This window comes from Zingiber officinale, chromosome 1B (assembly GCF_018446385.1).
Source record: "Zingiber officinale cultivar Zhangliang chromosome 1B, Zo_v1.1, whole genome shotgun sequence".
NCBI lineage: Eukaryota > Viridiplantae > Streptophyta > Magnoliopsida > Zingiberales > Zingiberaceae > Zingiber > Zingiber officinale.
In genome coordinates, this window is record NC_055986.1 from 136,023,126 (window position 1) to 136,094,648 (window position 71,523).

General features: G+C 38.9%; 5 protein-coding genes across 11 annotated transcripts; 2 read left to right on the forward strand and 3 right to left on the reverse strand.

The window, feature by feature from the left end:
* The first annotated feature begins 3,753 nt into the window (after window positions 1-3,753).
* Window positions 3,754-5,318, forward strand: LOC121980979 (molybdate transporter 1-like). The gene has a single exon (XM_042533273.1). It carries the CDS (start codon window positions 3,809-3,811, stop codon window positions 5,183-5,185), a length of 1,377 nt encoding a protein of 458 aa, XP_042389207.1. The 5' UTR covers window positions 3,754-3,808; the 3' UTR covers window positions 5,186-5,318.
* Window positions 5,002-12,218, reverse strand: LOC121980989 (SKP1-like protein 20). Of its 5 annotated transcripts, XM_042533302.1 has the most exons (10): window positions 12,052-12,218; window positions 11,829-11,878; window positions 11,350-11,574; window positions 9,660-9,851; window positions 9,482-9,592; window positions 9,253-9,331; window positions 7,584-7,672; window positions 7,366-7,445; window positions 6,916-7,001; window positions 6,122-6,426 (listed from the first exon to the last, which is right to left on the reverse strand). In XM_042533302.1, the coding sequence occupies exons 2-9, from the start codon at window positions 11,862-11,864 to the stop codon at window positions 6,953-6,955; spliced, it is 861 nt and encodes a 286-aa protein (XP_042389236.1). In that variant the 5' UTR covers window positions 11,865-11,878; window positions 12,052-12,218; the 3' UTR covers window positions 6,122-6,426; window positions 6,916-6,952. The 5 variants fall into 5 exon arrangements, with proteins under 5 accessions (XP_042389228.1, XP_042389245.1, XP_042389236.1 ...); XM_042533294.1 differs by lacking the exon at window positions 6,122-6,426 and adding an exon at window positions 5,002-5,137 and having other exon boundaries at window positions 11,829-12,218; XM_042533311.1 differs by lacking the exon at window positions 6,122-6,426 and adding an exon at window positions 5,931-6,097 and having other exon boundaries at window positions 11,829-12,218.
* An 835-nt stretch (window positions 12,219-13,053) lies between these two features.
* LOC121981011 (OVARIAN TUMOR DOMAIN-containing deubiquitinating enzyme 9-like) lies at window positions 13,054-22,761 on the reverse strand. 3 transcript variants are annotated; one of them, XM_042533325.1, is made up of 12 exons: window positions 22,603-22,758; window positions 20,631-20,797; window positions 20,444-20,515; window positions 20,185-20,351; window positions 19,902-19,975; window positions 16,720-16,774; window positions 16,239-16,313; window positions 16,089-16,162; window positions 15,951-15,999; window positions 15,148-15,232; window positions 14,839-14,895; window positions 13,054-13,365 (listed from the first exon to the last, which is right to left on the reverse strand). In XM_042533325.1, the coding sequence occupies exons 2-12, from the start codon at window positions 20,770-20,772 to the stop codon at window positions 13,304-13,306; spliced, it is 912 nt and encodes a 303-aa protein (XP_042389259.1). In that variant the 5' UTR covers window positions 20,773-20,797; window positions 22,603-22,758; the 3' UTR covers window positions 13,054-13,303. The 3 variants fall into 3 exon arrangements, 2 of the variants coding, with proteins under 2 accessions (XP_042389259.1, XP_042389268.1); XM_042533334.1 differs by having other exon boundaries at window positions 22,615-22,750; XR_006111723.1 differs by having other exon boundaries at window positions 13,283-13,365; window positions 15,036-15,232; window positions 22,603-22,761.
* Window positions 22,762-30,158: 7,397 nt separating this feature from the next.
* Window positions 30,159-46,214, reverse strand: LOC121981023. The gene is made up of 4 exons (XM_042533350.1): window positions 45,823-46,214; window positions 45,593-45,731; window positions 30,650-30,735; window positions 30,159-30,571 (listed from the first exon to the last, which is right to left on the reverse strand). Exons 1-4 carry the CDS (start codon window positions 46,093-46,095, stop codon window positions 30,443-30,445), a joined length of 627 nt encoding a protein of 208 aa, XP_042389284.1. The 5' UTR covers window positions 46,096-46,214; the 3' UTR covers window positions 30,159-30,442.
* Window positions 46,215-46,818: 604 nt separating this feature from the next.
* On the forward strand, window positions 46,819-50,341 carry LOC122042493. The gene is made up of 6 exons (XM_042602647.1): window positions 46,819-46,916; window positions 47,031-47,113; window positions 47,315-47,440; window positions 48,314-49,057; window positions 49,589-49,689; window positions 49,781-50,341. Exons 1-6 carry the CDS (start codon window positions 46,819-46,821, stop codon window positions 50,339-50,341), a joined length of 1,713 nt encoding a protein of 570 aa, XP_042458581.1.
* The last annotated feature ends 21,182 nt before the right edge of the window (window positions 50,342-71,523 follow it).

Genomic DNA, 71,523 nt, shown 5'->3' on the forward strand with positions numbered 1-71,523 from the left:
AGAGAAATGTACTCAGGATGGGAACCCCAGGTTTAGGGTTGTACCAGTCGACTGGTATTAGGACCAGTCGACTGATGGTGAGCACAGAGAGCTTCTGTGCCCAAAACGGCTGGGACCAGTCGACTGATTGATAGTCATTGGAATGCCGTTGGGCTGGCACCAGTCGACTGGTGCAAGGACCAGTCGACTAGTAACGGGCAAATCAGGTTACTGATTTCTTCCAAGCTCTATAAGAAGGAGCTTGGGATGGCCGGCCAAGTTGACGAAATTAGACTTGGTTAAAGCCTAATTAGTAGTCACCAAAGTGCTCAAGGTCTCTTGTGTCCAAGTGTTCTTGGTTGGTGTTGTGGTGAGGTTTCTCCACCCACAAGGAGTTGCTTGAGTAGCCGGAGTTTGATGGGGGCTAATCCACCGAAGGATCGGGATCGTCCACCTTACGGACAGCCGTGGAGTAGGAGCATCATCTCCGAACCACGTTACATCGAGCGTGTTAGCGTTTGTATTCTTGTTTGTTTTTCATTGCTTTAGTTTTAGCATATTCCGCTGTGCACTAACCCTCTTGTAGAGAAGAAATAAATTTGGGGGTGACCTAGCTATCCAACCCCCCTTCAAGCAGGCCACCGATAACCTAACACTTTCTTCCTAATTTTTTTTTATATATGTCAACGGTAGAGAGAAAGGTTAAAAGTTAAGTTAATATTTTTTCAAAGTATGCAACCTTTCAAAATCTATAGGGGAAGAATGATAAATTAAGCGGAAGCTAAGTTGAAAAATCTTTAAATCTTTACTTTAAAATTTAATTTTTTTTTAACACTTGAACTTACTTTTTTTAAGTTTTCTTTAAATTTCTTTTAAATGTTATGTTTTTACTTAACTTTAAACTAGATTGTCATAAATCAAAAATGGAGAGATTGTTGGTGCTGAAGGTATCAGCTAATCGAACCTGATTTTGATAATGACAAAGAGTTCAAAGTTAAGTTGTGTTGTGATCTAACAAGCTTACAAGCTTGAGTGTACAAGCAAGATCTAGTTGAGGCAAAGCAACGAAGTCCTGGTCAAGGGAATTGACCACGAAGTCTTGGTCAAGAGGATTGGGCACGAAGTCCTGGTCTAGTGGACTAGGAAAAAGACTTGACAAATCGATGATAATGAGCAGGAATCCCGGGGGTCGCGTACACCAGGCAGAAGTCTAGGCGGGTCGAGGATTGGACGTCTAGTGGAAGTTTTGGAGGTCAAAATCAGATGTTGAGTAAAAGTCTAAACGGGTGTTTAACAAAAGGTAACTCTCCTTGAAGGAGTAAGTGAAGATGTGTTCCTCGTTAAGGGATCATTAGCCATCAATTCGACCTAGGATTTCAACGAAATTCAAAGTCATAACCAGACAGTCTCGAGACTGTCCTGATCATTATAATTATTATATTATATTATGCTTGTCTTACTGACTCTGTGATGCAGGAAATTGAAAGTTGAAAGTTGGTCAGAAAAAGTGCTTCCAGGCCCCTGGAATGGTCCAAGCGCCCAGAGTGGGTCCAGGCGCCTGGATAGACTCGAACCCAACCACTCGTGTAGATGAGGTGGCATGCTCCGATTGGCCGAGACACGTTTGCATCTGGGCGCCTGGAAGTGGTCCAGGCGCTTGGATTAGAATAAACTTTGACGAATAGAGTTTCATTGAGGTCATGCCACATCAACTTGAGGGGCGTCTGATACTGGTCCAGACATCCGGATAAGGCTATAAAAACAGGATTCGACCAACACCTTAAATACAACTTTCCATACGACTTTCATGCTTGCGTGTTGTTCCAAAAAGCTCTCCACGATGCCAAAACGATCCACCGACAACAACGCTCAAGTCTACATCCTTGCAAGTTGTCAATATAAGTGTTTATTATTTTCATTTCATTTGTTATAGTTGGTGTTTTTGTAATTAACGAATCATTAGTAAATTGTCTAACGAATGCACTCAACGAGTACGGATCTTAGAGTAGGAGTTGTCAAAGATTTCTAACCATGTAAAATAAATTATGTTAGCATCGATTTTTATTTTTTTTATTTCCACTATGAACTATCAACTATTTTTATGAAAATAAAAAAAAATCATGAGAATTATTCACCCTCTAGTACCTTCTATCTTGCATAGAGTTCTTTATTAATTTCTAAACAAGTGAATTTAATTTTTAAATAAATCTGTCTAATTTTATTAGAAAAAAATAAGTAGTGTCCTTAATGTATAAATGGAGTTAGAATATGATATATTAGTTGGCTGTATCGATTAAAATGTTAATTTTTTAAAAGTTTCAATAAATTAAAAAAAATAAAACAATGAGAATGATATTCTCCCAAGAGTTTTTTTTTTTTTATAGTATTTAGATTATCTTGTATTGGAAATTAGACAAACTTGTTGAACTAATATTAGTATATTTAGTTAAAACTCTGGATCAATAAATATCAGAACGGACCAGCCTATCCATGATAACTATACATAGAGAAATTTTTCTCGAGTGCCTAACCACATAATTAAGATGGCTGGTCCATCCACTTTATATGCAAGTCAATGGCCCATATGCACCTGAATTCTGGCATCTCAACTCTCAAGCGACTACGGATGATAATTTTGAAATTTAGTTACTAAGCAGATGAGTCGTTATGAAATTTTTTTAATGGAACTAGAAGGTTCAAAAAATTGGATATGTAAATTATCAAAAAAAAATATTGGACTAGTATCATTGGAATGCGGGCTTATCGAATATAATTTAGCTAAATAATTTTTTAAAAAAAATAGCAATAAATTTGGATTTAATTAGTTTAATTCCATAGGATTAGCTACAAAATTCAAAGGACATATGAAGATAAAGAATAACTTTATTTCTTTTTATATTTGTCGAAAAACTGGCGACGCTAGGTAATATAAAAGACAGATGCTTGTCTGATTAGAAAGTCTAATAATATATTGAGATTGTCTCTTTTTTACAAAGTCAACTACTAATTAATTAAATAATCAAAGTACGATGAAGTAACACATGATCAAATAATAAATTAGATAAACAAAAATATTAAGATGAACTTCCTAGTCGTTAGAAAAGAATGAAAAAATGATATTTAATAGCAATTAGGCGTAGCAAAGCTATTAAATTAAAGGTTTATGGATAGCAAAGAAAGAAAAATAAAACGAAGGGCTAAAGGATGGTCGAGGGCGAATGCCTTTTGGAAAGCGCAAAGGCTGCCTGGATATGCTCATGGTTTTTGGATAATAAATAATTATTCTTTCGTTTTTTGTCTGCTTGTTTTTGGTCCACGGACTTAATAACTAAAAAAATAAAAACTTTTTTTATTATTGTTTTGCATCAGATCATTATGGTCAAAAGTTTAGCGTTCCATTTGGCTTGCTTACAGGATTGGCATGAAAGTTCGGCGCTTCAAATCGGAAGTCGCTGAATTTGATAAAATATATATATATAAAATAAAAAAGAAAAAAGAAGTGCATTTTTTTCTAAATAATTTGTATATTTGCATATTTTGCTAAACAATCGATCGTGCAGGACACTTTGACATTAACATGGGAGGTTGAAAATTAATGTCATCAGCATTTACAGTGAATAAAATAAAATAGTTTAATAAGAAAACAATTTCTTGTTTATTTTAAATGAAATGAAGGGGAAAATAACAATAATATTTACTTTTTTATTATATTTGATTAAATGTTTAGATATTTTAATAAATCTACAACTTGTATGATAAATAGCCCATGCACATACGAGAAACAATAACAGAGGCAGTGAAGGAAAGATCACACCTTCGTATAGTGAGCATGTCCTCCGCCGCCGTCTGGGAGGAAGCCCCCAGCAGTCGATGCCTCACCGGCCTTCTGGCGAAGGCCCGCGCGAACCTCCATTTCCAGTCGATCTGGGCCGAGCTCAACGGCGCCATGGGCGACCTCGGTACTTACATCCCTATCGTCCTCGCCCTGGCCCTCGCCAGGGACCTCGACCTCGGCACGACCCTCATCTTCACCGGCGCCTACAACATCATCACTGGCGCCATCTACGGCGTGCCCATGCCCGTCCAGCCCATGAAATCCATCGCCGCCGTCGCCATCTCCAACCCTTCCTTCGGAATCCCTGAGATCATGGCCGCGGGGATCTGCACCTCCTCCGTCGTGTTCTTCCTCGGCGCCACCCGTCTCATGGACGTCGTGTACCGCCTCATTCCGCTCCCAATCGTGCGCGGCATTCAGTTAAGCCAAGGCCTTGCCTTCGCCATCACGGCCGTCAGGTACGTCCGCAACAGCCAGGACCTCGGCAAGGGCAAGTCGCTCGGACAGAGGCCGTGGTTCGGTCTCGATGGTCTAGTGCTCGCCATCGTCGCCGCAGTCTTCATCGTCATCGTCAACGGGGCAGGGGAAGGGGAGGAGCAGGAGGAGAATCTCTCTGCGGAAATTGGTCGAACAGGTGACGGTAACGGGCGGAAAAGCACTAGAAAAATTTGGGCGAGGAGGGTCTTGTTTTCGATCCCGTCCGCAGTGCTCGTGTTCGTGCTCGGCGTGGTGTTGGCGGTGATAAGGAAGCCGAGCGCGGCGGGTGGGCTCAAGATCGGCCCGTCGCGGATGCACGTGGTGAAGATCTCGCGGCGTGCGTGGAGGGACGGGTTCGTGAAGGGCGCGGTGCCGCAGCTGCCGCTGTCGCTGCTGAACTCGGTGGTGGCGGTGTGCAAGCTGACAGGGGACTTGTTCGGGGCGGAGCGGGCGGCGTCGGCGACGTCTGTAGCGGTGACGGTAGGGGCGATGAACCTGGTAGGGTGCTGGTTCGGGGCGATGCCGTGTTGCCACGGGGCGGGAGGATTGGCGGGGCAGTACAAGTTCGGAGGACGGACGGGGGGTTGCGTGGCAGCTCTGGGGGCGGTGAAGACGACGGTAGGGCTGCTGCTTGGAGGATCGCTGCTGCGGCTACTGGTGGAGTTCCCAGTGGGGCTGCTGGGGGTACTGCTGCTATTCGCAGGGGTGGAACTGGCCATGGCGGCGAGGGACATGACCTCGAAGGCAGAGTCGTTCGTGGTGCTCGTTTGCACCGCCGTGTCGTTGGTGGGGTCGAGCGCGGCGCTGGGCTTCGTCTGCGGCATGGCGGTGCATATCTTGCTCGTGCTGAGGAAGAAGGTGACGATGAACATGAATTGCAGCAACAATGTTTGAATTTTTTTTTAAAAAATAATAAATATGCAAATTCAAAACCTTTTATTTCGATAAAATTGTGTGGTGGTGTGGCGGTTCAACCCTTCGTTGAATAGTGGCAACAACATGTATTTGTCGCATCTTTCTATGTAAAATAAATTGTAAATTTTTTATTTTAGACATATCCTAGTAGAGGATCCTTGTTTCACTGAGTGCTAGTTTGAAGTGCGATACTCCTTAGATGGAGGATGGAGTGCCATTCATGGATTGTGACAATATTAAATGCTACTCGAACACTTGTTCGAAGACCCGTAAAAATTATTTTTATATTAGATAATATTAGATGATTAAAATCTGGTCAATTAAAATAATTTTTTTTAAAAAAATAGAATCATTATTAAGAATATCCAAATAATATTATATTTTATAAATTTATCCTTTATCATCTATTTTTATATTTAATTTTAAAAATAATATCTAATTAATTTTTATTAATAATATTTAATTAATTTTTTAACCAGCTTAATTAACATTTTAATTAGATAAAATCATTTTCTGACTAATCCGACTAAAATTTACCGTTTTATATTCTTATAGACTCTAGCACCGGTAAGGCATTAACCCATATAAATAATAAATAAATTTGAGGTACTTAAAAATTATCCTTTTTTTTTAATAAATAGTATCCCGATCATACTGAGAATATATAATCATTTTATCTTATTCATTGACCCCTTGACAGTGAAGGCCCAGATTTAATGATTCAACTATGAATCTACTTATTACAAGTTCAGTAAAAACCTAGATCAACTTTAGGTATTGGAGCAAAAAGATGAAATCATCAGCTCCTTCAAGACACCCCACGTTCTCTAAAAAAAGAAATAAATCAGGAGACATTTGTCCTAGCACAGGGCTTGATCAACTTTACTTGATCTATAAGTTAAATGGATTTTAATTAAGGAATGGAATATTAATGCATTGCTTAGGGTAAAGCACAGATATCATAGCGTGTCCAGAAAAAATTTACAAACTATAACTTAATCTACTCAATAAATTATATCAGTACTGATGTAACTAATCTGATTCTCATGTGAGATACATTGTTGGTAGTGATTGTGCAATAACCTGCACTCACCTCTCAAGATTAAATACAATGCAAATAATGTAGGAAAAGACGAGTGGGCTAAACTCTTTGATTTTTTTATTTCCAAAATTTGTTGCCTGAAATCTGAATCTCTTTGTAGCATGTTTGGACACAATTCCTAAAAGAAAATTTAAGCAAATTCCCAAGGATAAATATCTCAAATCTTGTGTTTGGATAGATTCAAAATAGATTTTAATTGATCAGGAGGTTTTTGCTAAATTATCATTGAACTACTAGTCATTAGTATTCGATTTATGGGATAACATAATGTAGCAAACACAAATAATTGAGATTCGTGTCATGCTGTCATTGTCTACTTCTCATGACAATAATATGTGAATGGTACTCTAGCAAATAGAGTTGATGGATCATAGAAATTCTAAACACTATTGAGAATTCTAATTCTAGTGTGTTTTGGGGGCAAGAGCTCCTAAGGATGTAGTGTGTTTTAATAATTCTAAATAAAGGATTTCAAACAAAACAAAGAGAAATGTAAACAATGCTCTGTATAGTATTTGAACATGCTTTCAGTGCACACTAGATGTTATTGCAGCAGATGTTAGAAGATGATAATCTAATAAAGATATAGTGAAAGTGCAAGACAAACCTCTGTATATCCACATGGCAGAAACTACACTGAGTTTCTAGTAGTAGTCGACTACATTTAGCTTCCTAGCAAAATCTGCAACTATCCTGCAAACATAAATAGATGAAACGTTCCAAATTATGGATAGCACTATCGGGGTGCCTACAAATGGCCTGCAGGTCTACGAGCTACAAATTCATTTGCAACTAAGACAAAGTTGGGAATCCTACTCCCGACCCAAAATCATTAAGTATCAGATTTGTGGCTTTTGCAAATAGCAATATAAAATAACATACAAACACAAGAACATATAGAAAATGTAAGCAAAAATTTTAAGCTATTGTCAAATTTAAACTATTACAAAAATAAATAATACAGAGTAATTTATGATTCAAGGCCGTCTCAACAAAATGCAAGATCAAGATAAGTTATGGATAGTATTACTGTGCAAAATGTAAGCAAATGTCTCACCTATCATTTTCTCTCATCTTTTCTTGATCCGAATAACCTTCTGAGTATGAGTCATCATTACTTGGGATCGTAGTTGAATCCTGAGGAAGAATATCTCAACTTTCAGATATAAGCTAAAAGGGTTAGCATCTTCCTTTATATACATAGCACATCAACTATACACAACTAGTAGTTGCATCATCACAAATTCATAAGAGACTACTGATAATTATACTGACCTGTCTGTCTGTCATATCTAAATCATTTACCGAAGAGTTCTGTGCTTGACTCTTTCTTCTCCTATTCTCCTTTTTAGATTTACATGTTCCTGGACACATCAGAACTGTTGAAGTCCATGGCACAACACAAAAATAACTATAACAATCTTTAGCCGTTATTTGCTTGAGATAGAAGTGATCGTCATATATACATTCAAAGTTCCAAATGTTGTTAAAGATATATAAGCATATAAAGCTAACAACAATTGTTTCCATTATTTAAGAAATTTGCCCTGAAAGATATGAGCCAACAATTAGCATTATTACTTTGCAAAAACATCAATAAAACCAACCTCAACATCAAAAAATCATAACCATGGTAGTCAGGACAGTGATCTAGGATCTTACCATCTATGAGAATCTAACTTGCAAATCCAATTCACAGGCAAGATCTAAATCAAACAGGGATCTTAGGAATCTACATTGCGATCCTTTGCTCCCTTATCATTCCTATATAAGATCTTGACCCAACAATCTTGATTAGATGGAACATATTTACATTGATCTAGAAAATTTAAAGATTGATATTTAGTAGAAGTTTGACCCTCATCTTAGTATCATATTCATTTAGGAATTTTTTTATATAAAATATGAGAATCCTTTTCACTTTGAAGCATGGATTAGAATCATGAATCATGAATCATGTCATCTGGCATAGTGGAGATTTATCGTTCCTGGTATAGTGTCAAAATGCAGAACAACACCGGCATAGTGAAGAATTGAAAGTGAGAATAGAAAACCTTCTTCCTCATGATTGCTCTTTGAGATTCGACAACAGCCAACATATCAATGACAGCAAGTGCAGTTGCTGAGCAATCCTCACGATTCGCCAACAATTAGTGAGGTTGTCAAGTGATTTCTCTGTGGAGACAGCAAGCTATTCCTCCTCATGGTTCTCCTGCATTGGTGATGTGAGCAATCCCTTCTTCGAGGGGTTCACAATCCTTTCTACACAGTGCAAGCAGCATCACAAATCAGCACCGGTTGATTATTTCAATCAGATCGAGGAGGAAAACTCCGACTCAGAATGGCTCGGAATGAATTTTAAATCTTGATCATAAGAACGATTTTTTTTCATTGTTAGTCATTTTATAATTATAATTCATCTTATAGGAGTCGCTATTAGGTATATAAAGATTAAACACTTTAAGAATAACATTATGTTGTTCATATCTTTACCATATGGAAAAAATAATGTGCTAAATTATAAATACTGAATATTCAAGGTTAATGCATGTGATAAATTATAAATATGAAATATACTTCTACATAATAATTCCATGAAATTGTAGAAACTTCCAATCCTATAATCTAACCAATGAATCCTTCCCTGTTCCCAAGTAGGATGTCAATCCTGATAACCTTGATCAACCATAACTTGACCAAAAGAAAACAAGAGAAAAGGAAAAGGAAGGGCATAAAAATATAAAGGGAAAAAGGGATATGAAGGAAGGAAGAAAAGAGAAGAGAATAGGAAATAGAAATAGAAAGAAGTGAAGAAAAATTAGTTCCCTTATCATTCAAGGATTTGTAGAAAGCAAAAGGAGAAAAGTTTGCAGAGAAATTATAAGGACTTTAAAACAGAATCATTAAAAACTCTTAGAAATACAACAAAAATATACTCACAAACCTTTGTCTTTCCCATTAATAAATTCCAAAAGATCCTCAATTGGACGTGTATCCTCTTGTTTATTTAAGAGATCAATATTCTGCAATCACAAATAACATGTAGATAATTTATAAAGCAATATAAAAAGTTTTTCAAAAAAGAAAGGGAAGAGGTTCATCCCTTAAACTGAAATTTACAGATACATTAAATCAGCCGGGAGAAATGAAGGCATCAAGAACAATGCATCTACCTTTAATTCATTTTGCTCTTTCCATTTTTTCCTTTTTCTAGCAAGACTTTGATTCAACAACCGGATGAAAGGATCATTGGTTGGATTTTTCAAATGCTTTAGTTTCTCCTCCTATAATAATCCACACTTAGGTGATATTTATATCAAACATACTTCACAAGAGGAAAACCATAATTACCTCAGTCAGATCATCAGGAACATGGAAAATCTTACGAATCTCATCATTACTACATCCTCCAATCCTACGAGCTAATGCTCCGCTAGTAAGATCCACCAAAGGCCTCAGCTGAAGGGCATGGGCTGCTAAGGCCAACTCCAACAAGTCATCAGTATTAGTCTTTACAAATTTCTCATCAAAGGATCTCCGCTCCTAAAATAATAAAATTGCCAAAATTCAATAAATTTCTAGATCTAATCACAGGAGAAAGCGAGAGAAAAAAATAATTAACAAATATGTTTAAATGATTGTGATGAAACACCATTTATGTTGCATGCTCCAACGAAACAGAGAATAAAAGGCATGCAATGCTAGATATCCAACCATAAAAATGTTAAGCTTTCTCAAAATTTTGAGTTTAAAATTGTATCTCAAAACTATATTGTGAGATGTCTAGAAAATCATTGGATGCCAAAAATGCAATGTTGCAGAAAGTAGTTATGCACATACATGTCTCTCATGTAAACATATTTGTTAATTATGTTGTACTAATCGCTTATGTTATTAGATATTGAATTTTGTTAAATTTTGGCAATTTTAGTTTTTTTAGGAATGGAGATCCTTTGATGAGAAATATGCAAAGACCAATACTGATGGCTTGTTGGAGTTGGTCTTAGCAGACGGACCCTCAGTTTACTGGATATTACTTCCTGAGCATAGCTAACAGAAGGATAGAGTAATATTAAGAGATTCCTGAGATTTCCCATGTTACTGATGATTTCACTGAGGTAATTATGGTTTTGGTCTAATGGAGTGTGTTTGATATAAATATCTCACTTAAGTGTGACTTTATTATAAGAAGAAAAAGTGGAATCTCTGAAAGATCAAACCAATAATCCTTATATCCAATAATAGAATCACAATTTTGCTAGAAAAAGAAGTTTGAAAGAGTGAATAGAATTTAAGCCAGTTGTGTTACTCTTAATGATCTAACTACTCCCAGCTGATTCACTTTGTTAAATCAATATGTCTTAAATTTTTATCCAAGCAACAAAAATATTCACTGTCTTTTTTGGCAAGACTTTTGTTGATTTATAATTTATCTAGATGTTATTTATGATTGCAGAATATGGATCTTCAAAATAAACAAGAGCATAAATATCCAATTGAGGAACTTCTAGGACTTATTAATGGGAAAGGTAAGGGTGCCGTGAGTAAAAAAAAAAACCTTGTGTTTCTAAGAGATTGTTGGGCTTTCTTAAACTTGTGGATGAAAATGGCATCTCAAAATTATGTAATCTAGAGAATTATTGTATGCCAAAAATGGGATGTTGCAGTAGCTAGTTATGCATTTCACTTGCAACTAAAATAAATCCAAGAATAAAATGTTCAAATTAATTTAGACAAGTGAAAAGGAATGTTTAGATTAGGACCTAATGTAAATCAAACCAATAACATGCTATTCCATCAAGGTTGAAATCAGTTAATTTCTCATAACATGCTATTCCATCAAGAGTTTGGGATAAGTAGTTTCTGAAGGATTCATAAAGCACAAAGAAATAAAGAGATTGTTCTTATATCAACTAGAACCAGCTTCTTCATGTCAGCAATTGAGCTTTTAAAATTAGATTTTACTGCTCTCAACAAATAGCACCTATCAAATTATATTCAATGCTAAAGTAATATATAAGAATTACAAGAAAGTACTAACCTTATCTGAATGTCCTGGAATTAGGTGAAATTTCCAATATTGGAGTATCAAACTCAGCATAGCTGGACTGACTTCTTCTGGCAAATGGATGGGATTATTCTTAGAGGAACCCTTGCCTGTCCCAGACATCTCTCGATGAATAATTGGGCACACTGCCGATAATTCTTCTTCAACTTGTTGAATCAGCCCATTCTTTATTTGGATCCATATATAAGAAGTTTTGGCCTGATGGAGTATAGTGAAACCAATGTACTTCCGTGGTATTTACAACTAACAGACATACCTTGATGCTTCTATTTTTGCATATACATATGAATTAAAGAATACATAATATGCACAAACACCGAAAGGTTCAGGGCAAGAAAAAACTAGGAAAATTAAAATAAAAACACGTAAAGTAAACAAAGAATTGCACAGATGAATGATAATCTTCAGATATTCCTCAATAAATTTGAAAAAAAAAATTGTCAAACAAATACCTCTTTTGCGAGCAGTGAGCTTCTGTTGGATGACATGTTATTTCTGAACCCTACAAAAGAGAGGAAAAAGAGAAATCAAACTATGGAAGATCTTGGTCAAGTCTCAAAGACCAAAATATTCCCCTCCCGCCCCAACGCAAACAATTACTCAACTTAGGTTGCCTCGTCCAAATCACCTCCCACTGCTCAACAGAGAGAGAGAGAGAGAGAAAGAGAGAGAGACCGAAGTATCTGGCAGCGGAATTGGGGTTAGAAGCGCTGGAGTAGGGTTCTCGGCGTCGATCGAGCGAGGGAGGGAGGAAGGAAGGAAGCGAGTGAAGACGAAGGAAGAGGAGGGCGGGATAGGTTTAAGATTCGCAGTGGGTTTGTGGCGCGATGCGTCAGCTCCAGTGATGGGGTTTGCACGCGGCGCGTGGACCATATCGCTCAAGCTTGGTCCCACTAACGGTGAGGCGCGGTCAATTAGAGAGTACGCGAAAATGTTTTTTTTTTTAATTATGAGAATTCTTTTTAAAAAAAACTATTATATTTCTACACCATTGATGTCAAATGAAATGATTTATAAATATTTATAAGGATTTGGTCAGAATTTTTCTTTCAAACACCGAATAAATATTTAAAAATCAATAAGACATACATCGCTCATCGATGTATATGTAATTTAAAATTTAAATATATAAATTTGGTTTCATATAAGCAGCAGTTATTAATAATAATAATCTCATCGGCAGTAAATTTCATAAACAGAAAAGAGATGCCCCACGTATGCTATCAGAATTCTAGATAGCTAATATGTCACTAAAGAATCTAACCATAATACCCTACTCCCGGAGGCCTCATATTACATTCATACATGGATGACATCCATGGTTACTCTAATAAATTTTAAGATCAATTCTATGCAAGCATTAGAGCAAATGCCTCCTCATGATTTCTCTCTTTCTCGAGAGAGTGGGACCACCGGAAAGGCAGTTAAACTGTTAAAGGGAGGCTTCACGCTCCCATGAATAAAAAACAGCTCTCGCATACATCTTAAAACTAGGAACATGAGCCATTAAGGCATTTTTATGAACAAAATAAACTGAACACTGAAACAAATTGCCAATTCACATCACAATAATATATATAACACATCGATTAACATCAGACTGATTGCATATAGTACACTATTATCAAACACATTGATTCACATCAAACTAATACGCTACACTTACTAATATTCATATAACCAATAATCTTGAAGCGCCAAGCATATATAGAATTTTATTACAAATCACTAGTTTTAATAAACCAGGAGCATATCATATAACCAATATTCATGAAGCACCTAAACAACATTGAACAGAATTGGGATGTCATGTAAATGATAGCATTAATCTTGTACCATGTTAAAACAAAAAAATCCTTCTCCTAGAAGGGCTGTGAGGATAAAAAATGTTTTTTTGAGTATGAAGCAAAAATATTGCCACTTTGATTCAATGTTTGTTTCCAAACTTCCACCATTTCTTCTTCTTCTTCCCGTCGCCGGTACAGAGATCTGAACGACCCAAAAAGAAGGTGGGAAAAAATTTAAACTTATGGACAAGGATCTGGAAGATTACACCAATAAATGTTTTGTAATAAAACTGGAAAGTGCATATCTAGCAATTCATTGTGTTTCTGCTAGCAATTCAGTGCATATCTAGTAAGGCCCTGAATTTAAAATATAATTATACTCACTAAGTTATACATGAATCTACCTACAAACTTACAAACAAGCATGTTCACAATGAAATATATTACATGAGCATGGGGTGTCAAAAATAAACCCGACCCGATTAGGGGTGTAATCGAGCCGACCGAGCAGAGTTGAACTCTTGAATGTTTGAGTTTGACTTGTTTATAATCGAGCCGAGCTCGAGCTTTATTAAACGAATATATTCATGGCTCACGAGCTTATTCGAGCTTTTATCGAGCCTAAACGAGTTTAATAAATATAAATTATAAATTTAAATATTCATTAAAAACTAAATTATATATTTAGAGAAAATTATAATATTCTTATTATAATTTATAATTTTATTCTAATAAATAAATTTAATATATTTGTCTATATGTTTTATAAGTAGAATGTAAAATCTATAAATTCAATATCAAAATTATTTTTTTTTATTTAAAAGTTGATTCATGAGCTTAACGAACATGTTCACAAACTAAAGAGCCGAATATTGTGAAGTTTGAGCTTGGTTTGTTTATCTTAACGAGCCTCATTAAATGAGGTCAAACGAGCTTTTATCGAAACAAGTTTCGAATAGCTCATGAGCGGCTTGGTTGATTTACACCCTTAGACTCGATGAACTGAGTCTACCCAAAGAAAATCAAGTTCGAGTTGGGATTTTCGGGTTCGGGTCGGATTTGGGGGGGGGGGGGGGGGTCGAGTTGAAAATTTTCAAGCTTGGTTCGGATCGGGTTGATCCAAATTTAGAGTTTAGTAGATTTTTTAAGATTAAATCAAATTTTATTTTAAAAATTGAGATGTTTTTATGTATATTAATATCAATGTTGTATGATAATGATGGAGTATTGAGATAAAAGTGAAGAATTATAGGAAAAATAGCCAAAAAAAAAAAGTCATTTTGAATCGGGTTATTCGAATCAGGTTCGGGTTGGCCGGGTTCGGATTTAGGGATTTTGGATTATATTCAGATTCGGGTAGGGTTCGGCTTGGGATTTTTTTTAAAAAAAAATCCAACCCGACCCGAATATGACCTGACTCACCCAAATTGACACCCCTATATGAACATAAAATGAGTTGAGCATTGAGTAAGCTTGCCTAGAAGACTGTATAAGTAACTTCCGTACAAACTCATTGCCCAAGACTATAATTTTAACGTTTCGATGTATTTAAGAATGTTCCAACACAATAACAATAAAATACCTTTTAATAAAAATATAAACAATTAACCTCCGGTTGAGGGCCCATTTATAGAACTGTTGTTAATTGATACAGAGAGATATATGATGCACTTACCACCCTCTGGATGAATTGAGTTGTAATGCACCTCAGCCCAAAAGCTTAAGAAAAGGACTGCATTTAAAGATAGAGGATCTATTATTATTGCTCTAAGCCCAGATAGAGGTAATTACGAAAAACAAAATTATATATACATATACACAAACACACATGCGCGCGAAAGTTTCTAAGCATACAAGCATGTGCAAGCGTACCTACAGAATCATACTGCCGAATTCAAACCTCAGTCTGCTATAATTTGGTTGTGATGTTGGAAGGTCTAACTATAATAAGGTGGACAAAATCAAACATTACCAAAAAATATACCTCGATTAGGCTTCTGATCTCTTGGCAAAATCTCAATATAGCAAGTATCCTTGAATGATGTAATGACAAAAATTTTGCAACCAAACTGCAAAAGAGATCCATAAAAAGGAATCAACAAGGAAACAAAGAGTACAAGTATCAAATTAATCTGCAGAAGCCGGTAGAAGATTTAAGAAGCAACCTGTATATATCAACATTTAAGCACAGCGTCCATAAAGGCACTGGCTGACTCGAACCATTAAGTTGACATGAATAAAAAGGATGTCACTGGAAGTTCCTAAAACCTATTTTATGTTAATGAAGACAGTGGATCAAAAATGACTGCTATCAATCAAGGCATGCTTGTACTTGTGTGAATGCTCGGATACGTGCTTTGATCTAAGATTATAATACAGCAATCAAGACATTCTTGTGCTTGTGTGAATGCTCAGATACATGCTTTGCTCTAAGATTCTATCACAGTAATCGACATACAATACTTGCGTGAATGCTCAGATACCATTTGCTACAACTTACTATCTGACATGGTGATAAACCTTAACCGGTTGTCGAAAATGCAGCCCAAGTTTAAGGGCAGTTCTCAATAGAGACCAATAAGCAAACACACAACTAGCCCACAGGCAATATCATGATCCACCAAAAAGAGCAACACCATTCCATATCAACAAAATTAAAAGAGTTTATTGAAATTTCAGAACCTAAATAGAGATAGGAAAGTAGGTAAAAGTATGGTAACAGTTTCCCCAAAAGTGTGTAAACAGAACTGTTTAGTTTTTAATTTATATTTCAATAAACCAGAGCACCTTATCTGTTGCAGCCTGTAATGTCACGTGATCGCCCCACTCGCCACTCCTGAATCAGTAAGACAAAGAAGTAAGAAATATATTTTAGAAGAATATCCAAAATATAAGGCCTAAAATCTAATAAGAACGACAGTATACTTGGAAATCTTTTTCAGGTAGTCACTGTATGCCATTGGGACATATTCCTTGTAGAACTCAGGGTGAGACCTGAGCTGAAGAAAAATACATGCCAATTAGAACATACAAAACCCATATCCAAAGCAGATAACAGAGTGAAGAAGAATCAACCTGATCAACAATTCTATGCCTCACAAGCTTATGATGGTCAGGTGTTCCATATAACTGGTCAGAAAGTGCTCGGAACTAGATCAAGATACATATCACCGGCGTCATGCCATGAGGCAAAAGAGAAACAACTAAGAAAATCAACATTTAATTGAGACATACTGTTTCTAAAAATCTTTAGGCTATGATTAATGGGTGTTTTTGAGTGAAGGGTGTCCAACATAGGAGGGATAGATGAAAAATCTGGATATCAAATTAAAGTAGTAAAGAAGCATTTTCCTCCTAATTGTACACAAGAATCTCACAATCCCAAACTTGCATCTACTGTAACTAAGCAATGAGTTTATTTGTCAATCAATTCCACGGCACAACTATTTTTTTTAGTTTCAGTAATAAACAACATTTTTGTGAATAATAAGATGAATTCATAGTCTACTCTGGAAAACAAAGTGTGCCTACATGCCACAGTTATGCCATGACTGACCTGACAGTTACCATCTCCTTCAACCTTACGTTCAACTAAGCCATACAGTTGCAACCTGCAATATCTAGAAAGCTTAGAAGCAAACGTTATGCTTAACCACATCATACAATCACAATCTGTAACATATATAAAGATTTAAGTACATGTGGTTGAACTTATCCATGATGCCTGACATACAAGTTTGTTAGAAAAAGTAAGCATTCCTTTTGATGTTGTGGTTTTGTTCTAAAGTTAATAACTCAAAGCAGATTTAACAAACTAAGCAATGGTAGTTGAAATAGAATGATAGTAACATGAGAGATTCTTTTAAAAAAATAGTAATCTATTTAGTAAATAGAAGTATGTTATTATTAATGTTTTTTTTTCATATATGAAGATAATATGAATTATTCTTAAGATTGTTGAACATCTTTTTTATTTTATACATAAGGCAATTCCATTTTTTTCCCTTCCATATTTTCTATCATTTTTATAGAACTGTTAAAGTAGACACTTGGATTTTGTTTAGCAATTGATTCCTATATCAATATGGACTTTGACAACCATATCTTAATCAGGTAGATACTTCGTGAGCAATTTTTTGACATGTCAAACATTAGAACAAATCAATTACAATAGTTGTATGGCCTGACTAACTGAACTATATACATTGGCCATAGTTTGAGGTTCATTAGAATTGTAAATTTGAGTGACACCAGAACTGCAAAATTTTAGACAGTGCACTATATTTTCTTTTAAAAAAAAAAGACTAATAGAAGCAACATGAAATCATCAATATACTACTACAAAAAAACTCAGTAGAGACTTCAGACAGATGTTATTCTCATTTTTTGACCTTGACATGAGACTCGTAGGATCCCCATCTTGAATTCAACAAATACCAAAACCTTCCAAAAAAGATAGCAATGACCTCAATTATAAGCGGTATATCCCAACTATTTGGATTGTTTCATGGATCTTATCTGACCATGTAAAGTGTAGCACTAACATACAAGTCAACTTGATTTCTTTCAATTATCATAATAGCATTTGCTTTAGTCAGTCTTTTTTGTTGGTGCAATCGACCTCCAGGGTTTTGATGTTTGTTTGACAATATGTTTAATGGAATCTAGTTAGGTCAAGGTTGATCGGATAACTAGCAAGAGAAGTCTTAACTGTGGTTAGGCAAGGGAAGTCTTAACTGTGGTTAGGCAAGGGAAGTCCTAGTCGCAGCTAGGAAAGGAAAATCTCGACATATCGTCGGAAACAGGTAGGAAGATTTGGTAGGTCTGGAAAACCCGATATCGAATTTCTTGCAAGTCAATCCGATGTTGAGTCCTGGTAAGTGAAGCTATGTGGTGAAAACCCTAGGGGGAGGTAACCCTAGGTCCTAGTGACTGAAGTCACTAGGTGGTGAAAACCCTAGGGGGAGGTAACCCTAAGTCCTAGTGAGTGAAGTCAAGTGGTGAAAACACTAGGGGGTTATAATCATATGTCTTGGTGAGTGAACTCAGGTGAAGAAAACCCTAGAAGGAGGTAACCTTAGGTAGCGAGAAGTCTTGGAGGAGTAAACTCCAAGCAAAGTTGATAAAAGGTTTCCATTCGACCGCGAGTGGTTGACCGGACCAGTGGATCTTAGTAAATCTAAGTTTAGTTTTACCATCGTATTTTGCATTACTATTATTGTTGTTGGCTAATTTAGCATTGCAAGAAAAATCTTAGTGGATCAGGCGATCAGACACTGAGCAAAGAAAGTCCAAACAGGTCTGGAGGACTAAATGTTTAGCAAGTAGGTTGAGGTAGGTACCTCAAGCGGAGCGATGGGGAGGTCGTGTCCCGAGAAGGGACAAACCCTAGGTCGCTGATCCAACTGAAGAAACCGGAAGGTTTCCAAGTTGAGATCAAAATAGGTCTTATTGTCTTTTCTTACTCATGCAGCATTATACTATTGTGCTAACTTTGTGTTGTAGGGATATTTTTATACTGTGGAACTAACTTTGTCTCATAGAAATCGAAGGGATCGGTCGACCAAACGGGAGGTTCAGTCAACCGAACCTAGTTGATGTGGCAGGGTTCAGATTGCACAAATCAAACATGGAATTTAGGTAGATCGGTTGACCAAACCCAAGGATAGGTCGACCGAACCTATTTTGGTATACACAGTGGCAGATTCGGATCACAGCGACGAAGGAAGATTCAAGGATTAGTCGACCAATCAAGGTGATCAATCGACCGAACATTAAATGGCGTTAATGACACGAAGATTAGATCTCGACAAAGAAGGAAAGTTAGTGGATCAGTCGATCGAACGACTTTTCGATTGATCGAATACGGCTTCTAAAAGGACCTCGAGATCTGAGCCGACAACAACACTTCTTCTGTGCAATCTCCTAAGCATCTTTCTATTGTTCATGCTACTGCTATGCGCTTGAACTTCGTGCAAGCTACTACGACTCTTCTTCGACGATCTGCGCTTCAATTTTTCATCCTTGTCGGTATACTTTAAAGCTTGCATTACTTTGTTAAGATAGTAACTTGTTACTATCCTGTACATCATTTATACGAGTTACTTCTTCTCCGAAATTTTCAAAAGAAGACTATTAGTGAATTGCTCAACGGTACGATCAAGGATCACGGGTCTTGGAGTAGGAGTCGTCACAAGCTCCGAACAAAGTAACTGAACTTGTCTATCTCTCCTAGTTTAACTTCCACTGCTACTTTGATATTTGTTTTAAGAATCGACATGAAAAAAAAAGTTTTTAAACGAACGATATTCACACCCCACCCCCTCTATCGTCTCTACTAGATTCTTCATTTTTATCCCTTGCAAAGGAACAACGCAGATTAGTATATCATCAATCAAAGTGATATATAAATATAGTCATACTTTCAAAAAAAACACAATTTTATGGAGCTCAATAATCAACTGTAATTGGAGGAAATTGGACTGTGCTTCCCAATTACCATCACAGCATTGTCTCTAGTTGTGATCCAATTTGTCTAACCATATATCTAGACCAACTTTGAACAATCTCCATACCATTTAAATCTTCGTTATTCTAACATATTTCAGGATGGATAAATAACTTGAGGTATCCAACATTATTTCTTTTGACATCTACACAAGGAAAAGTGTGAGTTGTTCTATAAATCTACTAATTATACAAGCTGCCACACATATTTCCAGAGTTAATTGGCTATACCGATCTATAAGACGCTGATGATCAAAACTGGCTTCATCAACAGAAGGAATTTCTCCATTGATCCTAGGAACATGCTGTATAAGCAAATCAATGAAAATCGTAGAAATAATTGTAATAATAACAATAACAATAATTCGAAACTTTATAATGTTTATAACTAACACACACACACACACACACACACACACACACACACACACATTGCAGGTTCCTTTAAAACTAAAAGATCTAAAAATATGAAGCTTTCTACAACATGCCAAAAATTTGGATAGTGGGTGCTTACAGGGATAGGAACCATTTGATCAAACCTCCTGTCAATTTCACCATCTATCGTGGAAAATTCATTTGACACTTCTACCGAACACTCCAAACCATGATAGTTGGTTCCAGGACTAGAACATGAACTAGAGGATGCATTATGTTGTGCAACTTCTTCTTCATCCTCAATCCCTTTGTAAATGAACATGAAATATTAACTTCCATATGCAAAATAGTATATCAAACTCAAAACTAGTAAAAGAAATCTATAGTTATCTTAGTACCTAGAGTATAGTCTCTCGTGTATGGGCGAAATAAATTTTCTGTGAAAATAGACACTTGCGTAGGTTCTTCATCTATACATTTTAGAATTAGAAGAATTTAGATGATAAAATTAGGGAATTCTTATGGGAGAAAGCATGTGTAATTGTCCTTATCATTCTTCTTTGAACCATGCTCCCATTAGTGTACCTTCTCTAATAAAAATGTCCTCATAATAGCTGAAGTTTTGCTCACTGGAGACTCCAGGACGCAGAGAATTTGGAACTATGTGGTTGTCGAAAAGATCAAGTTCCCACTGATGAACCTCAGAATCTTGCTTATAAGTCTCCATTAGTTATATTCAGCACAAAAGTGATCTAGCAGACAGAATTCTCAAGTTAGCCTTGTGAAATTTATTTTTTTAACTCAAATAAGTACTTATACAAATGCACATAGGAGTATTTTTCAGATTTTATGAAATAATAAACAGACGAAATGTGCATTCTCGCATTCATAACCATATGATAAATCCCATACCTAAATAATTAACTATGTAGCAAAAGAATGTATGGTATATATTTGGAGATGAAAAGAGCATAGAAATATTAATATTATTCACTTATATCTGAAAGGCTAAATCTTATCAACCTGTTTGATGAATTGATGAAAAATAGCTACTTTTGATAGTTAAAAATATTTCAACTCTTTTCAAAAGAAACCAAAACTAGCAGTTTGACTTAAGCATACGCCCAAGAAAGTTTCGTTTTCTAATTATCTTTAATATGCTTAATCTAATCTGATTGAACCAGTGGAACCATTACTAGTGCAACAGTTGGTTAATTGATTGGTTGGGGTTAGAAAAGCATTGATCTTTTCTATCTTCACAATGGCAAACTTCACTGTCTTTTTTGTACAGCCAGAAATTAAGAAGAAGAAAAAAAGTAATCTGAAAATGATGCTAAATTCTAGAGAACGTTTCACTTCATAATAAGGTACGCCAACTTGGTTGACTTGTTCTAACCTATTTTTTTAAGAGTGTCATCTTAGGAAAAACAAGATCGGTAAATCTATTTGGCCAGAATCTGGCTGGTCAGAATTGAATTATAATGCATGCATGTAATTTATATATAGAGATGATATTACTAAAATATCCTTAATAATGACTTACAAAGTGTATTCTGACTGGCCAGATTCTAGCCATTTAGCACTGTCCAAACAAGATATGCAACTAAATTGAAGAAATAACAAAAGGCTGATAGTTATTTCATATACAATCATAACCATTAACTCACAACACTCAAGAAAATTTATTAGCTTATAAGTAGTAACTCCTACGATATGTGCAGCTAGCAATAAGATTTTTAGAGAGAGAGAGAGAGAGAGAGAGAGCTCCAAGGTGAGATCACATGTACCAAGGAAAAACTAATAGCATGTCAAATTGCCAAGAAAAAAGTTATTTTGTAATATGAACTTAAAAGAGGCTTGAGTAGTATTTTTTACTGATTTGATTTTTAAGTTATTTCTTATCCTATCATAACCAATATAACCAAAGTTAACCACATGTTATTGACAACAGAATACAATTGACAGTGGGAAAGGATCCACGTTTTGCTTCACCTTTTCTTTTTATTCCCTTTCTCTCCTTTTCTCCTTTTAACCAAAAACGAAAAGCAGTAGAACAAAAATCCGAAGTGGGAAAGGAGGAAAAAAAGAAGGGAACGATGGAGCACAAGCAATTCGAGGACCGCGAGAGATTATCAAATTAGCACTACACAGGCCACAAAAAAAGGGAACTGGTCAATGGACTGTTGCTCTAGTACGATTAATTTGAAGCGCTCGAGATCCATAGCAATCTTTGCATCCTCAAATGAGAGACAGAAACTGAATCGTCGAAATTTGGAATGCATTTATGAGCTCGAAAACCAAAAACATTTTGTGCAGCCGATTTATCCTCAGGTAACTTTCTAAATCGCGCTGGAAACAAGAAATCGCTTGCCAACAAAACACTGTCGCCTCACCAAAACTGGAAATTACGACAGATAAATTGCGCCGAGACAGATGAAGACTTAAAACAATCGGAACACAGAACTCAATCCTCGTCTCAACGAACCCCGAAGCATAATCAATCCCAATTCCCGAGTTTCTTACAGACTTATCCACAACCAAAAAAAAAAAAACTTACCGTTCTAAATACCTTTCCTGAAAGTCACGGATGAAAGCTCAAAATGGAAATCCACCACCACGAGCAGAGAGACGGAGGCTTCTTACCCTAGCGGTCGACGCATGGACGGAGGAGAACGAGGAACCGATGCTTCTCGAAGCAGAAAGACGACTTTATAGTTCGGGAGAATAAAGCAAGCAACTCGAGAGTGGACACCAGAGGATTGGATGACGTCATCTGTCTCTCTATTTTTTAACCGCTCTTTTCTGATTGGGCTCCTAAACATGGGACGGGGGCCCATAATGCGAGTTCTTGTATTTTAAAAATTCTATAATATATTTATTTTTAATTCTGTTATAGCTTAATTAAAGTGAGTAACAGTGTAGCTGAGGTGCTATAATCACTTTTGTTATATATATATAAAACATCACCAGTTCATCCTAAAAATTGTCACAGCACAGGTGTTTGTATCAAACAGCCATCCAATTCTATGGATCACATCATCCCGGGAGAAAGTTTAGGAAGATGGTGTGCATGCCTTTTCTCTTTATGCTGCATGATCGGCAATACTTTCGGTTCCCTTTTCCTAGAAGAATCTCATGCACGCACGTACACACGCACATGCAGTGGCTTTAGTTATCAAGAATGGAATACAAAGTAGCGCGATTAACCAAGAGCACACAGGCGCACGTATTTCTCATTATATCTTTTTCGATCCATTATGATGATGCTATATTTAAAAAATTATACTATCATAGTGTTGGAGTTTTTAAAAATCAACTTTTTTATTTTTAAATTTACGTGACATCAAAGTAGTATTAATTTTTAAAATATAATATTATTATGGTATTAATTTTTTAAAAACTAATACCATAGTAATATTAATATTGATTTTTAAAATATATAATATATTTTTTAAAAATCCATCATAGTGGCATTATTTTTTTAATATAATATTATAGTGGTACACGATAAAGGTCAAATCAGAAATAAGTATGTCCTTTATAAAATGTAAAAGATAAATATATTTTTATAAGTGATACGAAATATTATGAAGAGACATAATAGTCAAGTTAAGATGAGATGACGGTTAAAATCAAAGGGAAGTGGCAGCTAGTGTATCACTAACCAGCAGTGTTTCGCCTTCACCTAGTGTTAAGGCCTTCAATCCATGGACGATCGGCTCACGAGCCGACTGGACTCGAGAGACCTAGCGTGTTGCTCCTGTGCCAGAACATTTAGAATATAACTGATTGTCCCTAAGTTGCTTGGGCTTAAGAGAAGATCGACCTACCACAAGACCAGTTGAGAAAATATTCAACCGGGTCTTGGAGATTCAGCCTTCCATTATCATAGCACGACTTAGTACATAGCTGGTTGATCTGACAGCCGATCAAATATATGAGCTTTCATTGTTCATTCTCCCGTCCTCCCATATATAGGCGGTCGAGTATAAAGTTGACCAGAGTTACAGGGCTCAATATCTTTATCTCCACAGAGTAAATATACTAGGCAAATCTCAGAAGAAATCCGATCGAATTCCTCGAGCTCAAAGTATCACTTTAGGGATGAGCTTCCAAGCACAAGGGTGATCAGCTACAAGCATCGATCAGGCCTCTCAGGGATCAATTTCCCATTCTTCATAAGCAAATAACACTATGTATGGCCGGTCGATCATGACCGTCCAGACCTATGGGATTTGGTTCTGATTCACTTCATAATCAGACTTCCAACATCACACAATATATATCAAGGATAAGGTCAGCCCTAGACTTTGAAGGACCCGATGAAAAAAAACCTTTGTGTTAATATAAAAAATAATAAAATTCATGTTATAAAAATAATTTCATTAACAGAATGGATTTGTAATAATGACAATATTATAATCCATATTGCTAATTAGTATCATTACATCATAGAAAATGAAAAATAACTATTACAATTATCTATGAAAAATGGATCTTCTTGCATTTTTATTTACAAAGTCATCAATCAATTTTTCATAATTAAATTTTTCTAAAAACTCACTCTCAATCTAAAATCATAGCTAATGCATTCAATCTTGTTTGGGTCATGGTTGATCTCAAACAAAATTTCAATAGCTTCAGTTTAGAAAAAACTTCTTTCTGTAAGTGCAACGGTTATCATAATAGTCAATAATATCTTATATGCAATGAATGAATACGGGAAACAATTCATTCTTTACAAAAAAAATTAGTATTTCACTTATTGTTTTTGTTTTCTTTGATAGAATATGTTGTATGATTTTCAATTCTTAATATAAGTCATCTCAATCCAAATCTAAAACATTTTGTCCCATACTCTCTTTTATTTGTAGTTTTCCTTTCAAGATTCTTGCAATAAGTTTTCAAGTCCTCATCAATCAATAAACTCAACTTCTCAACTGTGAAAAGGAATCCAAAAAGATCTTCATATTTCTCATATTGCTCAAACATTTTCTTCAATGATCTAATTGTTTGATCTACTATATATAAGAAATAATACACTCTAAAAGCTTTCTCGGCGGAACTTGAGGTATTTTGGAAGACGCACATGTAACCTCATCAAAATATCTTTTTCTATATATTTGTCTCTTTTCAGGAAAAACATTATCAATCTTCATTGTTGAAGCAAATTTTTTTGTTATATTGATAGCTTGTTCAAATCTAGATTCTCTATACTCTTCAAAAGAAGCAATTAGCTCCTTAATCTTGGCTATAGCAACGTCAATAAGCATGTTTTCAAATTGTAAGCTTTTGATAATAATGTTAACTTTACCCAATATGTCATACCAAATAATCATACCCACTAAAAACTCAAAATTTCCAAGTTCAAATGTTGCTAAAGACTTAACTTCACTTCTTATTTTAGAGTCAGTGTCTTTTCCTTCTGCAACTTGAAATAAAGCTTCTCCGATTTGTTTGTTGGGACAGAAATATGTAGCTAGAGGGGCGGGGTGAATAGCTCAGCGCGATCTCGTGCTCGTCGTTGCTTGTTTCTTGTGATGAAATGCAGCGGAAAATACAAAGAAACAACTCTCAACGCTAACACTAGGGATTTACTTGGTATCCACCTCAAGAAGAGGTGACTAATCCAAGGATCCACACATTCACGCACCCTCCACTATGTAAACACTCCTTTTTTGTAACTACCGAAGGCGGAGAAGCCCTACAAGCTCACAGTACAAGAAGAAAGGGAAGGGAAATACAATACAAGCAAAAGCTTACAAGATATGCACTAGAAACCCTAACCCTAGCTTCTTCCTTGCCTCTTGACTTGGGCGTGCACCAGCACAAGCCTCCAAGAACCTTCAAGATCTAGCGTGAGAGTTATGGAAAAGTGGCTGCGAAATCGCTGTGGAGAAAGAATCGAAGCCGTGGAAGAAGTGCTAAGAGAGACGCTCGCCAACAGTTATATCCTGCGCCAACGGTCAAATCCCAATCGATTGGATTGCTCCCAATCGATTGGGGAGGCTTTGGATCGATCGGCTGATCGATCCAGAGCGCCTCTATGCTCTCGGGAAATGTCTGGATCGATCGGCTGATCGATCCAGGGCTTATCGTGCGAAATCGCACCTCCCAATTGATCGCTCGATCGACTGGAGGCTCCCAATCGATCGGCTGATCGATTGGGAGGCTTTCTGTTCGTGCGACACTTCTCCCCAATCGATCCACTGATCGATTGGGAGGAAGCTTGTCGCGGGGACTCTCCCAATCGATCGGCTGATCGATCCAGCTCTTGTTTTTGCCCAAAAATAAGTCCAAAGTCCCCTAAACCAACATCCAGTCAACCATGACCTGTTGGTACATCATGTCTAGCATCTGGTCACCCTCGACCTGCTAGGACTCCCTCACCAAGTGTCTGGTCAATCCCTTTGACCCACTTGGACTTCCCAACACCAGATGTCTGATCAATCTTGATCCATCTGGATTTCCTGTGCCTGGCTTCACCCACCAGGACTTTCACCTAGCTTCACTCACTAGAATTTTCCAGCTGCCCGGCTTCACTCACAGGGACTTTCACCTGGCTTCACTCACCAGGATTTTCCAGTTAAGTATCCAGTCAACCTTGACCTACTTGACTCTCCTTCACAACCTCACCACATGAACAATTGCACCTGCAATCTCCATGTCTTATCTCCATGTATTGTCAAACATCGAAACTCAAACATCAAGACTCGAGCTTGACCCAATTCAAGCTCAGTCAACCAGGTCAACCTTGACCTAGGGAATATTGCACCAACATTGTTGAGCTTGAAATACCACTGCTTTCACACTTTCAATACGGTTTTTCCATCGCGTGATTGACAATAACTTGAGAGTTAAACCTTTTATCGTAACATGATCCATCAAAACCTTCTACCTCTTTGTAGAATGAGAAAATATTGTCTAAATCCGTTGTATTACTCAAAAAAAATCTTTCTCTTTCTCACAAAAATTTGCAATATCACAAAGTGTTAAATTCAAACAATGACAACCACAAGGAGTGTATAATACTCTAGGATTTATATCCAATAGTTTTTTTTTTACGCCTTGGTGTCTCCCTTTTATATTTGCCCCATTATCATATCTCTGCCCTCTCACATTATCAATATCAAGATTAAAACTTTTCAACACATTTTGTAATTTTTCAAACAACCCTTATCCTGTCGTATCATCCACTTTCAAAATTTTCAAAAAGTATTCTTTTATTTTCATTGGATTGGTAGAAACATTAACACATCTTATAACTAAAGTCATTTTCTCTTGGTTACTAACATCAAGTGTGTAATCAAGAATTACAAAAAGGAACTTAGCTTCTTTAATGTTTTGAAGAATACAACTCTTGATTTCAGAAGCTAACAAACATATCAACTCATTCTGAATTTTGTGGCTAAGATAGTGATAATGTGTATTTCTTTCAAGATGATCCTTCATCACTGAGTCCCACTCGACGATCATCTCAACAACATCCATAAAATTTTCATTGTTATCATCATAAAGTTTCTCATTACTATCATGAAATGCTATGTTTTGTTTAGCCAAAAATCTCACAAGTGAAATTAATCGGTGTAATACTTTCCTCTAATGTTCTTTTGCTTTCGTGATTTAATCTTGAATAACATGATCAATTGTTGTACCCTTCACTAACCTGATACACAAATCAGACCAGCTAGCATAATAATTAACATGTTCAATACTTGTCTCATGTTCTTTAAATCTGCTACTAAGATGCCCCCAATCACAATATCCCTCATTTGCTAGTTGACTTGGTTGAAGCCCCCTTTTTAAACAACTTGCAATAAAAACAAAATATTTTATCAAGTGCTTTCGAATAGACTAACCAATCGCTATGGTGTTTTTGACCATTTGGCAAAATACGAGTGTAAGAATCTGAATAGAATCGTCTATTTGATTTATCTTTGAACCTTTCCCTATTAATACATCTCTTATAGGACCCTTTTCCACTAATTGATTCTTTTACTTAGGATCTAAATTCTCCCAGTTTCTAGAATAAAAAATATCAAGTGGAATCGATAAACTTGGTTTTTCATTCATTGCAATAATAGCATCATCATCATTTTCAAAATAATTATTTTCAAAGTCTAAGTCGTCACTACTTTCATTGCCTTTAATCTCATTCACATCTTCATCTACATCATTTTCAATCGCTAAGTCTTCGTGTAATTCATTATGATTGTTTTCTTTTTCCTCATTATTACTCAAATCTTCAAGTGATCAATTTCTCAATTCTTTGACAACAAATCTGTCGATCACCCCTCTTTAATACTCAATAAATTCTTCAACTTTTTTTCTTTTTTCTTTTCCATTTATCATGTCTTGATAGATATTTCCTAGTAGGAGACATTCTAATTTTCTACAAGAAAAATAAACAAATCAAACAACTATTTATTTTAGATATTAGACAAGCACTTATTAAAAAATTCTCATTTTAGCTTTAACGATACTAAACTAAATTTTTTTAAAAAATAATTGAATCAAAAGGGATGATACTAGATGTCTCATATCAAAGGAGATGATACTAGTTGTCTCTTGTCAGCAACAGAGAAGTATGGATAGAGAAGAACTCTTTATCACAAAGTTCTAATTATCCAATCTAAATTTTATGCTCTCGGATATCTTCACAACGACTATCTAATCTAATATCATAATGTACTTCTAAATTCTCTATATCTTCATGATCAAGCTTTTCATGCATAATCATTAGATGAATATCATTAGCTAATTCAGGAATCAAGACACTACCTAAGTGCTCAAAGACCCAAATTAAAATAATAGGAGTTAATTGCCAGATGAAAAAAGCAAACTCCTTTCAGTCTTTCAAATCACAATGAATAAAAATCAAAGTGGCAAATCACAATGAGTGGCAAATCACAATGAATAAAAACCAAAGTGGGAGGATGACAAGTGAGATCCCCAATTCAAATGGTCAAAGTGACAAAGTCACACATTGAACAATTAAGAAACAAAAGCAAGGAATCACTGGAGGTTTTCTTTCGGCATTACCTAAGATCAAAGTAGCCTCGACGATGGGAAGCGAGAAGAGCTTGGAGATCTCGTCAAAGATCAATGTTGCGCTCTTGGTTTGCGGCTTCTTCAGAGGTTATGTCGCTGCGGTGCTGAAATTGAATGGAAGAGTCGAAGAGACACTGGAAATAAATAAATATGGTTGTGAAATAAGAAATAGAGGTTTAACTGTGCTATTTTTTTAAAGAAATTATTTTAAAAAAAAATGGGCCCTGCCAAAGGTGGGGCCCTGTGCTGCAACCTCATTTAATTTTAGTCCTGCATTAGTTGTTTGTGCAATAAGCTAAGTCTTTATTAGTGAAACGGTGGCATTGGCATTATACAAACACTCACCAACTGAGCTACCATCACATTATACACCTGGTTTTTATAGATCACTGCCATATTTAACTTGTGACAACTTTAACAGACGTTTTACAATAGTTGACCTATTATATTGTAGGCAGGTAGTTGCGACAGTTGACTACTAGAAATTGTAAGCCACACGTTAAATAATTTCCACTGGCTCTGTGATGAAAAAAATGTGGTCATGAACTTGCGACAACTTAGACGGCAAAAATTTATTCAATAACGCATTTATCTTCAAAATTCACCGGCTGCGATGGAAAAATAATTTCTACAACTTCGACAAGGGTAGAACAAATGGATTTATCAAGTCAATTGGCCATATGGATAGATCGGGTCAGATAGGCAAGGCACACCAATCGAGGCAGAGTGAATTGATCATGCATGTCGTATAAACAAGTTGAACCGATTGAGTCAAGCAAATTGATTTGAGCAAGAGAAGTAGACAAGATGAGTGAATTAATCATAATTCATGCTATTTGAATCATTCTCGCATCTTTCCTTAAAGGGTTAGTTCATGTGCACACAAACGATAACCAACCCACAACCACACAGTGCTACCTACACCGCCCATTGTAAATCATTCTTTAATTTCAATGGCCAGGCCAAACTTTTGTTGGATTCTTAGCATCCATTTGTATGGTAACCTCTAGTAGTAGCTTGTCATTTAACTTCCGAGTGTAAACAGCATGCAAGCAAAAGACAAACAGCAAAAGGAAAATATTGAGATTGATTAAGGGTACAGTGCTTTAGAATAGACTTCCATCCAAAGATGACTTGGTGACATCTTAAAAATAACTACTATCAATAGAGAATGGCACCAGCCTACACTCATAAATGGATGAAAAAACTTACACTGCAGTTTGCAATAAAATCTTTCAACAAGGCGTGGCAAGATCCCAATATAATAGCATTGAAAAGGTCATGACAAGAAACAACAAGTATCTACGGATACATCTCTAGATCGACCCAATTAGTGATAGAATTCGCTAGAGGAACTTCTTTTCTGCTGGAAGTGAATTTGAGGATTCCACTTCTTTACTGGACGTCCTAATAATAAAGAGAACTGTTTCAAGTAGCATACCACAAACCATCCCTAAGATGCCTCCAGCAGTATTCTGCAAATGCAAAAAAAGTAAACTAGAACTGAAACTAATCATAGTCAAATATACGAAAAACGAGATCTGTTTCCATACCATTACGGCACTATGATTAAATAGAGCTCTGAAAGCAGAAAACCCAACTAAATACCCTGTAAACATTATAAGCACCACATGCAAACCTGCAAACGAAAATAAATAAATAAATCTTTTCCTTGAGATATAGTTTGTTTAGTGACTAATTTTCTGAACAACCACAATTACAAATCAATTTATTCTGAAAAACTGCACTTAGTTTCTTTTAGTCAAACTCTGAATTCTTTTTAAAAAAATTTCTGTTCCATATTTCAGTCAGTCATATGCACCTATATTACACTTTATTTAACATGATATGTGGTTCACTTACTAACTCCATAACCTGGAAGCGTGAGTCTACATTAGCATTCCTAATCTATCGACAGTTGTACATCCAAATCTCAACACCTTCGTAGGAGCATTAAACTTCACACATGCTTTGCAAGTTTATATACTTGCTTGACAAGTAATGCAAGTTTGATCATTATCATTCATAGGTCATAAAGAGTAAATGAAAATTATTGATATATTATATAGATATGAAAAATATATTTTCTTTCTATATATAGCAAACAATAAGAGGAGCCTTAGTGCAATGGTAAAGTTGTTGTCGTATGACTTGATAGTCACGAATCCAAGTCATAGAAATAACCACTGCAATGTAAGGTAAGACTATGTACAACATACTTTTTTCTCGGACCTTGTAATGGTAGGAGCTTCGTGCACTAGACTACCCTTTATATAGCAAACAATAACTTTAAAAAAATTTATAAGTCAAGTGAATCATTTTGGTGAATTATCAAATCATGAATTTATAAGGCTCAAATAAAAAATTATAGGATTAATATATAAATATAGTCAGCATTTACTTGATTTTTTTAAATCTAGCAAAATGTTTTGAAATTTACAAATCTAGCATAATAATTTTTAAGTGTTTTAAAATCTAACATCCATGATAAATTCATTCAACCCTAACTAAAGTATAATAGGTACCCACATGCCATTTTATCATGGTATTCAAGTAGCGTTTTGACATCTCTATAAAGCCATATGGATGCTGACATAGATAAAAACTCTTAAACCCTTACTAAACTAATACCTAAACCTAAAACTTGAATACTCAAAAGCTTGTTCTCCTTCCTTCTCATCATCCTCCATGTCAACAACAATGAAGAGGTTGACCAACGGTTGGGAGAGATCAAGATAAAATTTGGGATTAAGGATGTGTGCGCCAACGATGTGGCGGAAGTGTCAAACAAGCACCGAAAGAAAGGGGTGAAGAGGGAGAACCTACAGTCGAGCCTAACAGTGCAATGAGTTGACGCCGAGCGGAATAGCGATTATCCTACAAGTTAACGAGAAGAGGGATTTAAGAAGAAAACAAGAAGGGAAACTGTCATCCTCTAGATTTTTCAAAAAAAAAAAAATATTATTTAATAACCAAGGATAATACCACAAACAGCTAAACAGACGTTTATATAAACTCCAAATCCAAAGACAGAAAGAAAGTATACATCTAAAATATTGAGAACTTGCAAGACCAATGTTTAATGCTTCAGAGTTACGAACTACCAATAGGGCAGCTCTAATAGTTTTAAGTCAATTTAGTTTAGTCTAAATAACCCAAATAAGTTCTTAAATGCATACTCCACATATGAAATATGTATCCCCTTTCAAAATCCATTTAAGCAGAGACACTTTTTAGAATCATGCTAAAAAACTCTGTTACTAGCATCACTCTTATCGATTAAAATGACAATGTATGATCTATAGCCTTTCTCACCAATATTTGTTATGAAAAGGAAATAGATGGTAAAGAAAAAGATTCACATTTACTTTCCTTTTAACAACATTAACAGTATCTAGTGTCTAGTTTCTAGCGGCCATAGCATGCAATCTTCAATCTGTTCACTCATGAATGAAGCAAAAGGTGATTTCGCTCACCCCGAGCTTCCCTCATCACTGGATGAAGGAAGGTAAATCACAGTACCGAGTGGCCTCCTAGGTGGGAGGGCATTTTATCCTAGGGGACTGAACTCCGCGGGAATCAATCCTTAGCTAATGAAGCAACTTTGTCACCCGAGTACCAACTCGACTATATCCATAGGGGCTTTGATCTGTTCACCTTATTATTATTATTATTTTTTAATCAAGGAATCCAGTTCTTCGAACAGACTAATTCTAGAAGTGACTGGTCCAGCCCCACAGAAGTTTCACACTAACCGCCAGCGTAAATCGAAAAGTGCTTACGGAGGTCCATCCAAACGACCAACGTTTTTAGGTTTGTCGTCCCACTGAAGGAAAATCTCTACGTCGCAGCTGGGATTCAAACCTTAGATGTCTAGTTAACCACTTCGAGTGCTTAACCGCTGTAGTGTAGCCTCGAGGGCTTCAATCTATTCACTCATATGATAAACACAGTTAGCCTCATTAACTAGTCCTGGGGTGATCGGTCCGACACCACGGAATTTTCACACTGGCCACCAATAGGAAGCACGCATGGTGGGCAGCCCAAAAGCCGAGCATCCTTTGGTTGCACGCCTCATTTGGAGGAAAAATTCCTGCAAATACATCATAACTGGGGACCAAACCGCGGGTGCCTGGGTGGCAACCTGGATGTCCTACCGCGGCACCATAGCCCCCGGACTATGGTATATGGTCATGACCCTTGATACACAATCATTGACACATACTAATCTATGATTATATCAGCAATTTTCTTATGATATAATGAGTTATGCTAATCGAAATAACTGACACATACTAAATTTGAAGTGTGGGAACTAAAAGACTAAAAAAAAACCCATAATAAAAATCTATGATATCTGTACCAAATTCGATTTGATCTTTGTAAGAGAAAGGCTCCACTGCTTGCCTCTTGGGAACAATGTCCTTCACCAGTTCCTGGTATTCTCTTCTTGGACAATTCAGCAAGCTTCCTCAACCTCGCCTTCAATTCTTCACTCTACCAAGTTTCAACATCCCATCTTCAAAAAGACTTAAGCACAGAGCAATCAAAGACAGAAACAAAAGTCCAACCTTTGACCGGTCCTCACCTTCTCCCTCGGTTTAGGACTGGAGGAGACGAAATCAGCCCCCTTAAAGAGGTGATGGAGGTCAAGATGATCGGAAGAAGGAAGGGCATGCCAGATGCTCTTGAGAGATCGATACGACACAGAGCTCTCCAGCAAGAGAGCGAAAGATACATCTCGGAGGTTGTTAGGAAGGCTGTGAACACCCGTTAAGGCAGAGATGAGGAATGATCGAATGGCTTTTAGTATTGTCAACATTAAGCCCTACGGCGTTGGGTGGTTGTGGATCATCAAACATCGCCCCGTGAGTCAGAGATGCCCTATTGTGCTACTATACCAAAATTTGTGGGCGGAACTAATATAATGAATGTCCTTGAAGAACAGACCAGATTGGACTTCACGATACATCCAGCTCCCAATCAATTTTTAAATTTACCTTTCTACCGTAGAGCCATGTGGAAGCATTTGAGTTCCCACGGAATACCCAGTTAGTTAGAGGGTAGTAGACTTATTACAATGGGACAAGAGATCAATTCTCGACGGATGCATACCTTCAAGAAAAAAAAAACCTCTCCCACCTTCTAGCTAACTTGGCGGTCAACTATAAACTGACTCCGGGATGGCCCAGCACGCTATTGCTGACAGCGCTGCCGCCGCCGTCGTCACTTCGTCTACGCTCCACAACCAATACTTTTTGATTGAGAAGAAGTTTTCTTGCTTGATCTATTTAGATTATGGATTTAAGTATTGAAAAAATATAAAGTTCTAATTTTTTATAGTAATATTGAAATATTTTAAAAAGATGCGAGATGAATCTACTTTAAACAGGGCAACTCCCCCTCCACCTCCTCCTTTGCCTCCATCACTTTTTGATGTCAACTCGAATGAGTATCGATCCTTGGTTAAGAAAGAACATCCTCGAGTATAATAAAAATGGTGGATTGTTATTTCAAATAGAATCAAGGCTAAAATCGAAATTTTCAAATTTAAGTTCGTTTTCAACTACTTAAATTCGAAATTTAGACTTTTGAATAATGAAAATTGATCTATATTAATTTTTGAAAATCACCCTTGCTGATCTAAAATCCTGGCTACGCCACTGGTAAGAGGCACCTAAGGTAAACATAATCACCTTTTACTACTAGTATGGGAGCATCCAACCTTTTTGTCGAATCTAATATATATATATATATTCAATTTTTAATGGGAAAACACCTAAAACCCCTATTTTAGATTTTCATCTCAAAGGGACCCATTTTCATAAATTAACCATGAGACACTTCTCCTGTCTCTCGCCTCTTGTGCAAAATTTTAACTAAATAAAAATTATAAAATAATAATAATAATAATAATAATGATAATAAAATTCAATGTTAAAAATATAGTTAGACACTTATAACCACCCAATGGAAATTTAATATTTCTTAGTAATCATATTTTTAAAGCATTGATTATTTTTTTTATATATTAACTATATTTTAACACTTAAGTTAAAAAAAAAAATTTCGATAATTTAGGTGACTAAGTTTCGCTCAACTAATCCGGAGATAGACGACCTTCTCTCTCATCGTATATCGAATAAATTTAGAGCACAATACGCTTAAGCTATGTTTACATAAGAAAATGAATTAAAGTTGCAAAAATCCTTAAAAAAAGGAAGAGAAAAGAATCCCTAAAGAAAGGAGGAGAGAAAGGAAGAGAAACACAAGGATACAAAGCAAAAATAAGCTCACGCCACAAGCGAAGTCATTGGCAAGCATGTGCAAGGTTGGTTGTAGCTCCAAATGAGGTTGCCCGCAGCTCAGGGTAGCATGAGGCGGTCGTGTAGGGCCGCTCGCGGCTCGCAATCGCATGAGGCGGTCGTGTAGGGCTACCCGTGGCTCGTGGTCGTACGAGGTGACCTCACAAGGCCGCGTGAGGCAGTGGCACTGTGTCACTCATGTAGTGTCATGCTAGGCCGCCTGTGCAAAGCTGCATGAGGCAACCGTGTAGGACAACGCATGGCTCATGTGATTAAGGCAAAGGTGTAATTGGGAAGCAAGAAAGAGGAAAGAAAGAAAGGTTCAACGGATAAAAAAATAAAAATTGATCCACAAATGGATTCTTGAACTATCCGTCTATCATTTTATAATAAGTAAACAGTGGAAAGGATAAATAATTTCATCCTTTTTAATAAAATAATCATTAAAAAAATTTCCTCGCAAAAAACTTTTCTCAATTCTTAAATTCATCCTCCCAAGCAAAGAATTAAAGGTTGACCTACAATGATTTGTCCTTATTGTATTCTAAATATAATCCTCTTATTTATTCCTCTAAATATTTTACTACTACAACACATCCAGCATAAAAAAAAAAAATTATATATATTATATAATACATAACATATAATCCTCTTATTTATTCCTCTTAAGTATTTTACTACTACAACACACCCATTGGGACATAAAAAAACACTATAATACATGAACATGAGATCAAATAGAAAATAACGTGCATCAGAATTTTTTTTCAATTTTAAAATTTTTAATTAAAATTTTGCCATTTATATAAAAGGATTAGGTGTTGTGACTGTTTCAGAAAATTAAAATCTTAGGAGATAATTTATAGAAAGTGACTCTTTCTGAATAAAAATCAAAATTAGAACCTTTCTTGAATACTCTTTTGAGGAAAGAATTTAAATGTTTTTTAATATCTAATAATCACAAAAAAAAATTATAAAGACTTTATAGGAGTCCCAACATACGTTAATTAATAAAAATCCGAACTATTAAATCAGCCTACTATTTATTTGAAATGAATTAAAATATAAGAATATAGGTTATATATATTCAAAATAAAATTTTAAGCCATACAACTATCCTAATAATAAAAATTATTTAAAAAATAATTAATTATCAAAATCTCTAACTGTAAGACCAACTTAATTAAGTGGTGGATATTTGGTGGCAACATAAAAATAAAAAAAAAATTAATTAAGTGGAGAACATCTGGGCTAGAAGAAAAAAAATTGATTTTTTACCGAACCACATAGGTAAGTTTTCGAAATTACCAAATCGCATAGGGTAGTTTCAAAATTACCAAATCACGTACCCACTTTCCGTTTTACCCCTAACCAATCGACCGATAAAATCAATCGAATCAATTTCTATTTGGAAATCAATCGACTAATTTTTACCAGTCGAATTGATTTCTCTATGTGCCGAAGTTTCGAGCAAATCAGGGTCGACTGATAATGAAAATCAATCGAATCAATTTGCCTCTATATCAAAGTCCGTTTTGAGCAAAATCGGTTGATGGATCAAACGACCTTAGATTGACATGAAACTGTTGGCGCAACAGGGCCGACAAAAGGAGGTTGAGTTTATCTGTCAAAAGTAAAACAACTTTCTGGACCGTTCAACTCAGATTAGCAGCAATAGTATAATTAAAATAAATAACAAGAAAATGAAAGAAGAGGCGCAAGGTTTACTTGGTTACAACCTAAGTGGTTGTTAATCCAAGGACAATGAAAGCTCTAAAAATCTCCTTCGGTGAAGGTGGAAAAGTCTCTTACACTCGTTTATTGCTTAGACTATTGCTAGGAAAAGAATACAAGAGTTGATTTCTATTTCCTAGGTCTAGGGATCTTTTTATAGCTCCTGAGAAAAGTTATTTGTGGCTGGAAGGCGCCTCCAGCGAGGCGTCAGCTTTATCCTTTGGCAACGGCAATACAGCTTTATCCTTGGGCTGGAAGGCGCCTTCCACAGTAAAGGTGCGGAGGCGCCTTCAACTCCCTTTGAAGGCGCCTCCAGCAACACTTACAGCCACCTTTTGCCTTTCTGCTGCTCCGATCGTCTGGGTGATCGTGGCCATCCGGGATAGGGCTCACTCGAACCCATTTCCCGGTCTTCTCCTCGAGCAGGCTTCCGCTCCGGCTTCTCGTCCCTAAGAACATCGCGCACGTCCTTCTCGTCAATCGGTGTACTCTTCCGCAACACCTCATCCCTCGGATGCACCGAGCCCGTCAGCTCCCTTCCCGTGCAATCCTTCTCGCTAGCTGTGTCTTCTGCTCAACTTCCTGTGTTCCTAAGCTCCTGCACACTTAGACATAAGGATAAAAATAACAGGACCTAACCTAACCTGGTTGATCACATCAAAACTATCACGGAGTTCCAACATAAACTAGTTTCTATGTATTGGTCTTACAGTTAGGGGTTTTGATAATTAATTATTTTTTAAATGATTTTTATTATTAGGATATTTTTATGGCTTAAATTTTTATTTTGAATATATAACCTATATTTTTATATTTTTATTCATTTCAAATAAATAGCCCTTGGGAATTAGCCCTTGGCAGCTAGTAGACTTGCAAACGATTAGGTTCATCGCCATAAATTATCTCATCATATACTGGCTCGCTAGTAGACTTAGTCTCATCTTCGTCATAAATTGGATCATTAGTCGCCTCAGTCTTTTCTCTAATTTGAGATCAAGATTCTTCTTCAATATCTTCTAGGTCAAATTCCTCCTCTAAATCATCTTCGAATTTGTCTAGGTTATCTAGAGCGTCGAAACCAAGGTTTAAAATTTCAACCCATGCCGAGATTTTGGTCCTGGACCGGAATGATACGGTTTCGGTACCATATCGTGTCGTGCCGATATAGTTTCGGTATTTTTAAATATAAAATATATTAATTAAAAAAATCAAATATTTAACATAAATATTTAAAAAATAAAAAAAATAAAAAATAATCTTTAAAAAAGAAAAAGATGTGAAAATAGATAAATAAATAAATAAAAAATTTATTAAAATTTTTCAATTAAAATAAATGAAATATAAAATTAATTAGATAATTTTATTAGGGTTTAATAAAACCTCTTTATATTATCTCCATCATAGATAGGAGTTGATTAAAATAATTAATCTAAATTTAATTAAAAAAATCCGAAATCCGATGCCACTCGTGAGCTCGCGTGACTTCGGAGTTGCCGCAGGGTTGTGCAACCCCTCAGCCAAGGCCGCGGGGATTGCGTGACTCCTTGGACGCGACTGCGGTAGCTGTGCAACCCCTTTGCAGTGGCTATAGGGTGGCGCAACACCTCCAAGGCGGTAGCAGAAGGGTTATGCGACCCCTCCGCTGCTGTTGCGGGGTCAAGCGACCCCTTCACTGCGGCGACGGGGTCACGCAACACGTTGCAGCTGTCGTGGGTCTGGTGTCGGGGTCGTACCGGTGCCAATCACCGAGCAGAACGAGATGTTTTGCCCGTTTCGATCGTCTCAACATGACACTTTAAACCATGGTCGAAACTATCGTCCTGCATGGCGAAACCTAATCATCCCTGGAACAAAGTTTGGGTGTAACCAAAGGGTAGAAAGTGACACTTCATCTTCTTCTTTATCTTCTCCCAATCAGTGATCTTGGTGGCTTTGCCTATTTGTCTCGTGAGCGCCGCAAGTACTCCCACTCACTATGCTAATGTTAGGCCTCTAAGTTTAACGACAACTAATTTTACTTTCACCTGATCGGGTACTTCCTTATAATAAAATATCCGCTCCACTTTGTCGATCTAATCAACGAAGCCCTCTGCTTGTAACATACGAGAAAATTTGGGCAAATCAACCCAAAAACTGATATCTCCATAAGGCTCCTCCTGACCATGGCGTTCCGAGTATATAGCCCGGGTGATAAGGGTTCTCGAAGGTAGACTCAAATCCACGATCTAAGATCTCACAATCTTCAAGATTTTTTGTCACCGCCACTAAACGCGGGGTTAAATCTACGACTTGGCTCTGTAAATCCTCAATCGTCATCATGTCTTGAACACAACAATTACGATGCTCAACTTCCTCACGGAACCTGCCCGCTCTGATACCAAATGACGTCGGGCAGGATAGCGATTATCCTGCGCACTAATGAGAAGATGGATTTGAAGAGAAAACAAGAAGAGAACCCATCGTCCTCGAGATTTTTTCGACAAAGGAAATATTATTTAATAATCAAGGATAATCCCTTAAACAGCTAATAGACGCTTATATAAACTTCAAACTCTAAGACACAAAGGAAATAAATCTTAACATATAAACTCCAATGTCTAATTTGTAAAGAGAGGAAAAAAATCAAATCAAAAAGGAAAAATTATTAACAGAATCACAATCCTAAAATCTTTAAATAGACTCGAAATCCAAAAATACAAAAGACGAAAATTACCAAAAATATCCTGAATGCCAAAAATACCTTAAATACCAAAAAAACTCAAAATTTACTAAAAATAGTATGAAAGATATTTGGACCCTCCTATATCATGAGTGTTCATCACCATTTAGTGCTCATCACCACTTATAGTAATGGCTCAAGAAGTCTCTCATCTCCATGTCCATCTCCCTCTATAACACCATTACCATCACTAACAACTCTTCTTCGCTAGCATTGAGGTATTTGCAAGGCAATTGAGGCATGAAGAGGGTTTGGTCTCATGATTAGGTAACTAAATGAGGCGCTTGTATGCTAGCTCAATTGGGTTTACTAAGTATTATTTTGAGATTCATGTTTTAAGTACCTTTTTAATTTCTTTCCTTATTAATTGCTTTAATAACATTCCTATGCAAAAAACATATACTTGTTTTTCATTTTAACTTTGGTTGACCTCTAATTATTAGAGTAAGCATTTTCCTTAGATCTTAATTTATATATTATCAATTATCAAAGCTTTCTATAATTCACTCTTTAGCTCCTAATAGTCATATCTAAGCACTTTGGGCATTAAGAGAACTTTTTTTTAGGTCTTTGTCCTCTTATCAAGTTGATATTGTTATAATTTATTCACAAATTCTAATTCGTCAACTCTAAAATTATCATGCTCACAAATAGAAAAAAGAAAATATACTTTGTTCTTATGTGTTTTCATCGTCTTGGTCTTGTCCTTTGCTTGCAACAAGGAATTCATCAAGTTTGCTAAAACACCAAACATTTCATCTACAAAGGGAGTGTTGCCTCATTCGCTATCTAAGTTACTCTCACTTTTACTTGAGGCTTCCCCTTAACTTGAGTTAATCTCCTCACTTTCACTTAAGCTCACCATTAAGTCATCAATGGCCATCAAAGTTAAATGGTGGCATCTCTTGGCCTTTTCTTCTTCATCCAGGGATGATGTGCCATTTAATGTAGTCCTCATTACTCTCTCTTTAAAAAAGAAGGCAATATATTCGTAAAATGTCCAACAATTAAAGAACAATCTTTCTTTTTTCTTCTTCTCTTGCCCCTAATTTTTCTCTTAATCTCACTTGTGCTAAACTTCTTATTCTTCTTTAGTTCTCTTCACCATGTGAACTATATAAGTATCATCATCACTATCCGATGATAACGAGTGATGATGGTGGTGGTGAAGAGTTACCCTCATCTTTTTTGTGTGTCACAAATGCAATGTGTTTCTTGGTTTACTTTAACATTGATTTAACTCTTCATAAATCTCCATTTAGTAAGAGTTCATCCTTGTGAAAACGAACCAAATCATGATTGTCACTTTCCCTAAAACTATAATCAATCCATTATAGATTCCCATAAACTATTCCATGCATGTAATTGATTATTTTTGTCTTACATTTTGAAATTTTGTAATTGATTCATCAAAGTTCCGTTTTCACAATTTCAAAATCGAGGGTGCCTTTATGCAACTCAATCAACTTATTCTATAACTACTTTGCATTTTCAAAGTCCCCCTTATTTAATTCATTCATTAGGAGTCCACTTTGTAGAGTGATTATAGCCTTTGCATTAGTTAGAAATTCTTTTTAATCTCTCCACTCGACTTCTCTAAATCAATTAGCTCATCCTTTCTATCCATCAAAACTTAAAATCCTATATCAATCACCATCCATATATTGAAGTCCACCAACCATGTGCCAAAATCCTCCATGAGATAGTACTTCATTCTTAATTTTCAATAAGCAAAATTAACTTCATCGAAAAGCACGAGCTTGTGCCCCTCTTGTAAAGTCATCTCCTTGAATATTAATTTAAAAGTTCTATAGTCTCGCTTTGATACCTCGTTCAAAGACGCTTAGGGATTGTCACTCATAAATATCTACTATAACCACCCCTTTGCAAGAGACAATAGAGTAAGCCTTGCAAATCAAAGTTAAAATTTCCATGGCATCAACATTGACTCGACCAAAAAAATTACATAAGCTCTTAACAAACCTAACCCAAACTAAGACTTCTCTTAATATATATATCTCTCACCTATCCCTAAGAGATAAAAATGGAAGGCTAATAAGAATAATTAACAAGGGCTTAAGAGTTAAAGTCTTCCAATCCTTCATCCAAGCTCTTGGAGTTCCATTGGGCACTAGATCAACTAGATCTTAAGAGATTAGATGATTAATAATGAGTTATTAGTCCCTAAAAATTTCCAAAAGCTTATATAACTTTAGGTTCAACAACTCAAATATAAACATTGTACTCCAATAGATATATCTCTAATCGACTAGAAAAATCTTCCAGTCAAATGCTCATATTGCAAGTAAACTAGAAGAAATATTTTATTTGCATAAACACTGCATCATTGCATTAGGTTGACTATCAACCCTTAATGAATTGATTGGCATACTCCAATCAACTAAAAACCTTTATCTAGTCAATTGGCACACTTGGGTAGTTCCTCTTCACTAGCAGTCCATCATAAACTTCCATAAGGTTCAAAATTAAACTAAGTGAAACATACCCAGATTGTAACACGTAATCACATACACAAGGTTCATATGTCTTCAATCTTCAACTCCTCGATCCTAACTAACTACCCTCGAGTCGTTTAAACATCTCCTCAATCTTGGCTACTTGCCCCAAGTCTTCTTGTTAGTTCTCGAGTCCTCTTTAATCTGAAGTAACTGCTCTCAAGTCGTTCAAGTGTCTCCTCAATCTAAGCTACATGCTCTTGAGTTTCTTGATTTAGATTACCTTCCCTTAGGCTTAAACCCAATCAGCACAATTAAGCCTACACACTTGATACACCATCATCAAATGCACACTTTAGCTTAAGCTGTATTGTCAAACTTTCAAAACAATGTGGTCTTACCCAATCATGAGGGACTATTTTTCCAGCATCAAGTTCATGTTGACTATCATCAGCAATGTGTCTCCACTTGACTATTTTTTTCCTTTACATCATTGTTAACTTTCAATTTCACTTTGTTCAACTTTTATGCTTCTAACGTATAAAATAAAATTCAATAATTCTCTCTACATTATAGAAATTCAATTTAATTTATAATATATTAGGCTTAATTTAATTTCTTAATACGCTAGATTCCTTTTATCAAATTTAATTATTTTTTTCTTTTTTAAAAAAATCTAAAATGGATAGGGAAAAAAATTAATATTTTGTGACAAAATAGGTAGTGGAGAAGACAAAGATGATAGGGATTTTAGATTTTAAGTTATGATACACATAAATGAGTAAAACGAGAGTATGAGGAGTAGTTAGGAAGGGAGATAAATAATAGCTCTCAAAATAGTGGTAGAAAAAGAAACTATTAATGTAATTAGCATATATGGACCTCAAGCAGGATTAGATGAAGACACCAACAAGTATTCTCATTTATAACGAACATTACTTCCACCACTAACATACACCAAAAAAAGAGAAAATGGAAATGGCTTCCCACCACTTGAATTGCAACATCTATGGTTCATACAATCGAAGGTTAACCAACAATTATCTAAATGGGAAGATATCAAAGAAGTTTGACTTTATTGTTGAGAGTTGAGGTGCAATAGGAGTCGGTTACCAAAGCTTTAACTTGAAGTGTGTATGAATACAAAGGGAACAAATTTCGAAGCTCCTTGAGATTGAGGTAGAGGCACACCAACGAAAAAACTTTTAAGACATTATGAACTTGGCAAATTATATGTCTCCTACATCCGACCATTCCTAGTATCAACCATCCCCACCACTTGAAGTCTCATCTCCAAAACCAAGGCTCCAAGAATAACTCCTTGACAATTATTGATCAGCTGCCAGCCTGCCACACATAGGCTCAAATAGAGGACCCTGATTCCATGCTAGAATTAGGACGTGAAATTGAAGACCAACTTCCACTATAAATGTCTATTAGTGCTTGATTACATCAAGATGGACAAATAGGATGACAAGAGAGACTAAAATTATCATCACATAGCATAGACAACCGTGCATGATGCAACTATAAGTGTTTATAGCATGCCACAACATCATAGTGCTAGTTGACTCCAATAACACACGTGACTTCCTGAATAAGGTTGTTAATAGACAATAGCTATCACGTCAATGGTCCAACTTATATATACTCCTAAATATGTAGTGGATAGGTATTTGTACTTCCTGTTGGATTACCATGTCATTGTCTCCAATATCCATCTTTTGATGTTGAATTAATGTTTTTAATTATATTCAAGGGGGGGCAGTCACTCCTTAACCACAAGGATGATATTGATAATGTTGAGTTTACATACATGACTTGGTTATTGGTAAAGATTTTCAAAGGAAGATTTCTATACCCCTGAAAATGTTCAAATGATATGAAGTACTTTTTTTATTCGTGTATATGAGCACACATACATGTATACACAAATATATACTAACATGTATATACACACACTCATATAGATGTCTCATGTGTGTGTGTGTATATAGAACATATATGTAAATGTATATTGAAAGTATTTAGCACTTGCAAGACCAATGTTTAATGCTTCGGAGTTATGAACTACCAATAGGGTAGCTCTTATAGTTTTAAGTCAATTTAGTTTAGTCTAAATAACCCAAATAAGTTCTTCTTAAATGCATACTCCACATACGAAATGTGTCCCCTTCCAAAATCCATTTAAGCAGACACTTTTTAGAATCATGCTAAAAAACTTTCATTATGTTGCTAGCATGACTCTTACCGATTAAAATGACAATGTATGATCTATAGCCTTTCTCGCCAATATTTGTTATGAAAAGGAAACGGATGGTAAAGACCAAGATTCACATTTACTTTCCTTTTAACAACATTAACAGTGTCTAGTGTCTAGTTTCTAGTCTCTAGCGTCTAGCGCCCATAGCATGCAATCTTCAATCAGTTCACTCGTGAATGAAGCAAAAGGTGATTTCCCTCACCCCGAGCATCCCTCATCACTAGCCCCACAGCGAAATAAAGGGAGGTAAATCACAGTACCGAGTGAGCTCCTAGGTAGGAGGGCATTTTATCCTCAGGGGAATGAACCCTACGGGAATCGATCCTTAGCTAATGAAGCAACTCTGTCACCCGAGTACCAACTCGGCTACACCCATAGGGGCTTTGATCTATTCACCTCATTTTTTTTTAATCAAGGAATCCGACTAATCCTGGAAGTGACCGGTCCGACCCCACAGAAGATTCACACTAACAGGGTAAATCTGAAAGTGCTCATGGAGGCTCATCTAAGTGACTACAGTGTGCCGCAGTCGGGATTCAAACCTTAGATGTCTAATTAACCACTTCAAGCGCCTAACTGCTGTAGTGTAGCCTCGGGGGCTTCAATCTGTTCACTCATGTGGCAAAAGGCGATTCGCTCGCCCCCAGCGCCCCCGCCAACCCGTCCCTATGCCAACACGGAGGAGGTAAATCACGGGTGGCTACTAGCCATTAGTGCAAATGACCAAGACATGGGGGAGGTTATGCTCGGTCACGCCGAGTTTCGACCCCAAGACCTCATGTGGCAACACCCCATGCCTTAACCATCGCACCGCCCCGAGGGGACTCAATCTGTTCACTCATGGTCTTATGGTGTCTGGTCTTGACCCTTGATACACAATCATTGACACATACTAATCTATGATTATATCAGCAATTTTATTATTATATAATGAGTTATGCTAATCGAAATAATTGACGCATATTAAATTTAAAGTGACTAAAAAAAAAGCACATAATAAAACTCCTTGATATCCATACCAAATCCGATCTGATCTTTGTAAGAAGAGAAAGGCTCCACTGCTTGCTTCTTGGGAACAATGTCCTTCACCAGTTCCTGGTATTCCCTTCTCTCGGACAATTCAGCGAGCTTCCTCAACCTCGCCTTCAATTCTTCACTCTACCAAATTTCAGCATCCCATCTTCAAAAAGACTTAAGCACAGAGCAATCAGAGAAAGAAACAAAAGTCCAACCTTTGACCGGTCCTCACCTTCTCCCTTGGTTTGGGACTGGAGAAGACGAAATCAGCCCCCTTAAGGAGGTGACGGAGGGCAGGACGATCGGAAGGAGGAAGGGCGTGCCAGATGCTCCTGAGAGATCGATACGACACGTAGCTCTCCTGCAACAGAGCGGAAGATACATCTCGGAGGTTGTCAGGAAGGCTGTGAACACCCGTTGAGGCGGAGATGAGGAATGATCGAATGGCTTCAGTATTATCGACATTAAGCCCTACGGCGTTGGGTGGTTGTGGATCGTCGAACATGGCCCCCGTGCGGCGGAGGTGCCGCTACTATACCAAAATTTGGGGCGGAACTAATATCATGAATGTCTCGAAGAACGGAACCGATTGGACTCCACAATACATCCGGCTCCCCACCAATTTTGTAATTTACAGATTTACCATAGAGCTACGTGGGAGTAATAGAAGACCTGTCAATTAAAGGAGGGTAGATTTATATAATAATAAAATAATAGATTAATTTTTGATAAGTCATGGGTGCGCATGTGCAAGATTGGTTGGAGCACATATTTCTTGGATCATTTTTGTGTGGCCTAGAAAATGTATCAGTCGGATTTGTGATTGAATCGTGGTCGTGATCCGATCGTAAATTATTACAATCTCTTTCTGGGTTCATCGTCCCCACTAGGTTATAGTTTTTGTTCGGAGCTGGCGGCCGGAGTTTGTCCGGAGGACACCATCACTCGGCGCCCAGTAACTTGGTCACTTATCCACCACCGGAGGTCTCCGACCGTCCGCTCCGAACAAAAAACTATAATCTGATAGGGACGATGAACTCAGGAAAGGATCGCAACAATTTACGATCGGATCGCGACCACAATTCGATCGTAAATATGAATGACACATCTCTTGGACCACAAAAGTGGATCTACCTCGATTGATTGTGCATCTGAATGAGGTTACCTTAGGCTCACGCAGGGGTGGATCTAGGCGAGGGCTGGAGGGGGCTAAAGCCCTCGCCAAGATATGTCGGAGAAAGAGCTAAAGAGGAGTCACGAGAAGTTCTGTGTCCGGCGGCGGCGTGAGAAGCCGACAACCACTGGACAAAAAAATGAAGCAGCGATGTTTTCATCTTGTTTTTTTTTTTTTTTTAATAAAATTCATAGGCCTTTGCAGCCCAAGCCCAAATGCCCAATAATAGGTCATGTCTTTTTTTGTCGTCAGTTCGTCAATTGCAGTTCGTCAATTGCCCTCTTCGTGATCGCGAATCTCGACTCCGCCTCAGCAGTCGGCGAATCGACGCTTCGTTCCACCGTCTGTGGTTTGCCGTTAGCGTTTTGTCGTCCTATGTCCGCCGGTCCACCGCCTACCAGTCCGACACCCGCCGGTCCGCCGCCCGCTGCTCCGCTTGGCGGCGCCCGCTGACTGCGCAGCTAGCAACTGCCCTACCGCCCACTAGATTCACGGTTCGCCGCCTCCCTCTATGGTTTTTTCTCTACTTTTATTTTGTTTTCTTGTGTAGTGTTGAATGTTGATTCCGCCATCTGCCGGTCCGCCGCGGCGCCGCAGACCAGTCTGCCGCCCGCGGCCCCGGCCCGCCTGTCCGCCGCGGCGTCGCCCATCCACTGCAGCAGGCCAACAGCTGCAAGTCGCTGTTGATTTGATTAATGTTTTTTTTAACTTCCGGAAATCCAAAAAATAATACCCTGTTGTCTGTTGAAAGTGAGAACTATTGTGATTTGATCCTAACAATTATTTAGATTAAGATTAAAACTTGTTAATTTCATTGCAGGACTCTGTGCATTTTGTCCGGGATAAGAAGGTTGTTATTTGGCTCTTCCAGCAAGTACAAGTAAAGGATCTGTCTTACTCTTGATTTACAACATAGTTGGGCTCACGTCATTCACATAATTTAAGGTTAATTTTTTTTACCTTTCTTATTTTTTTTACTTTTTTATTTCAATTTAAATTAAGGAGTTTAGGGTTTAAATTAATTGTGATGTGTGAATATTAATTTAGTTACATCATATGCATGACTTTATTTTTAATTATTTATTTATGTAGATTATGGAGAGGTTTTTTAAACCTAAACGTTTTCGTGAGGGTTCTTCCAATGATCTTAATATTAATGAAGTTGTGGAAATTCAATCTCATGTGGAATTAGATTTAAATGATATTGTTAGTGATCCTGGATTACGAAAATTAATTGAAGAGTTTGATATTTCTATTCGAGATCAAGTCCGAAGAGAGTACTTGACTAGGGGGCCCTGCCAACCAATTGGGCATATGTATCCAAAAAGATCTTTTGGTAATCAAGAAAGGAGTTTCCAAGATAGTTGGTATAAAATATATACATGGTTAGAATATAGCATATCAAAAGATGCGGCGTTTTACTTATGGTGTTATCTTTTTAAACCATCAAATAAAGGAGGTCGATATAAAGAGGATGCCTTTGTAAAAACAGGATTTATTAATTGGAAAAATGCTTTAGAAAGATTTAATTTGCATAATGGTGCCGTAGATAGTTGTCACAATTATGCTAGAGTACAGGTTGAATCTTTTCAAGATCAAAGACATAGTGTTTCAAATATATTACGAGCACATGGGCGAGATATAGAGGTTTCTTATCGCACCCGTTTAACAACAATGTTGGATGTTACGCGATTTCTTTTGAAGCAAGGACTGTCTTTCCGTGGACATGATGAGTCAAGTAATTCTTTAAATAGAGGAAACTTTCTTGAATTGCTTCAATGGTACAGTCAACGAAATGAGGAAGTTTCAAAGGTTGTTAATCAAAATGCTCCCGGAAACAATCAAATGATTTCTCTAACAATTCAAAAAGACCTTACGCGTGATTGTGCCTCTGAGATCACACTTTCCATAATCGAAGATATTGGAAACAATGTCTTCTCCTTAATGGTTGATGAATCTCGAGACATTTCAGTGAAGGAGCAAATGAGAGTTGTTTTGAGATATGTGAACAAAAGAGGACAGGTGATTGAACGATTCCTTGCAATTGTACATGTATCTGACACTAGCTCTTGTTCTTTGAAGGATGCTATCGATGCTTTATTTGCGAAACATGGATTATCATTATCTAGACTGAGAGGTCAAGGATATGATGGAGCTTCAAATATGCGGGGTGAATTCAATGGGTTGAAATCTCTCATTTTGCAAGAAAATCCATATGCAAGTTATATTCATTGTTTTTCTCACCAATTACAGTTAGTTATTATTGCTGTTGCCAAGAGTAATCTCAATGCGAGTGATTTTTTTAACTATGTCACTATGATTGTTAACACAACGGTAGCATCATGTAAAAGGAGAGATCAACTTAGGCAAATTGAACATGATAGGATTGTTGCAATGTTGGAGGGTGGAGACATTAGTACAGGCAGTGGCAAAAATCAAGAAACTAATTTAGTAAGGCCAGGAGACACTCGTTGGGGATCACACTACTTGGCATTGGGTCGTCTATTATCTATGTGACCTTCAGTGATTCAAGTGTTGGAGAATATTTGTGATGATTCTAGTTCTTTTGATAGTAGAGGGTTTGCCAAAAGTTTAATTCAGAAAATGGAGAATTATGAGTTTGTTTTCATGTTGCACTTGATGAAGATGATATTGGGAATGAAAAATGAATTGTCACTTGTGTTACAACAAAAGGATCAAAATATTGTCCAAGCCATAAGTTTGATTGAGAGTGTGAAAGATCAATTTCAAATATTTAGGGAAGACGGATGACATACAATTATAGATAAAGTCAACACATTTTGTGAGTTGAATGAGATCCCAGTGACGGAGATGAAAGACAATTGTATGATTGATGGTCGTAGTAGACGTAGAAGGCAAGTCATCACCAATTTGCATTATTATCGTGTGGAGATTTTCTATCAGGTATTATTTCTAAAAAAATTTATTATTATTATATTCATCGATCATAGTTTTTTTACTTATTAATTATTTTTTTTGTGAATTATAATGTTAGGTTGTTGATTCAGTTATACAAGAGATGAATACTCGTTTTTCAGAAGTTGGCACAGAATTGCTTAGTTGTATAGCATGTCTTCATCCAAGGAATTCTTTTTCTGAATTCAATGTTCAGAAACTCGTTCGACTTTGTGATTTATATCCTGAGGACTTCTCAACAAATGATTGTATAGTTATTGAACAACAACTTCAGAATTTCATTCATAATATACGACAGGATCCAAATTTTTTTGGAATTGAAGATTTGGGAAGTTTTGCTCAGAAAATTGTTGAAACTCAAAAAAATCAAGCTTATCCATTGGTTTATCGTCTGATTGAGATGGCATTAGTTTTACCAGTTGCGACCGCTTCTGTTGAAAGAGTATTTTCTGCGATGAAGATGATAAAAACTGATTTACGTAACAGAATGGGAGACGAGTGGATGAATGACAGTCTAGTCGTATACATCGAGAAAGATATCTTTTCAACAATTGAAAATGAGCAAATATTGCAGCGTTTTCAAAAGATGAAAAGTCGCAGGATGCAGTTACCTCCTCTTTCTTATCCAACGACCACCTAATATGTCACAAAGTGTTAACCAATACTCCAATAAACAATAGTCTAATTGCAATTTATTAATTTAGTATTTTATCTTTTTGTGATGTCAAATTGAACTTTTTGTTATTAAATATATTTTTTATGTTTCAAAAGATATTCTGTTAGCCCTCGTTAAAATTTCTCTCTAGATCCGCCCCTGGGCTCACGATAGCATGAGGCGTTCGTGTAGGATCGCTCGTGACTTGCAATCGCATGAGGCGTTCGTGTAGGCATACTTGTGGCTCGTGGTCATGCGAGGTGAACTCTTAAGATAGGGTGAGGCGGTGGCATGGTGTCACTCATGTAGTGTCGTGCTAGACCGTCCGTGCAAGGCTAATAGAGGCGACCGTGTAAGGCAACACATGGCTCGTGCGATTGAGGACAAAGATGTAATTAATAAGTATAATAGAGAAAAAAAAGAAAGGTTCGACCAATGAAAAAAATACAAATTGATCCATAAATAAAATTTTAAATCTATCCATCTATCATTCCATAATAAGTAAACAGTGGATAATTCCATTTTTTTCATAAAATAATCATTAAAAAAATTTATAACAAATTTTTCTCAATTCTTAAATCCATCCTCCTAAGTACAAAATTAAAGATCGACCTCGTGGATAATATAATACATTGAAATCGAAATCACATCCTTTATAATGAAATTATATTAATTAAAATATTTTAACATTAAAATATTAAAGTAGAGTTATTAGTAGAGTCATTAGGATAAAATACAAAATTCGAATTGTTTGGATTTTCGAGTGTCATCCTTACGGCTTCCCTATAAAAAAATTAATTTAATTTAATATTACATTTATCTTAGTAAAAAAACTAAGAAAAGTATATTTTTTAACATTGTTGACCTAAAATATTTATAGATATTTCTTTGATCATAGTGTTGTCAATTCTAAGATGTGAGACTAAAGAGAACTATATTTTTTTATATAAAACAACCAAAGAAAATTAATGATAAGAAAAATTCATAATAATATGCTGCAGCTGAGTCTCGAACTCTAAATCACTAATTGTTTCGCTTGTGGAATTATTAATAAATCTTGGAATTATTTTTAGTATGAATAGACAAAAAAGATATTAACGTAAACTCATTTTAGGTTTCACCAAAGTTAGCTAGTAAAGGGGGAGATTTTTAATAAAATAGTAAGATATATATTAAAATTGTCATTTTATGTAAAAGGATTAGGTGTTGTGAGTGTTTTAGAAAATTAAAGTATAATTTATAAAAAGGGACTGAATAAAAATCAAAATTAGAACCTTTCTTAAATTCTCTTTTGAGGAAAGAATTTAAATGCTTTTTAATATCTAATAATCATTAAAAAAAATTATAAAAGATTTTATATGAGTCCAAACATACGTTAATTAAAAAAATCCTAACTATTAAATCAGCCTACTATTTATTTGAAATGAATTAAAATATAAGAATATAGGTTATATATATTCAAAATAAAAATTTAAGTCATAAAAATATCCTTAATAATAAAAACCATTTAAAAAATAATTAATTATCAAAATCTCCAACGGTAAGACAAACTTAATTAAGTGATGGATAGCTAGTGCCAACTTAAAAAAACTTAATTACTTAAAAAAAACTTAATTAAATAGAGAACACCTGGGCTAGAAGAAAAAAAATAATTTTTTACCGAACAACATAGGAAAATTTTCGAAATTACTAAATCACGTAGTGTAGTTTCAAAATTACCAAGTCACGTATCTACTTTTCATTTTATTCCTAATCAATTGTCCGATAAAACCAATCGAATCGATTTCTATTCGGAAATCAATCAACTAATTTTTAATACCGGTCGAATCAATTTCTCTATATGCTGGAGTTTCGAGCAAATCAGGGGCGACTGATAATAAAAAACAATTGAATCGATTTGCTTTTGTATCAAAGTTAGTTTTAGGTAAAATCGATTGATAAATCAAATGACCTCGGATTAACACAAAATTAGTTTCTATGTGTTGGTCTTATATTTAGGGGTTTTGATAATTAATTATTTTTTAAATGATTTTTATTATTCAGATATTTTTATGGCTTAAATTTTTATTTTGAATATATAACCTATATTTTTATATTTTAATTTATTTCAAATAAATAGTCCTTGGGAATTAGCCCTTGGCAGTTAGTAGACTCTTGCATGTGATTAAAGTCTACCTCATCATATAATGACTCACTAGTTAACTTGGTCTCATCTTCTCATAAATTGGATTATTAGTTGCCTCGGTTGTTAGGGTCGAAATATGCTGGGGGGGGGATGAATAGCTCGTCGTTTGTTCGTCGTCTTGCTTCTTGGTGATGATAGGCAGCGGGAAATACAAGAAACAAAAATACAACGCTAACACGAAGGATTTACTTAATATCCACCTCAAGAGTCAAGAATAGGTGACTAATCCAAGGATCCACACACGACACGCACTCTCCACTATGAAAACACTCCTTTACGGTAACTACCGAAGGCGGATAAGCCCTACAATACTCTCAGTACAAGAAGAAAGAAAGGGAAGCAAATACAATTGAAATCTTACAAGATTTACACTTGAAACTCTAACCCTAGCTTCTTCTTCTTGTCGTAGATCGCCTCTTGACTTGGACGTTCACAAGCACTTGTCTCCAAGAACCTTCAAGAACTGGCGATGAGAGCTCGGAGAAGTTGCTGTGAAGATCGGAGAAGAATCGGACGAAGAGGTATAAAAGAACTGCTGAAAAAGACGCTCGCAACGGCTTTATCCGGCGCTAACGGTCGGATCCCAATTGATTGAATTGCTCTCAATCAATTAGGGAGCCTTTGGATCGATCAGTTGATCGATCTAGAGCGCCTCTGTGCTCTCTGAAAATCGCTTGAATCGATTGTCCGATCGATTCAATGTTTATTGCGATTTTCTAGCCTCCCAATCGACCCGATCGATTAGAGGCTCCCAATCGATCGGCTGATCGATTGAGAGGTCTTCTGTGCTATTGTCGATTCTCCCCAATCGATCCACTGATTGATTGGGAGGAGGTTTTATCGCGGCACCTCACCCAATCGATCAACCGATAGATTGGGCATGAATCAATTGATCGGTTGATCGATTTGCCCATTAGAGACTTGTCAAATCAAGTCCAAAATCCCTAGAACCAACATCCGGTCAACCATGACATATTGGAACATCATGTCTAGCATCCGATCACCCTCGACCTGCTAGGACTTCCTCACCAAGTGTCCGATCAATCCCTTTGACTCACTTGGACTTTTCTCCTCGTGCCAAGTATCTGGTCAATCCTTTGACCTACTTGGACTTCTCAATACCAGGTGTCTGGTCAACCTTGACCCACCTGGATTTCCACGTGCCTGGCTTCACTCACCAGGACTTCCCTTCTACCTAGCTTCACTCACTAGGACTTCCCATATGCCTGGCTTCACTCACCAGGACTTTCCATCTGCCTGACTTCACTCACCAGGACTTTCACCTAGCTCCACTCACTAGGATTTTCATACTGCCTAGCTTCACTCACTAGGTCTTTCAGCTGGCTTCACTCACCAGGATTTCCCTTCCGCCTAGCTTCACTCACTAGGATTTCTCATCTGCCTAGCTTCACTCACCAGGACTTCCCATCTGCCTGGCTTCACTCACCAAGACTTTCACCTAGCTTTACTCACTAGGATTTTCATACTGCCTAGCTTCACTCACTAGGTCTTTCACCTGACTTCACTCGCCAGGATTTCCCAACTGTCTAGCTTCACTCACCACGACTTTCCATCTGACTGGTCAACCTTGACCAGAGGAGAATTGTACCAACAATGTCTCCAAATGAACAATTGCACCTGCAATCTCCATGTATTGTCAAACATCAAAACTCAAGCTTGAGCCATCTCAAGCTTAGTCAACTAGGTCAACCTTGACCTAGGGAATATTGCACCAACAATCTTCCCCTTTTTGATATTTGACAATACTTTTAAGTTAAGCTAATCCCATAGCCTCAAACTTCGTTTCATGTCAAGGCATGAATGAGGGTTTCCTTCACTCTCTCCCTTTCCTAGAGAGCAAACTCTCTCTTTAGGTAATGAAGGCCTAACTTAACCCTACATTCTCCCCCTATTGGCACACATAAAAAATAACTCTCCCCCTGAAGAGTTAGTCACCGTTGTTTACAACTTCACTTGTTGGACACAACACTACAATAAAGATCTCATACCCTTCATTATCTTCAACGCTCACCCTTGAGCGTTAACCAATCCAACAATGAAGGTCTCATACCCTTCATTGTGTTTCAATGCTCACCCTTAAACATTATTCCACATTATGACGCTCATCCTAGAACATCCATAACCCCTCAATGAAGATATCCACTCTCCATTGCTTTTCAACGCTCAACCTTGAGCAATTGTCTTTCTAAACGAAGGTTTAACCACCTTCAAAGGTTTTGGAAAATAATTTCCATGTCCTTAATGAGTGACTCCCCCTAAAGACATGCTTCAAACTCTGTCATTGCACCAATAATGACTTGGAATTCCTAAATCTTTAGGAAACCTACATTTAGAAGTTTTGAAGTTTAAAAATTCAATAATGAAATCAAACCTCAACCTAAACTCCTACTTAGCCTTCCTTAACCAATCCATCCTTGTTTTCATCATGAAAACACCCCCTAAATATATACAAATGGATTTCAAGGGGTTAGGGATGGTTACATGGACAGCTGAAATTAGGCTTTTCTAGCCGAAATCAGCACTTCAATCGATTGAAATTAGGTTTTGAATCGATTAACCTGACCCAATCGATCCACTGATCGATTCAATAGGTGTGGATCGATCGGTGGATCGATCTATTAAGCTTCTGTTCACGATATACACCTTCTCAATCGATCGCCCGATCGATTGAGGCACTTCAATTGATCGGGTGATCGATTGAAGGCTGAAAATCTGAAATTCAATTTTAGTGATTTTCAGAAACTCCCCAAAAATTCTACAAAATTTTAAAAATCGTGAAAATTCATGTAGACATTACTTAGGGTATATACTATCAAGGAAAAATAGTTTTCTATAAAAATACTTTCTATTTTCAAAGATTGAGACAAACTTGAAAACTTACAAAAACTTCAATGTTTTTCTTCAAGTTTGTGTCTAACTTTTCAATGATGATTACCATCAAAAGATAGCCTTCACCAAGATTTTCCAAAAGCATTTTAAAATAATTTTCAAAACCAATATCCAACTATATTCTTTGGGCTCAATGCACATGACTTGTACATTAGCTCTCCCAATGATTGGAAAACACACAACTATGTGTTTTAATGAACCTAAAACTCAAAAGAATGCACTAAATCAACATCTTGAGTTTTGTTCATCATCCTAATATCTCACTTATATCTAATGTGCACTAAAACACATACAAGTTACCTTATAAGTCTTTGTGAGATGTAAAGTTTGATTTTGCCCTAAACTAGGGATCATGCATATCTACTTAGGCATTTTGAGATTATGAACATCCACTTAGGATATTACTTGTTAGTGAATATCATTGTCCTTAATTTCAAGGAATTAAAAATAATGCATGATGTGTTATAGCATAGATAAAAAATAAATGATTTTTCAAAAGAAAATTTTGCTATAACTACATGATGTATGGATGACATGACATGGTATTTTTGTATTTTTCATAATAAAGCATGAATGGAAAAATAATGTTATAGCTTGTGATGGGCAAACAAAGCCTGGTAGTTTAGCTTAAATAAAGTACCTAGATTATCTATCTAAGTGTCCTTAAATCCTTAGCTAAACCTAAAATTAACCTAGATTGCCCCTTATCTACTCATGAAAATGCCAAAATCCAAATTGGCATTTCTTTAACCCATGATTAAATTGTGCCAATTAAAATTAAGTATATTCCTTAATGTTTGACACACTTTACTTTTTCAAAGAGTAGTCACTTTGAATTAAGGCTTAGATTTTCCTTTAAATCTTTAAGAAAATACCAAAACCCCAACTTGGTATTTCTTATGTTTTTTCAATTTGTGCCAATTTAAGATAAAATCAAAATTTTCAAATTATGGCACATTTTACTCTTTTTAAAGAGTAAATGAAAATCTACTTTATTTTCAAAGGTTAATAATAACATTAAAAATGCTCTTCAAGTGTCAACTTCATCAAGGTTGGTTTAACTACCTTCCCAATTTGAGTTGACACTCTCTGACCCATCTAAGGGGTAGAGAAAATACTTCTAGGAACCTAAAATCCATTGGTGCTCCTTGGATGCTCTACATATTCACTAGGGATAACTTTCCTAGATACCTTCCTAATGACCTTGTTAGGCTTCTTAGAAGTCTTGGTCACTTTTTCTATGTCAACTCTAGGGATTGCTTCCCTTGTGACCTTGTTAGTGACTTTCTTAGACCTCTTAGAAGTCTTAGTTACATTTGTTGTTGTAAAGATACTCCTAGGGATAACTTCCCTCGTATCCTTGACTTGATCGCTAGACCTAGGGTTTGTTCCATAGGTATATGGAACCCTATGATAAGAAGGCACATCCTTCTTGGTTTTAGATTTATATCCCAAAATCCTATGACCATTGGATGACTTATGTGCTCCTAGACCTATTTTATGCTCTTTTTTCCCTTTTAGGATATTTTTCCATCATTTTTATGGTCTTTTCCATTTTATCAAGTCTTGACCTCAAGACTTGATTTTCTTGCCATAAATCCCTAGATTTTGGTTTTTCATTAAATCCTTGAGCATTTTTATTTTTAGGCTTATAACTACGATCCTTAGTTTTCTTGCCTAGATTTTTATCTACCTTCCAATCCCAAGTGTAGTAGTTTTATCATGAAGAGCTACAAGTTTTTCCTTAATGCTATCATGCTTTCTATTTTTATGGTAAATAGCATTAAAATAAAATAAATTAGAGCTAGCATACTTTTTTACTATTATTTAAAGGGGTAGACTCAATAAATGATACCTTGGGTTTTACTTTGGAAGCTCCCCCTTGACTTGTGTTTCCTCCCTTGACTTTGACCACCTTCTTTCCCTTTGGACATTGGCTCCGATAATGTCCTTTTTGATGACATAAGAAACTCACAATGTGCTCCTTGCTCTTCTTTGTTGTGGGGGTGGTCTCCTTGGGCTTCTCCTTGCCCTTTGGTGCCACTTGACCCTTCTTCTTGGCTAATTTAGGGTACTTGCTCTTATAATGTCCATGTTCCCTACACTCAAAGCAAATAATATAATTTTTATTTTTAATTGAAATAATTATACCTTCATGTGTAGAGATGACACTTGATCCTCCATTTGATGTCTCTTGATTTTTGGAGGATGCATCATCTTCTTCTCCACTTGATCCGGATATAGAAGCTTCTCCTTCTTCTTGATCCGGTATCAATGAAGGTGTCTCCCCCTCAATCCTAGAGGTGGAGGCTTCTGTTGATACAGTCTGACCTGGCTGTTGTTTTGATGTTGACACGGATTTAAGTTTGTATCAGATGTGAATTAAAATCGGTTTGATTAATGATCAAGGTTGATCAAGTGGAAGGGAAAAGTCCAAGTTGGAAACTTGGCACGCGAAGTCGGAGAGGGCTCGGTAGCTTGTTCTCCGGACTAGGTCGGAGAGGGCTCGGTAGCTCGTTCTCTGGACCGGACGAAGTCGGAGAGGGCTCGGTAGCTCGTTCTCTGGACCGGCTGAAGTCAGAGAGGGCTTGGTAGCTCGTTCTCCAGACTAGGTCAGAGAGGGCTCGGTAGCTCGTTCTCCGGACTAGGTCAGAGAGGGCTCGGTAGCTCGTTCTCTGGACCAGACGAAGTCGGAGAGGGCTCGGCAGCTCGTTCTCCGGACTAGGTCAGAGAGGGCTCGGGAGCTCGTTCTCTGGACCGGATTAGGTTAGAGAGGGCTCGGTAGCTCGTTCTCGGACCAATCCTAGTATCACATAGGCATTGGATCGGTCAACAGACCGATCCAGTGATACTTTGGATGACTGATCGGTCCGCAGACCAATCTAGTGAGACTAAATTTTCTGATCGGTCTGGTGACCGATCAGGAAACACTCAGTAGCACATTGAGTGTAATCTGATCGGTCTGTAGACCGATCAGGAAACACTCAGTAGCACACTGAGTGCAATCTGATCGGTCTGTAGACCGATCAGGAGAAAATGTCACAGAAGAAAAAGGGCATTGGATCGGTCTATGGACCGATCCACATACAATCTGATCGGTCACCACGACCGATCAGACCAGCCTTAGACCGATCAGGCTGTTGTCTGATCAGTCCAAGGGTCTGTGATCGGTCTGCTGACCGATCCACAGTTAAGTTCATTGTGCATGCGCTTTCTCTGATATTTTCTGATTCGCACTTCTTTTTGCTCATCTCTGTTTAACCTTCTGCTGTGAGTCTTTTGGAGATACAGGTTGCAGGTACCATACCAGTGCTTAGTTTCAAATTAAGCCTCATCAAAGGAATAAGACAAAGGATCTTTCCACTGCTTTCTCTGCATCAAATGCATTTGAAGCAGCAACTGCTACAGGTTGCGATTGGCTGTGTTTCTGGCAGCGATTGGCTTAACTCCTGGTGATTGGTTCGAGCTCAGAGGCATCAGTGAAGACCGTGGTTCTATTGGTGTGAGCTCAGAGAATCAGAAGAGGAAGAGAAGCGATTGGCGACGCCGTAGCTTGCAGCAGGGATTCGGTGCAGGTTGGCAGCGATCCGGTGCAGGCTGATCGAATGCAGAGACATAAGAAGCAGTGTATGCTGGAAAGAAGAAGTTAACGAGAAGCAAGTAAAAAGCTGTGTGTTTCGGTTGAGAGCTTGCTGTGTTCTTGGACTCTGTCTTCATCATCTTCGTGGCTGTGAGCTTACTTCGATTTTCTTTGAGCCACTGTGATCTGTAAGTCTTGTGTGCTTCATTTTAAATCTGTTCGAAGACTTTGTGGAGAGGTTTCTCCACCGAGAAGGAGAGCTTCATTAGCCGGAGTCATCCGGGGTGTGATCTACCGAAGATCAAGGGCTCGTCCACCTTACGGACACGTCGAGGAGTAGGGGCAAGTTATCCCCGAACCTCGTATATCTTGTGTTAGTGGTGCTTGGTTCTTTTCTCGTATAATTTCTTTTTGTTTGCTTATTTTCCGCTGCGCTAACAAACTCGCTTAGAATTTTTGTGAAAAGATTAAGATTTTGGTGGAGGCTATTCACTCCCCCCTCTCTAGCCATCCAAAGGATCCCAACAGGAAAATGAATTTAGTCATTTAAGGAGAGAATTGGGGATGTGTTTGGCTCAATAGGCCATTAGGATTTCATCATGATCAATAAGGACAACTAAAACTACAAAAGAAATTGGGAAATTAATTTGGGCAACTTGGGGACATCTCACACAAACTATAAGATTTAACAAATTGTTTTTGGTTGCTAAATATGGGGTCAGATGCTAGGATCAACCAAATTATTCAAAATGTATCATGCATCCCTTGAATAATTAGGTTGAAGAGACATAAATTGAGTATGGGGAAGACCATTACATAATTCATGTGTATTTGGCTCCTAGATCTTACTCATATATTCCAACCAAGGAATCTTGGTTGAACCTGTGTCTAGAAATCATCTAACCTTGTTCATGTGTTGATTGATACCCTTGATTGATACCTTCCTGATTTTGATTGAAAATAGGACAAGTTGGTGAAGAAATTTTGACATATTTTTGACAAACTTGTAACTACTCATAGCAAGGATATATTTTGAACCGATAGCCTGAGTCAGATTTATTACCTTGGTTCACTATAGATCATAGTTTCAGCAAACAAACAAAACAAACTTCTCTGGTTTTGAAACTTTGAGATTCAACACATTTGTTATGAAGTGTCTGAAACTTTCGAGCCCTAAATAATTCCAAATCATTAGAGCTCATCATTAGGAAATATTCATTGGTATCACTGAATATAATCTGTGGGCTCTTCAGATCCTAGGTTCTGAACTTGGAAGTTGTTGAACCAAGTTTCAGAGCCTTCGATACGAATTTCAGAGACTGAAATCACTGATTATCAGACACTGATCGGTCCAGGGACCGATCAGGATGATATCTGATCGGTCTCTACGACCGATCAGGAGAGTTCCACCTCTCTGTTCGATATCTGATCGGTCTGCAGACCGATCAGGGGTTCTGGCACGTATCACTAGTTACTGATCGACCTCTTATCAGTCCGGGGACCGATCAGGAGGTTCCCTGATCGGTCTCCACGACCGATCAGGAGGCTCTAGCACGCGACCTCTGATCCACCTCTAATCGGTCCAAGGCCCGATCAGGAGGCTCCATGATCGGTCTCCATGACCGATCAGGACACTCCCTGACCGATCAGGACGTTCCCTGATCGGTCAGGATTTCTCCTGTTCGGACAGCCATCCGATCTTATGATCTGATTACCCTCTTTAACTTCCCCCAATCCTTCGTCCTCTCATTTCACGCCAAAAACCCTAGCCGAACCACTCCTCAGTCCCGACTCTTCTCTCCATCTTCTCCGAAAGCCTCAAATGGTGCCCAGGTAACTTCCTTTCTCCCCGAAATCTGTTCATTTTTGGAATTTTAGTTTCTTTTCACAGTGTATCTCTGTGTGTTGTCTCGGTTCTCGACTCTGTGGCTCCCGTGGACTCCCATTTGCCCCGACCATGTCCCATTTTTGACCTATTTAGGAAGAAATCAGCCGGTGAGGGTATGTCTAAGTCATCTGCTGAGAAATCCAAGTCCTAGGCACCCTCCCAACCTCAACCTTCCTCTTCTTCGAGATTCCCGAACCGACAGTTTGAACAAGCGTTTCAACAGAGGACATTCAAGCTACTCCCATGTCGATCTGTGGATCGAAAGTACATGGATGAGTTTTTTCCCTCTGTATCTGAAACCCTGGCATATTATAAACTTGACTCGTTAGTCTACCTAGAAAGGGACATCAACTATGACCTAGTATCTGAATTCTACAACAATCTTCATCAGACCAGTGATGGTGCTTATAAAACCAGAGTCGCTAAGAGAACTATCGATTTCTCCGTCGTAGAATTCTTTGGGTATCTAGGTTGTCGAATGTGTTCAGGAGATCCTTTTTCCATTTATCTTGATTTACCAGACCCATTACCTCCTCCACTTGATGTATCACCTGACACTATATATGAGTATTTCTTTGGACACCCTAGACCGGATGGACTGGATGAGTTGGATGTCGAGTTTCCTACTTTTGCGGCTCTGAGACTATCTCCTCCTGACTATATTCTTTTTAAGATAGTCACAAACTGTCTTCTTCCAATCACATCCAAACCTCTAGCAGAGATCCGACCATACCACTGCCTGATGCTTTATGGTTTGCGTCGGCGTCTCGATTTTGATATCATGTCGAGCATCTATTCTTCGATCATCTCATATACTCAGCCTAGCAGCTCCACTATTTATATGCCTTATGGGCATATAATTACAGATTGGCTCGAGACCCTTCTGATAGATGTATGTGTCTAAGGGTAGGATAGTGAAGATGGTCAAACAGGATTGCAGACTTGGGAAACGGGCATTTTCCAAGTCCGGTATCTTGGGATAGAATGGGACTGTTCGATGGAAGGATGGGAGAGGTCTAAGAGAGTTACCACGGGCACTTCCTCGACAGGTTGCTGCTCCTCCTCCTGCTGCTGATGAGGCCGATCCTGATCTGCGCTGGCAGATCCCTGAGCTAGAGAGCCGCTTCGATCAGCACGATGAGCTGCTGTCTGCTGAGCTCCATGGACTGCGTGTTCGGATAGACCAGCGCTACGATGACTTACGCAGTCAGCAGTTGGTGATGCAGCAGCTACTTCTGGGCTGGATGGCCAACTACCCACCTCCGCAGCATTTCTCGGGTCATCCACCTTCGAGCTCTAGCATGCCGCCTCAAGATTACGTGCCTCCCGCAGATGATGATGATGTTTATCGTGTTGAGGACATTGATTGATACATTCTGTTTATCACTTTGACTGTCTGTGTTTTGGATGCTATTTTGTTGGATATTTTTGTATGACCTGGATATTTGCTTATTTCATCTATTTATGCTGCTCATTTTCCTGTTTTTCTTTATGTGTCATTTCCTATTGGCTATTGATATGCTGTTCATATGCTTTGTTTTGACTGCCTCTTATTTCTTTATTACTGTCATATAATACACTTAGAGGGAACTCTAGGTGCATTAAGAAAAAGACAGTATGGGTTAAGGGGGAGTCTTTTGAGTCTTATCACCCCATTCGCACCTTTTCGGTGTTTGACAAAGGGGGAGAGGATATCTAAGTTTAGAGATGTATGAAGGTTTGATTTTAGGGGAGAAGATAACGGGGAGGATCTTGATTCCCGTTATTGACTTCCTTACATCGTGGTGTATTCATCTTAGGGGGAGGATCTTGATTCCCCTAAAATTATGAAAATAAGAACATTTCTGATCTAAACTTAAATCATGTTGTCAAACAACAAAAAGGGGGAGATTGTTGATACAGTCTGACCTGACTGTTGTTTTGATGTTGACACGGATTTAAGTTTGTATCAGATGTGAATTAAACTCGGTTTGATTAATGATCAAGGTTGATCAAGTGGAAGGGAAAAGTCCAAGTTGGAAACTTGGCACGCGAAGTCGGAGAGGGCTCGATAGCTCATTCTCCGGACTAGGTCGGAGAGGGCTCGGTAGCTCGTTCTCTGGACCGGACGAAGTCGGAGAGGGCCGTAGCTCGCCTCCTGACTAGGCCGAGAGGCCCTGAGCTCGTTCTCCTGACCCGACGGTCGAGAGGGCTCTAGCTCGTTCTCCGGACTAGGTCGAGAGGGCTCGTAGCTCGCTCTGGACCGCAAAGTCGGAGAGGGCTCTGGCACTGCTCTCCGGACTAGGTCGAGAGGACCCGGAGCTCGCTCGGACCGGATTAGGTCAGAGAGGGCTCGGTAGCTCATTCTCGGACCAATCCTAGTATCACATAGGCGTTGGATCGGTCAACAAACCGATCTAGTGATACTTTGGATGACTGATCGGTCCGTAGACCGATCTAGTGAGACTAAATTTTCTGATCGGTGTCTCGTGTATCATATAGGCAAATAGTAAGATGACGATTCAGTGCAGATCGAGAAAATGGGTTGATAGAGGTTGGATCGGCCTATGGACCGATCCACATATAACTGATCGGCCGCCACGATCGATCGACCAGTTTCGCACCGATCAGCCGTTGTCCGATCGGTCAGGTCTGTGATCGGTCACGACCGATCCACGCTAAGTTCATGTGCATGCGCTTTCTCGATATTTTCGATTCACACTTCTTTTGCTCATCTCGCTTAACCTTCTGTGAGTCTTTTGAGATATAGGTTGCGTGTACCATACCGGTTTAGTTTCAAATTAAGCCTCATCAAAGGAATGAGACAAAGGATCTTTCCACTGCTTTCTCTGCGTCAAATGCATTTGAAGTAGCAACGGCTACAGGTTGCGATTGGCTGTGTTTCTGGCAGTGATCAGGCGGCGATTGGCTTAACTCCTGGTGATTGGTTCGAGCTCAGAGGCATCAGTGAAGAGCGTGGTTCTATTGGTGTGAGCTCAGAGAATCAGAAGAGGAAGAGAAGCGATTGGCGACGCTGTAGCTTGCAGCAGGGATTCGGTGCAGGTTGGCAGCGATCCGGTGCAGGCTGATCGAATGCAGAGACATAAGAAGCAGTGTATGCTGGAAAGAAGAAGTTAACGAGAAGCAAGTAAAAAGTTGTGTGTTTCGGTTGAGAGCTTGCTGTGTTCTTGGACTCTGTCTTCATCATCTTCGTGGCTGTGAGCTTACTTCGATTTTCTTTGAGCCACTGTGATCTGTAAGTCTTGTGTGCTTCATTTTAAATCTGTTCGAAGACTTTGTGGAGAGGTTTCTCCACCGAGAAGGAGAGCTTCATTAGCCAGAGTCATCTGAGGTGTGATCTACCGAAGATCAAGGGCTCGTCCACCTTACGGACACGCCGAGGAGTAGAGGCAAGTTATCCCCGAACCTCGTATATCTTGTGTTAGTGGTGCTTGGTTCTTTTCTCGTATAATTTCTTTTTGTTTGCTTATTTTCCGCTGCGCTAACAAACTCGCTTAGAATTTTTGTGAAAAGATTAAGATTTTGGTGGAGGCTATTCACTCCCCCCTCTCTAGCCATCCAAAGGATCCCAACAGCTTCTTCATCTTCATCTTCATCTTGTACATGGAACAAGGAATATGCTCCTTCCTTGCTCTTTTCATTGCATTCCTTTGAAGATGAGGCTTCTTGGACTTCCTCTTTGGAAGTTGAGCATCTCTCAACTTCGGAGTCCTCTTGCTCTTGACCTTGATCCACTGAGTCGCTCTCTTTGGATTCTTCTTGATTTGGTACAGTGGAGGGGATCTCATGAATCTTTGCCAATTTGCTCCAAAGCTCCTTGGCATCCTCGAATTCTCCAATTTGAGTCAAAATATTGCTTGGCAATAAATTGACCAATAGCTTGGTCACTTTGTCATTTGCCTCGCTCCTTTGAATTTGCTCTTGGCTCCATTTGCTCTTCTTGAGGATCTTGCCTTTTGAATTTCATGGAGCTTCGAAGTCTTCCATTAGAGCAAACCATTGCTCTATCTCCATCATCAAGAAATTTTTTATTCTTGATTTCCAAGAATCGAAGCTCGTCATAGTGAATGGTGGAGGCACCCTCGTGTCGAATCTGAGTCCATCTCCGAATTCCATTTGAAGTTGAGCTCTTGATAGAATCTTTTGCTTGACGAAATTTACTTCAACTTCTTTACCCTCTAGCTTTGTTGTCCCTTCCGGCGATGATTCTAGTGAAGAGCGACCTTGCTTTAATACCACATGTTAGGGTCAAAATATGCTAGAGGGAAGGTGAATAGCTCGTCGTTTGTTCGTTGTCTTGCTTCTGATCCTGTCCGAATGCTGAATCAACGAACGCTGGGCACGTGGCGCTCTCCGGGTCGATGACGTAGATCTCCGACTGGTCACACGAACCTCCGGCGAACCTGCACAGAAGTCGGGCCGGGAAGGGGTTCCCGGCGACGACCCTCCGACGCTCAAGTCAGGTAAGCGAGTAGTGAAGAAGTGGCTCCAAATATTGTAGAAGGCGTACCTCCGGCGAAGTATGAGGCTCTTTATATAGAGTGGTGAAAGAGCTCCTGCACGTCCACCGAGGCGCATACATGTCCGCAGCCCATACCTCGGTATGTATCTGTCAGAAAGCTTACCTGACGCCATACTGCTGCAGTCCAAGTATGTCCTCGATGGGACAACAGAACACCTCGTTGTCAGACTTGGAGTATGGCCTAGACATAGGACTTGACAGCTGTCATAAGATGTTCTTGTCTTTCTCTACCGACCACAGGCCGGGGCGTCCGTCAGGCCGGCTGGACGGGGAGTCCGTCCGGCCAGCCCTCATCTTCCGCGCCGGCCGGACGACACTCACATTCCGTCCGGCCTGCCATTGGTATCGATATGGTGGGGATATTTTCGGTAGGGTACTATGTAGGGACTGCTAGCAGTATGTCACCTTCTCTTAGGACTTCCGCTCGGCTCCTTGTTACTGTTTCATTGAGCGTCGGAACCCCAACTTCTGTCGGGGCGCCTTTTGCCTTCAGCTATCCACCGGTCGACCGCCCGGGGCTGGTCGGGAGGTCGGCCCCTCCTTCTCCGGTCGGCCCCTTGATCTTTTGACTCCAGGGTGGCATTGACCCCTCAAAATGGGGGTCCCCTGTTCTAACCGCCGGATCACTTGCCTCCCCCTCAAGTCTAGTCGAAGGAGGCGAAGTTCGACTGACTGGACTGCCTATCTGATTGAGTAACGACCACTACATTAGTCCGCTCGGCCAGGCTTAGGGATGCTCATCCGTTCGGCGGTATCTTATTCGTGCCTTGTATTCTCTTGGAATCCATGCCCAATTCTCTCCTCTACTACCCATCACGTGTGTTGCACACGGTAAGGAGCACTCATTAAATACGACCAGTATCCTGCTGCCACATGGCGATCACGCGCTTGTCAGCGTATGGCGGCGACGTCACTTCCGATGGGACATCCGCTGTTTGAAATGAACGGCTGGATGATGGCCTCGTTCTTCACGACCTGGATCGGACGATGGAGATTGCTCCCGGGCGGCGATATAAAGCCCGCGACTCCTTTTCCGCCGCCTTATTGCTTCATCCTCCTCCAGCGCCCCTCTGTTCGCTTTCTTCTCCGGCGACCTTGCCCCTCAACTCTTCGGCAACCCCCAGGCCCCAGTCGATCATCTCTTTTGCTCGTAAGACCCTTTTTCTTGCTCCCTACGTTTTCTTCTTTCTGTTAATCGTTTCATTCAGTCGGTTTCCCTCCATTCCTTGCTCGAACCTTCCCTTTTGGTCCCGCATTCTTGTCTTTCGGCCATGACTAGCACCTCGCAGTCGACCGGCGACGCTCCTGGTCTATGGTACACGACCATGGAGAGCCGTTTTGACGAGGAGGACACGTTGCGTCTCGCTCGGACTTACGACATTCCTTCCGACCACCACATAGTACTAGCCACACCGGCTGATCGGCCTCATGAACCTCCGCCCGACACCGTTCTTTTTTTCCGAGACCAATTTTTGGCCGGGCTACGCTTTCCACCCCATTAGTTTTTCTTGCAAGTCTGCAAATACTTCCGCATCCCGCTCGGCCAGCTAGTTCCGAATTCCATAAGGTTGCTGAGCGGGGTGATAATTCTATTCAAACTGAACGGCATTCCCCTAGACCCCAAAGTTTTCCATTACTTCTACTACCCCAAGCAGGCCGAGTGGGGAACTTTTGTTTTTCAATCTAGGATAGGTTTCATTCTTTTTGATAACATGCCGAGCTCCAATAAACATTGGAAGGAGCACTTTTTCTATGTGCGTTGCCCCGAACCGCCGACCTTCCGTATCAAATGGCAGATCGCGATGCCAGTGCAACCGAAGCTCGGCAAGTTTAGAGGCGATCAGCCTACCTTCATGCAGCCGATCGGCTGGTCACATCGACAAGTGCTCCTCCGGAGTAATGTATATATCGGCTTGTCTTCTACCCCGACCGATCTGCCCTGCAGATGAGTAAGTTCCTTATCATCCCGTTTGTTTTGTTCTAACCGATTTATTTTTACTCGGCTGAAGTTATGTGGCTAAGGCTACCGAGATCGAAGCGGCAAAGAATAGGGAGGTCGCCGAGCGGGGCTCGGCTTCAGCTGGTCCAGCCGGTGAAGAGGATGAGGGAACACAAACTGTCCCTGAAGCTTTAGACGCTCCTGCTTCTCACGACGAGGCCGCGGGCGACCTAGAACCTTCTGTTCAAGCCGAGGTAGAGGGTCGTTCGGCCGACGACGTTCCTCTGGCAACTCGGAAGCGCAAACAGCCAGAGGCAACCTCTCAACCAACTCCGTCTGATGAACCGCAATCCGAGCGGGGCGATGAAGCTCAGGTGTTATCCGGGACGGTCTTTATAGAGAGTACCCCTACACCACTCGGCTCTCCAAGGGCTACCTCTGAGGTGCCGCACTCCAGTCCTCCCCGAACCCTGCGGCGTCTCAAGCGATTGGGCGACCGTCCTTCTTCCTCCACCGGTGAGCCGTCCGGTAAGGCCGCTGCTTCGAAGGGTGATCCGAGCGGCCCAAAACTGATAAAAACCATCCTGCGCCTCCCGTCTGAAGAATACATGGCGGCCGCTGATCGACCGGTGATCCCCGAACAGCAAATCACACTCACGGGTCCCCTCGCCAAAGCTTGGGAGGATGCTCATCTCCGAATTGCCATGATGACTCCTGGTCAGCTCGGCGATAGCAATCTTCAACAGGCGACCGGGGTATGTTGCTTTGCTTTGTTGGTTTTTTTTTTTTTGGATCGAGCCTCTAACTTGCTCATATTCGTTCACAGAACTGGGTGGAGCAGATTGCCATCAGTAATCGCCTAGCCGAACTGGAGGACGAGCTGAAGAAGCTCAAGGCTGCGGGGGACATCAGACAATCGACGGCCGCTCTGGAGAAGGCCAAAAGGTTGTTGGAAGCCGAACGGGGTAAATCCTTTGGCTTGACGAGCGAAGTGGCCCGCCTAGAAGCCTTGGTCAAACAGCGGGATAAGGAAGTAAAGACCGCGACCACCCGGAAGCTTAAAGCCATCGAGGACATGGACCGGATAAAGGTGGAGAATCGGGGACTAGAGCAACATGTTAAGGAGCTGGACTCCTCGTTGACTGCCGAACGGGAAGGCCGCTCCGCCGACCAGGCTAAAGCAGAGGGGGCTTTGAAGGACCTTCAAGATGCTCTTAACGCTTCCAAGGTTACTCTCAAAGAGTATCAAGATGGGGAGCCAGGCCGGGCGGCGGAAGCGTGCAAAGCATACGCCCGCTCGGATAAATTTGGCGAAAAGTTCAGCGACAAGCTGTCCTTAACTTTTGAAGAGGCGATCAAAGTGGCGGTGGACTATATGAAGACCAAGGGCCACATACCCGCCGAGCTGTCCGTCCCTCCTGAAGATCTAGCGACCATGATGGGCTCCATTCCCGACCCTCTTTTTAATTTCGATGACTGAATGAGAGTCTGTTAAGTTTCTTTTAAGTACCTACGCTCCTCTGTACGTTTGCCGCTCGGGGCAGATGTTTATAAATTTTGTCTGTCCATCGCTTGGCTTGAATGGATTTTTTCTTTGGTTATTCGTTTGCTTGACCAGCGTCCAATCTCTAACTTTCGTCTTGGTCATAATTTTTCCTTGTCAAAGTACACTTGGCAAATGAGCCGCCCGGCCATACGATGGCTTCATTCTCGCTATCACAGCCGACCCGATCACCGTTCGGCCCTTTCAACCAAGGACCACGCATAGAGCCATTCGTCTGACGGCCTTACCGGCTCCGGTTGCCCATCTTTTAACATCGAATTTTATCATCGTAACTCGACTACCTTCCGGTCGGAAGGTTTATAGACGCCGATCCGTCTCTCGATTTTTAACGTCGAAGCTCGACGGTCTTCCGCTCGGAGGGTTTATAGACGCCGGCTCTTCTCTCGATTTTTAACGTCGGAGCTCGACGGTCTTTCGCTCGGAGGTTTATAGACGCCGGCTCGTCTCTCGATATTTAACGTCGGAGCTCGACAGTCTTCCGCTCGGGAGTTTATAGACGCCGGCTCGTCTCTCGATATTTAACGTCGGAGCTCGATGGCCTTCCGCTCGAAGGGTTTATAGACGCCGGCTCGTCTCTCGATTTTTAACGTCGGAGCTCGACGGCCTTCCTCTCGGAGGATTTATAGACGCCGGCTCGTCTCTCGATTTTTAACGCCGGAGCTCGACTGCCTTCCGCTCGGAGGCTTATAGACGCCGGCTCGTCTCTCGATATTTAACGTCGGAGCTCGACGGTCTTCCGCTCGGGAGTTTATAGACGCCGGCTCGTCTCTCGATATTTAACGTCGGAGCTCGACGATCTTCCGCTCGGGAGTTTATAGACGCCGGCTCGTCTCTCGATATTTAACGTCGGAGCTCGACGGTCTTCCGCTCGGGGGTTTATAGACGCCGGCTCGTCTCTCGATATTTAACGTCGGAGCTCGACGGTCTTCCGCTCGGGAGTTTATAGACGTCGGCTCGTCTCTCGATATTTAACGTCGGAGCTCGACGGCCTTCCGCTCGGGAGTTTATAGGCGCCGGCTCGTCTCTCGATATTTAACGTCGGAGCTTGACAGTATTCCGCTCGGAGGTTTATAGACGCCGGCTTGTCTCTCGATATTTAACGTCGGAGCTCGACGGTCTTCCGCTCGGGAGTTTATAGACGCCGGCTCGTCTCTCGATTTTTAACGTCGGAGCTCGACGGCCTTCCGCTCGGAGGGTTTATAGACGCCGGCTCGTCTCGAACTCTTGAGTTTCATTCGTGAGGCTTATAAGGGCCCTCTTCAATTTATCGAGTCTCGGCCTCGCCTTGAGTTTCTCTCCATCGCCTCGATTTTAAGGGCTCGACGACCTTCCGCTCGGAGGTTTATAGACGCCGGCTCGTCTCTCGATATTTAACGTCGGAGCTCGACGGTCTTCCGCTCGGGAGTTTATAGACGCCGGCTCGTCTCTCGATTTTTAACGTCGGAGCTCGACGGCCTTCCGCTCGGAGGTTTATAGACGCCGGCTCGTCTCTCGATATTTAACGTTGGAGCTCGACGGTCTTCCGCTCGGGAGTTTATAGACGCCGGCTCGTCTCTCGATTTTTAACGTCGGAGCTCGACGGTCTTGGGCGATCCTTAACACAGCCGCTCGGCAAACCCATTGGCCATCCTTTGAATTAATTTTGCTTCCTGCATTACAAGGACATGAGCAACCACAATATATGCACAAATGAGTTACATTAATGCACCTTTCACCCAGCTCGATAAGGCTGGAGATGATTCGCGCTCCACGGCCGATCCAGCTGGCGCCCGTCTCCCTCCTCCAAATAATAAGCGCCCGAGCGGAGCTTTTCAATAACCTTGAAGGGACCCGCCCATGGTGCCTCCATCTTGCCGACGTCGCCGACCGGCTTGACTTTCTTCCAAACAAGGTCGCCGACCTAGAATGATCGGGGAATAACGCGCCGGTTGTAGTTTTGCTTCATTCGTTGGCGGTACGCCATCAGCCGGACGGACGCCTTGGCTCTCTCTTCATCCACCAAATCCAGCTCCATGTTCCTCCGCTCGGAGTTGCCTTTATCGTAACTCTGGATCCCCACGGATTCGACACCAACTTCGACGGGGATCACCGCTTCGCCGCTATATACCAGATGAAAAGGCGTGACGCCCGTGCCTTCCTTTGGAGTCGTTCGGATGGCCCATAGGACGCCCGACACTTCATCCACCCAACTTCCTCCCAAATGGTCGAGCCGAGCGCGCAAAATACGAAGAATTTCCCGATTGGCTACTTCGGCTTGACCGTTGCTTTGGGGGTAGGCTACAGATGTGAAGTGTTGCTCAATGCCGAAGCTTTTGCACCAATCTTCAAGCAATTTTCCTGTGAACTGCCACCCGTTGTCGGAAATAAGTCGACGGGGGATGCCAAACCGACAGATGATGTTCTGCCAGATGAACTTTTTGACCATCTGTTCGGTGATCTTGGCTAGCGGCTCGGCTTCCACCCACTTGGAAAAATAATCCACCGCCACTAACAGAAATTTTCGTTGCCCGGTCACCATAGGAAATGGACCAACGATATCCATTCCCCACTGATCGAACGGACATGAGACTGTGGATGCC

Bases quoted from the DNA above. Each gene is read 5' to 3' on its own strand.
- LOC121981023 (XM_042533350.1), bottom strand. From the start codon at position 46,095: ATGTTCGACGATCCACAACCACCCAACGCCGTAGGGCTTAATGTCGAT. The intron at 45,732-45,822 runs GTGAGGACCGGT...GAAATTTGGTAG, and splicing joins GTCCCAAACCAAGGGAGAAG to AGTGAAGAATTGAAGGCGAG. The intron at 30,736-45,592 runs GTATGGATATCA...TTTCGTTTGCAG, and splicing joins CAAAGATCAGATCGGATTTG to GTTTGCATGTGGTGCTTATA.
- LOC121980979 (XM_042533273.1), top strand. From the start codon at position 3,809: ATGTCCTCCGCCGCCGTCTGGGAGGAAGCCCCCAGCAGTCGATGCCTC.
- LOC122042493 (XM_042602647.1), top strand. From the start codon at position 46,819: ATGTCGGAGAAAGAGCTAAAGAGGAGTCACGAGAAGTTCTGTGTCCGG. The intron at 47,114-47,314 runs GTTTGCCGTTAG...TTTCTTGTGTAG, and splicing joins GCTTCGTTCCACCGTCTGTG to TGTTGAATGTTGATTCCGCC. The intron at 47,441-48,313 runs GTCGCTGTTGAT...ATGGTGCCGTAG, and splicing joins CAGCAGGCCAACAGCTGCAA to ATAGTTGTCACAATTATGCT.
- LOC121981011 (XM_042533325.1), bottom strand. From the start codon at position 20,772: ATGGAGACTTATAAGCAAGATTCTGAGGTTCATCAGTGGGAACTTGAT. The intron at 20,516-20,630 runs GTACACTAATGG...TAAAATGTATAG, and splicing joins GGACATTTTTATTAGAGAAG to ATGAAGAACCTACGCAAGTG. The intron at 16,775-19,901 runs GTATAGCCAATT...TAGATATTGCAG, and splicing joins CATCAGCGTCTTATAGATCG to GTTGCAACTGTATGGCTTAG.
- LOC121980989 (XM_042533294.1), bottom strand. From the start codon at position 11,864: ATGTCATCCAACAGAAGCTCACTGCTCGCAAAAGAG. The intron at 9,593-9,659 runs GTAATTATGGTT...GGATTATTATAG, and splicing joins TTCCTGATGATCTGACTGAG to GAGGAGAAACTAAAGCATTT. The intron at 7,002-7,365 runs GTGAGACATTTG...TTATGTTTGCAG, and splicing joins AAGATGAGAGAAAATGATAG to GATAGTTGCAGATTTTGCTA.